General features: G+C 35.1%; 1 protein-coding gene across 1 annotated transcript; it reads right to left on the bottom strand.

The window, feature by feature from the left end:
- Positions 1-41121: 41121 nt before the first annotated feature.
- On the bottom strand, positions 41122-43095 carry LOC131048046 (probable aspartyl protease At4g16563). Its single transcript, XM_057981887.2, has one exon. It carries the CDS (start codon positions 43011-43013, stop codon positions 41529-41531), a length of 1485 nt encoding a protein of 494 aa, XP_057837870.1. The 5' UTR covers positions 43014-43095; the 3' UTR covers positions 41122-41528.
- Positions 43096-72089: the final 28994 nt, after the last annotated feature.

The following is a 72089-nucleotide window of genomic DNA, read 5'->3' as shown; positions in this document are numbered from 1 at the left end:
TTGCAGAAGAAGAGAAGCTAAGACAAGTGAACCGGTAAAGAAAATCAAAAAGAAATATGTGAAGGTCGAGATGAAGAAAATTTGGAGAAAGAAAGAAGTCAAGGTTGCACCTAACTTCGGTGTAGACACTTGTTCCAACAATTAATATCAAGAGGTTTTGGCCCAAGGGGAGAAAATCAAGAAATATTTTTCCCCTACCAAAGAGCATGAGGTTGTAGTCACATCATGTAGATACATGCATGATGATGAAGATTCTAGTGGAAAGCATTGAACAATTGTAGAATGTGGAAGTCTGAAAGGTCATTGTGGACACAGATAGAGCATGAAGATGGTATAAAAAGTACTATATTCTCTCTCTACATTTATTGCAAGCAAGTGGGCCAAAAAAAAGGTTAAAAGGAGAATTTGTTGTCATTTTCTCACTCAAAGTGAGAGATCTAAAGGATCAAAAAAGCAATTCAAGGGTTAGGGTTTCATGGCGAACTGTGAAAGGTACTTTTCTTGTGAATTCATTATTTTTGCATATGCATCAATGGTCACTCCTACTTTTGACATCAACATTAATTCCCGACCAAATTTCAAAGGATATCCCAATAAACCAGTTGAGAACGATTTGATGGGTGCTCTCTCTAGCATCCCCTTTGGAGGTTTGCCAACACAAGATATCAAGTCTTACATACATGTATAGCTTGAAGAATATGACCATGGTAAGTTGGTGAGTTTATGGATGAATAACTTGACAAGATATGATTTCAAGGTAAATTAAGAATTTTGAGCACAAGTTGAAAAGAAGTTGAATGTATGGAACGGTTTTCCCAATTTTTGTTTTAATGACAAATGGGTTAGAATGGTGATGAGCAGGTTTCATGATGAATTTGTCTAACTTGAGAAATCATACCAAATCACCAAGAATGTAATTAAGGTCTTTACTAGATTGAATGACTCCGGGGCACTTTTGACACCTAAGTCTGCAAAGAACAAAGGTGTTGAAAAGCTAACCAAGGCAACCTTTGGTGGGTGTTCTCTATCCATTAGTAAGGTTGAAAACATTGTCGTCAAATATGCATCATTGATGATTGGTAACAACATTTACTTTATCGACAAAGACAACTCCATTTTGGCCACATCAGTTAACATGGCCTATGAGATGGCGGAGAAGAAGGATGACTATGATCTATGTGAACTATTGATATTATAATTCCTTAAGAATTTAATTCAGTTCAAGGAAAGAATCATGTGTTCAATTATGGAACCCTACCATTGTGTATTATATTTTACTTTAAGAAAGAGATACTCGGACAAGGAAAGGCATTTTTGGCACCTGACATACCAGTTGCACATCAGATTGTAGAACATTTAAGGAAATTTCCATATAATACTGCATAGGATATTGTGTTTACCTCCTTTTTCTTAGTTCTTCAGTATTAGATGCACAATATAGAAAGGATCCCTAAATCAATTGTGAAAAAATACAAAAATAACATCATTTTTTAATCACCACAAACAAGTGTATCATGGAGGCTATTGTATCAAGAACCAAGTGGAATCTCGCTTTGGGCTATGAAGTTTTTGAGGATATTTTGAATGGTTTGGCAAAATTTCTATTAGAAAGTTCGATTGATAAAACTCGGAAAAGGTAATTTGGAACTACACAAGAGAAGTTCATCGAAGTCCACCTAGAATAGACTAAGAAGGAAAGAAAGAAAGAAAGAAAGAAGGTACAAAAGGATATTGATGAATATTTGAAGGAAGTTGGTATTGCAATAGAAGATCTTGAGAAGCTCAAGAGATCTGGTAGGAACATTGCCTCATTTGAAACCCCTATCAAAGAGAAGATATCTCTACAAGAAACAAAGGAGAATCTAGAAAAAATGAAAGGAGATCCCCTCATCTACGCCATCAAAAAGGATAAATCAAAGAGATTTTAAGAGGAATATTAGTGATGTGCAGTCAGAGGAAGAAGAAGAGACAAAGGAATCAAAACCAAAAAAGTACCAAATTCATGTCAAAAAGAATAAAAGTGAGAAAGTGATCAAAGAACCTTTGAATGTCGACTCACTGTTAAATTCTATGGCATAGGAAGGAAAATTAAAAGAGGTAGGTAAGCTATATGTTGATGCTAATGATGAAGACAAGGAAACTATAATAAAAGCCTTTATACAGTATTGTGTTAGATTAGATGCAGTTTTAGAAGATTTTAAAAATGATATTCCACAATATCTTTGGATAGCATTAGATGAGCTTACTAGGCAGAATGCCATAAGAGAAGATCAATAAATTAAGAGATGTGATTTGGAGAATATTCGTAACGCACTTTATGAGGCAAACAAACCCTCCCTTGAATAGATTTGTAAAACTGAACTTCGGACTAAGAAGAGATTAGATCTCCTTATGCAAGATAAGAAAGAAGTTGTAGAAAATTTGAAAATAGAAACTGTAGATATTCTCAGGACCATGGCAAGTAACCTTGGAATGTTGTCAATTGATTATACCTATCCATTTACAGATAGACCTGAGATTGTTTCAACAGAAGTCAAAAAACATAATGTTACCACAGATAATATTGTTATGGATGAAGGTCCTTCAGTGGATGCACCTAAAGATGTTAATGTCCCTCTGAACAACTGTATAGTGGAGAAGGATAAAAAGGAAGAGAAGAAAGATGAGGAGGAGATAATGATTGAGAAATGTGTCACAAGGGATGAAACTAAAGAAAAATAAGATGCAGGTACCTACTATGGTACCTTTGATGATTCATTGAAAATTTTACTTGCTACCCCTTAAAGTTTCCAACCAATTACTTCCAGTTCATTGTTGATTTTTCCAAAGTTGATTTGGTTCATAATTTTTAGATTGGAGAAGTCATTCAATCTTCAACTCAGAAGATCTCTTAGAGGATCTTTAGAAAAAGGATAAGCTAATTGAAGAAGCAATAGCTAAACTATAGAGTGCCATTTTGGATAGCTCAATTAATCCATCTGCCTGTAGCCTAGAAAAATGTAAAGCTTTACAAAATTCATTAAAGAATTATTCAACCTCTTTCGAAGAAAAATTTGGAAAGGAGAAGGAAGTAGAGAAATAAAATTTCCTACAAGACTTGAAAGGCAAGTGTGCCAATGCACACAAACATCTCTCTCAACTTGTAGCTTGAGGACAAGATTGTCTTACTATCGATAATGCTTAATATCTATATAGCCTATAATGACCAAAGGCCATCAAGAGTATCAAGAATGAAATTGACTCCATTGAGTCAAAAATCAAACAGGCCTACCAGAATTTTCAGCTCTCTCAAGATCTCATCGGCTCCAGAAGATCAACAATTAAAGAACTCCACAAAAAGTATTTTGAAATTCAGCAACAAAGGAATAATATCATCCTTCCTTTAGGATAGTTAAGAGATATGAGCAGTGACAACATTTCATTAATGAACCATGACCTATCCAAGGCATAATGGTTTACTTTCTTAGAACCAAGTTTAGTAGAAGAAGCAAAAAATATACGTGTATCCCTCCAAATGAAGACAAAGCTTCTAACGGATGCCATTTAGAATTGGGAGAATAATAAAGATGGCTAGACTGTGCATATTCAAAAGATCAAACAACCTCTAGTTAGAACAATTCCTTTTTAGGGGGACTTGGTGTATAGCATTTTTTTAGTAGCACAAGTTTTTCTTGTTCTTTTGTATGTACCCTTTGTCATTCATGTCAAAGGAGGAGTGAGTAGCTATGTATATAAGTAGATAGATATGTATAGAAGGATAGTTTTGTATATATGGACAAATATGTATACGTTATGCGGTTAGTTGTTATATGTCATGTTTCCATCAATGACAAAGGGGAAGATTGTTAGAATGTTGTCATTGACATTTTTGTGATCCAACAACATGAGTTTGATATACTTCAGTATGAGTCTGACAAGCTCAAATATACATTTAGGTCGGAGGCATATATCTTTCTGGTCCACATTTCTCCGTACTACTAGATATTCCCATAAGGTTTTGGAAATAGGCCTTTATTTTGGTCAAATGTCTATATTCAAGATTTCAGAGGACAATATGTTGTTGTGGCACAATTATGGATCCTATAATAGTATTCCCTGTTTATCGACATGGTGCAGTGTGAAGGTTTTAGTCCAGTCTTCTTCAGAAATGATAGCAGTATGTTGGTTTTGATGATTCCACCTATTCCTTGGATTGTGGAGAAGTTCCATTATGTTTTGGCTGACTTCTTTGGTATGGTAAGAACAATTGAGCAGTATCGTGTAAAGGTTTTTGGGCTAACATTTTTCTCTAATTGAGCCGACTTGAAGTAGACTCAGGTTTGTATACACACACACACACACACACACAAGTGCTTAGTGAAGAATAGACATGATCATTTTTTAATCATATAATAGTTATATGCAAACTATAGTGAATGTGAAAGTGATTATACACCTCATTGGAATTGTATCTCATGCATGTGATAGATGAAATCTTAATAGTTGATTTTTTTTTTGTAATACTAGTTGTAAGCCATCCTTTGGTAGTGAGTCGTTATTTTTTTGGCAATCAGCCCTTTGGTAGTGAGCCACCCCTATACTTTGTAACCAGATACATAATATTTGAGAGCTAATCCTCTTTGTGGTTTTTCCCGTCTTGGGTTTTCCATGTATAAATTATGGTATTATGTGGTGCACTGTGTCTTTTCTTATTATTCCTTTCAATTCCTCAATTAAGTTATGTTATGTGGATGGTTGATTAAAAAAATTAATAGATTCAAGGGAATAATGATTCACCCCTCCCCTCTTAGTATTCCATATGTTCAACACAAACCAGCTGACAACACTGAACTCAGAGCATTATAACTTCATATGTCAATCAAACCATCACCATAAAAATGAACTGGAACACTACACAAACCAAATAAACATGTCCTCCAAACCATAACACTTGAATCCACATATTCAGAAGCCACCAAGAATCCTCCAGACTATTTCTGATAGACAGCCTCACTGTTAGAAATAGAAACAACCAACTCTACCATCTCAACAACAAAGGAACTTAAAATTTGATAGTGCAATATACACATAACATAATCATTTATCTAGATCCACAACACATAATCTTGACATACCAAAGGAATGCAAATAATTCTTCCACCTTGATATTAAAAACTCTTTCTTGCATAAATATTGTTTCCTACACATTAAATATTTTGCTAGACCAGCCTTCTAGAAACACCTCAACACGGTCACTAGACCACACAAAAAAACCATAACTCGCTTGCGAGCCATATGCAACATATAGTGACATCAATAACAACACAAGATAGATTCGCATCAATGACAACACATCACAACAACTCAAGATTCTAAGAGGAATATCTTAGAGAAGTAAAAACAATAAGGAAGTGTGGTGCCTTTTCACAACACAATTTCTTAGCAATATGAGAATCCCTTTTTAGCTTAGGTTTTAGCCTAGCTTGCAATATTGAAAAGTTATTCCAAGTCCACTAGGCCTCCAAATTGGTTAGCCCAATTGTAAAAATTTCACCATAGCATCAGAAAATAACATGTTTCCTTTCACAACATACAACTAATTATAACAACACCTAAGATAGAGGTATTGTTACTTTCAGATCTACAACTTCCTCTTAAAAATAAAAATTTGTGTGACTATGGGAGATGATAGTCAAGGATGGGAGGGTCCATTTAGTCTCCCAAGACTCACAATCTGACCTGAGAGATTGTTATACCTCTATTCTCATGAACGGTACCTCCCCAAACTATGTCAATGTGAAGAAAAAGGCAAATTCTATCCTATCTGGTAAAGGGATTGATGATGGTTCAGAAGAGAATGTGGACTTGTCTAAAGAAAATTTATTTCTTGGAAGGGTGACCCCCACCTCATGGGTAGAATGAACTCATTGGAAGAACTACTACCATGTAGGTTAGCTTTGTCTCTTCATTGATAAATATTTTATGGGAAGCTATTGAGATATCATGCTTCCTAACGTCTTTATGGATGAAGCTACATTGGATCTTTCCTTGGCTCTTATTGGTAACATTTTTGCTTTCAGACTTAATTTTAAATTGGTTAGACAATGGGATTTTGGTATGTGGAAGATAAAAGGAAATGTTTTAATTAATGCTATGTCAAAAGGGTTATTTCTCTTCAAGTTTACAAATAAGGATGATATTGTTGAAGTTCTATCAGAAGGCCCCTGGTTCTTTGACAAGGGGCACAAGAATGGTATCTCTCTATGAAAATGAAAGTTAGGTTTGACCCAAAAATAGATTTGGAATATTTTACTAGACTTGGATTAGATTACCAAGCCTCCCTCTTGAGTACTAGAGATTGAATACTCTAAAGAGAATTCTTGATTCTTTTGGATCTTTAGTTATGATCAACAAAGTTACCTTACAAAAGACCCATCTTGTGTTTGCTAGATTATATCTTAGTGTAGAAATGAACAAAACCTTGCCCTAGTATGTTACTTTGCATTCCAAGTTTGGGAAAAGACTCCACCCAATTGTTTATGAGAATAAGGGGGTGTTTTGTTAGAACTAATTTAGATTTGGCCACCTAGTTAACAAATTCAAGATCCCTAAACCATAGATATATCCTAATCAAGGAAAGGAGGTTTTCTCAAACCTTGATAACCATATATCTTTTAAAAGGTTATATCTTTCTATAGCTAACCCTCCTCCCCTTAAACATGAGGTTAGCCCAGAAGTTATCTTACTACTCCCAATACTCCTAAATGGGTTGTTGTTGAGGAAGGTGAGATCATAGGGACAAATCTTGTAAACTTGAAGAAGGATGGAGATAGATCTATCAACACAAACAAAATTGTTTATCCCTTTATCTCGAGTAACCCCTACCAAGACGCTCAGAAAAAATTATCTTTTGTAGATCTAAACCTAAACCAGATCCCAACAACAATGATTTTGCAGAGCATGAGGCTCCCCCTTCCTAATAGGTCTACTGATCAAAACCATAAAAGAGTTGCAAAGAACCCTACACCTGTAGACTTCCCACTTACTATGGGAACTAATACTCCTATTAATAATTTTCAAAACTGCTAGAGGGAGGTTCATACCCCCAATAAAGGAATAATCTTGGTGGAAGTGCTAGTAGAAATAAGCAATTTATAATCCTCGTCCTCTCCCACTTGAGATGTCAAATGGATAATCGTTAACAACAAGAGTAGAAGAGAAATGGGGAGCAAGAAAATTGATATCAGAAACAAAATAAGGCAAAGCTTAACATATAAAGACTAGACAAAGAGAGAATGTTAAGGAAATTGCTATGGGAAAACAAGGCACCCTTGATAATATTTTGGAGATGAACAAAACTAGAAAATAAATTTTTTCTCTCTGAATATGAGAGGATTGAAATATATAGTTAAGAATTTGATTTTTCACAATAAAATTGATATTGTGATACTTCAAGAAACTAAGATGTCAAATTCAATCTTTACTCAATTTGTTGATAGGATCTAGCCCAATGCTAAGTTTAGTTGTAGATTGATTGAAGGATCTTTTAGTAGAATTGTCACTATGTGAAATCCTTTAATTGTTAGTGAAAATATGGTTGATCAATGCAAGAATAGTCTTATAATTACTTTTGAGCCGATGTCTTCTCAAGTTCCATGTAATCTCTCCAATTTTATGCATCTAATTCTTGGTCTGCTAAGAAGACTCATTGGGATAAGTTAATGTCACTAGTTAAATTCTATAAGGATAGTCATTGGGTGATGGGAAGTGATTTTAATGCCCCACTTTTTCCTTCAAAAAAAACTAGGAGGGTTGGAGGACTATTATAACAATATGTTGGACTTGGCAAACTTTTTAAACAACACAAGTATGATGGATATTGACCTCGAAGACACTCTCTTAACATGGTCAAATAGAAGGCTTGGAGATGATCTTATTTAGGTGAAGCTGCATAGATTTATTATATCTAATGGATGGAACATTTTCCCACATATCGCCCCATGGGTGCTTCCCAAAACTGGTTCAAACCACAATCCACTCATGTTACAATAGGATCTTTCCCCTAAGAGAGGCCCCTTCCCATTTTTGTTTGAAATTATGTGGATGCTTTATCCAAACTTTAAGGACCTAGTTGAGGCCCAATGGAATAGCCTTGTCTCTAGCACACCCATGTTCAAAGTTGCCTCCAAGCTTCATATCATTGGATCTAAAGTTAAAGGTTGGAACATATACACTTTTGGTAATATATTTCAGAAAAAGAATTATTTGTAGATGGAGCTTAAAAAGATACAAGAACTAAAGGATTCAGGGCATATTAAGATGGAAATTACTTTAAAGGAAATAAAGTTGAGAGAGGAGTGGCATGGAATTCTAAAAATGAGAAAATCTATTAGAAGAAAAAATTAATAATTCAATGGCTCCAAGAGGGTGATGAGAACACTTGATTCTTTCAGCAGTCCAACCTAAAACATAGAAGAAGAAATACAATAAGGAAAATTATAGATGTCAATGGAAACACCTGAGAGGATGAAAAACAAATTGGTCTTAGTGTTGTCTCTTATTTTTTAAGAGATGTACAAGGTTTTGATGGGAGCCATTGATCAAGAGGATGAGTTATTCAATATTATCCCTAATGTTCATCCTGAAGAGGATAACAACAACATGGAGAGGGTTGTCTCAAAATATGCTCAATCAAAAGAATTTTTTCTCCTTTAATCTTTATAAGGCCCTTGGGCCTAATGGGTTGCCTCCAGCCTTCTTCCAAGAGTATTGGTATATTTTCAAAGATGATGTGGTGATGGTTGTAATGTATTTTTTCAAGAAAGGTAAGCTCCTAAAGAAGATCGATACTATCTATATTTCCCTTATTCCTAAAAAGGAACAAGTGGAGAACTTTAAACAGATTTCAGACCTATTAGTTATTTGTAATTCTTTCTATAAGATTATTTCCAAAGTGATTGTTAACTATCTTAAACCCATCCATCCAAGACTCATTTTAATCAATCAAAAAGGATTTGTTCAAGGGAGATAAATACTTGATGTTGTTCTTACTACCCATGAAATTTTGCATTCAAATGAGAATAATAGAAAAGCGGGGATGGTTCTCAAACTTAATATTTCTAAAGAATATGACCACATGTCTTGGAGATTTTTTTTTTTTACCCTTAATAAGTTTAATTTTAAAGAAAATATCATACATCTTATCAAAGAATATGTTATAACTCTAATATTCTTATTTTTAAGTAATGGAGTTGCAAAAGGTTTCTTCAATAATGAAAGGGGTTTACGATAGGGAGACCCTTTATCCCCATACTTACTCATAATATCTATTGAGGTGTTGGGGAAGAATATTAACAGACTCATGTTGTCCAAAATAAGCTCTAAGGGGTACATCTTGCCTCCTCCCTCCCCACTATGTCTCACCAACAATTTGTGGATGATATTATCCTATTTGGTATCTCCTTAGTTATTGAAGCCAAACAATGGAATATGATCCTTAATAGGTATGCTAGTATCTTGGGCCAGCACACTTATCTTACATGTCATGACAACCCAGTATCATTTGGGAATTTATGAAAGTCATTGCATGGGTTTTTAAGCTATCAAGTTGTTGAGGAACAACTTAATATTATTGTTAGAATAGTGTTGTGTTAAGAAAATATAATAGTATTATTTTGTGTGTAGCTTGAACAACTATTATAGTATCAAACCCAATAGTAGTAATGATTTGTTAATTTGTGAAGGGAAAATATCGTAATTCCTTGCTTGCCCCAAGCTATGAGATAATGTGAAATTCATATTAAAATAGTGATTAGTATTGTGTTTGAGGTTGTGGGTTTAAATATTGATCGCTATAGTGACATTAGAATTTCTTTTCCATTCTCTATTTAGTTGAATGAGAAGTGTAGATCACAATTGTTTGTTAATATTTTTTGAAAAGCTCAATATATGGAAGAGAAAGAAAAAAAAATAGCATATATTATGTATCATGGAAATGTTAATGCCCTTGATGACCACATCGGTTTCATCACCAAGAATACACGATTTTTCTAAATGCTCTTTGAAGCTTGAAATAGAGATATATTTTACCTTTTTTTATGATAATTTAAAAGTATGGGAACCACATTCTTGCACTCAGACTAGTAGAATGAAGAGAAAATACTATATGTAGATTTATGTTCGAGATCATACAGTATTATGAAAGATCATGTATAATCTCTACAAGAGCATGATAATATTGTTGTCTCATGGCTCGAAACTATTTTATACATTTTCATGGTCAAGTCATCCAATGTCTCATGGCTCAAAACTATTTTCCTCAACAATGTGATGTCTAATAGAAACTTCAAATTTGATAGGGTGGACTTGGTCAAGTTCTAGCAGCACAAAATTATGGTGGGAAATACACCCAATGTTTTAATTGATGATGTGGTGGATCTAGTCATGGCTCTCATGCTTGATGTCCTTCACCAAATTCTACTTCTAATTACTATGTTTATCAGGTTATGTGGAAGAGTAAGGGAGAATACAAGTTGACTTGCAAGCTAAGTAGAAAATGTGTTAGAATAGTTTTACTTGGATGTATTGGTTCAATGATGACTAAGAGGGTAAAATCTTTTAACTGTAGCATTGTCTACTACTCAAAGTCTAAAAATTTTGATGTATCTTTCATGCACCATTAAAATTTTATAGGCATTGTATAAGTAGAAATGATATTCTCTTGTGAATCAAGCAGTGGGAGTCAAAACAAATGGTAATGTAACAATTACATTATGGTAGTGTAGTTGTTTGGTTTTGTTTTAGATTAAAAAAAAATCTCTTATGGGATTTGTCCCTTTTACAAGTGTCTATCATTTTGTTAGTCTTCTTCTATTAGGGTGTCAATTTTTATTTATTTATAGAATCAATTTTAATATAAAAGTATATTTTGGAGTGTATGTTTGGTGGTATCTAACACTCCTCAATTATTGTATGAAGTTTATATTAAGGGGGGCATTACAAAATTGAGTCTCAAAAAAAAAATTCCAGTCAAAACAAATGGTAATGTAAGAATTACATTATGGTAGTGTAGTTGTTTGGTTTTGTCTTAGATTAATAAAAAATCTCTTTGATGGGATTTGTCCCTTTTACAAGTGTCTATCATTTTGTTAGTCTTCTTCTATTAGGGTGTCAATTTTTATTTATTTATAGAATCAATTTTAATATAAAAGTATATTTTGTAGTGTATGTTTGGTGGTATCTAACACTCCTCAATTATTGTATGAAGTTTATATTAAGAGGGGCATTACAAAATTGAGTCTCAAAAATAATTTTTCTAAGTAGAAAACTTATTAGAGGATGGAGGCATAGGAGGTTGGACAACAATCAGCAACCTCTTTTCAGTCACTAGCAACAAGATTGTAGAATATTAAAAAAAAAAAAAACTACTTACACAAAATTGGCTAAATTCAAGGGTAACTATAGTGACAATGGCAATTCCTTATGTTGTTAGTGATTGAGTGGCAACAATAAATATTAGTGGTTATAATTAAGTACATTGTAAGCATTCCCTTGTTAAATTTGAAAGAAGGAAAATATGGACATTATTGATGTTGTAAACAATTATATAGGAGAGCATATGGATATAAAGAGCCTCTAAATGGTCAAACTTTTGGATGTATGGTCACTTGGTGATAAGTTTACTAGAATACAAGAGAGATTAGTTTTTATATGTAGGTGAACATGTGCAACAAGATCTAGAGAGTAGTATACTGATCTAGAAAAGTATGGATAGGTATATGATTCTATTTCTAGTTTATGTGATGTACATTCTCCCCACTGCTAAGAGAGAGCATTAGGAATTTATGTTAGTTCTCACATGAGTGTTTAGGTTAACTATCAAGTTATTGAGAAACAACATAGTATTATTGTTAGAATAATATAGTGTGAAGAAAATATCATCTTAAATTATTTTGTGTGTAATTAAAAACATTTAGTATCTATATATGCATATGTTTTCAATGAATTATTTTTCTTTATACATGGTAAGATGAATCATGTGTCTCTAGAAAAATATCTTGTTCACCATGCCATGCCCTATACTAAGCTTACACATGACATTAAAAAGAAACCACCCAATATAGCATAATGGGATGAATAGATCAAGGAAATTATTTTTACAATAACAGACCTTTTGAGTGCATTTTTGGGGTATAATTTTTTTGGTAAGATGTCCTCACATATCCTTCCCACTATACTTGTACTATAAATTGTTGTTTTGGTTTACTTTCTCAACTTTATGTTTATGTGTCTATGTTCCTAGTGAGTATGTGGATGATGCAAATATATTATCAATGGTGCATATTGACACAACTAACTTTGAAAATGTGGTATGTATCATTTCTTATTTGTGATGTGTATCATTTACACTCTATTTTTTAGCTTATGCTATGTAAGTTGTGCTTCACCTTGCTTCTTTATCTTTTTATCTTGTGTATCCTTTCTTTGACCCTTTCTTTATGGCATTTTTGTGTTTTACCTATTTTCACTTCACCTTCTAAATTCATATCTATGATTTTGTTTACCCACATGGAGAGTATCTTTGTTATCTTATTTTCCTTTTGAGCACTTTACTTCCTCAAATGTAATTTTTTTATATTTTCAATTATGTTTCATTTCTCAATTATACCTATGCTTAGTTAAAAATTTACCATTTCTCATGTCTCATTTTCTACATTTGATGTTGACTTATAAACTTATTTCAATATACTTTCTTTACCTATTATTTGTCATGCACATGTGACTTCTCCTACATGTCATTCTTGCTATGTTTGTTATGCTTATCTTCATCATGATCTATAGCTACTTATCATATGTTTATCATGCCTACCTGCATTTAAATCCATGATCATCACATGATGTTTATTATCTTGTCATGCATATGCTACTATGCACCTTATCTTCACTTTCTAGGCCAATTGGGGGCACTTTTCTTTACATTTATTTTTCCATAATTGCATCAAATCCTTGTCTATGCTTACATGGCTTTATTATATATCTAAGACCATCACTTGTTTTTTATCTACTTTGAGACCACCCTTACCTTATCACTTTCCTATACCAAGAGTGGTTATACATTTCTTATGATCTTTCTTATGCCAATAACATTTTATTTTCATCCTTTTTAAAATTTTGATTGTCCTAGACCTCATAAGTGTCATAATGCACTCTAAAACAAGTAAAGAAACCTACAAAATATAAATAAAATACTCTTGGGTGATGAAAGATTTCCCTTACACCAATGGATACTCCTACATCATATTTGAATGCACCTCAAAGTGGGAGAAAAATGTAATGGTGAAATTTGTAACCCTTGTTGATTCTCATTTAGTTTTGGGCCCATTTTGACAAAATGACTTAATTCAATTATGTAGCAACAAGTACCACAATCTTGTGCTAATATTGACTCATTCCCAAATCCCAATCCATCCCCCTTTATTCTTCCCTTCACATATTTTTACATATTTGTATTATCATCAACCCATATTTCCATGTACTTGTTCTAGACCTAGAGATTTTGCATTCCTTATTCTAGCTCAATCTCTTCGTGCTCAAGTTTGATCTCAAGCCACACAAGATTGACCCCCAAGTTCTTTCTTTTTCAAATTCAAAATTGTTGATTTTCCTCCTATTCTTGGTAGTCCTCAAATCAACTTGGTACGTGTTTGTGTGACATGTCTCTTGATTATGTTGAGTGGAGGGATGTAAGACCTAAATGGAAGACATTCCCATTTCAGGTAGAAATTGTAATTTGAAGCTGGTGTGAGCATAATCAAACATGGTCAAAGAATAGAAGGCCAAAACGCTAAAGTGAGGCCTAAGTTAGGATGGAATTATATAGAGATACAATTTACGACATTGCGCATAATATCCTTTCTATACCAAGGTTATGTCAATTTTCATATTAAGCAATCCACATCATAATCTAGAGAAAATCAAATATAGCTAGAATGGGCTCTATTTTAGCTCAATCTATGAGGTATATAGTTGGTTTATTCACATGTTGTTTTTCTTCACTCATTTTTCACATCTTAATTATAGTTTTTTTCATTCACCGCGTAATCTCTTCTCTATACATCTTTAGTTTGATCTTTGTTAGATCACATACTCCAATATGGATTCTTAGTGTCCCTTGTCATGCCTGTGAAGTGTGGTACTTGCAGCGGCAACACAAACACTCAATAGATCATTACAAGGATGGTTAGAAAATAATAAGTAAAAGAAAGTTGAACCATGAGAAAGAGAACTATCGCCTCCTACGAGATGCAAGTGTGGATTTGCTCTTAGATATGGATAAGCAATCCTAGTGACTTGACTACACCTAGACAGAGGATTTGAAATGATAATGATATGCAAGCTAGATGAGATTGATTATGCTAGATTGATCCAAGAGTCTAATTAATCTAATGATATGCATGATTAAGCTATGATGATAATACAATTAAGCTAGAAAAGAGATTGATTAAGCTACATGGTTCAACAATTATGCTAGAAAAGATCAAATTAAACTAGTTCTAAGATGCAATCGCCTATAATAACATTGCTCAAATGATATGCCTATAGTAACAATGCCTAAATTGATAATGAGATCGGATCCTTTGTGCTCCAAAATGGGGGATATTTATAGGATTTCCAAGGCCAAGGGTGAGGTGATAGGAATCAACGGTCAAGATTGAGTCTAAAGATATCAAGGATGAAATTGGAGGAAGTTGGAGAAGAGGTTGGAGGAAGGGACACTTTTCATCTATGTGGTCACAAGTGTCAAGGAGCCTTGCTCATAAGAGAGAAAGTGTCCAAGAGAGAAGACATGTGGCCAAAGTGCCATGTGTCTCAAGGGAAGAATATCCACACCATAGGAAGTTAGGATAAGGAGGTTAGGATGTGAAAGATAGGATAGGGTTAGTTAAACCCAAGGTTAAGTGGAATGGATTAGGTTAGAGGGATGGTTAGGTTAGGTGGTTAGGAGTTAGGAGGCATGTGGGTAATTTGAATTTTAAAATTCAAATAATAGGAAAAGACTAATTAATTTTCAACAACTCATAAATTGATTTGTTTTAATTAATTAGGGGATTAGAAGAATTGATTAAAAATGGGGGGAGGATTAATTAATTTGAATTAATTAATCAAAGGAGACTATTGAAATGAACCTATTAAATAAATCCTTAGCTTTTTTAATAAGTAGATGAAAGGGAGAATTTAATCAAATTGCTAATGAATTCAATTAAATTAGGAAGGGGGATTAATTAAATAATTGCTTATTTAATTAATTATCTTCAGACCATTTTTAGGTGTATACATTTTGCCCCTCTTTGAAGTGAGGTGTGATGACGAGTTGATTCAAAGAATAATCTTATTTTTATGATGACATTGGTTTGATAGGATGCCCCAGACATTGATTGATAAATTGTAGTATGATGATGCCCCTCGAGAGATCAATTGAGATAATTGACCTTTGGAGTGTGCAAATTTTTGCGAAATTGATATCCTGATTAGAAATGATTTGATTTATGCAACATTGATTGATGAAAGTACAAGTTGCGTGATCACGGTGATGTGGCTCTTGATGTGATGATTGATAAAGCTTGATTGATTAGATTTATAAGATTGAGATGTAGTCTGGTTTTAGGAATGACACTTCCTATATTAGACAAAGATGATCAAAGCGTTTGGTTTCAAGAATGATATATCCTGTATAAGACTTGATCAGAATGTTTGGTTCCAGGAAAGATACATCCTATATAAGACATGATAGAATAGATCACATGTGATCGATTGATAGAATTGATAAGGTTGATTGGGTAAAGAACTGAAAGTTTGCTAATATCAGGTTACAGGAAGATTCTGATATGCTGATGTTGGTTTTGTTGAGGGGGTAACATAAAATTTGCACTGGGTCAACAATATCTGGAGAGAGATAAGTCATCAGTCTGATTGTGTATACACTTATGATGGTTCCTTGATGATTCCTGCGATAGATTTAACCTTGGATAAGATGAGCTTGTGGGACCCCATGCAAGAATGAAATGCAAGCTAAATGCAAATGCCAATGCAAATGAAATGCAAAGTTATGACCAGACCAGTCACCGAGTTATTGCATTTTATCATCATTGAGCTTTTTTAAATGTGGGAAGTGAGTGCAAACATCGATGGTATAATTAAACCATGATGACCTGAGTACTATGTTCTTGGATTTTGATATTTCAAGTTAGCACAAGCATAGAGGTATAATTGAACCAAGATGACTTGAGTGTTGCTTGCGTAAAACATACAGTATTAACCATTTCAATATGCAAACTGGAAATGTCTTCGATGACACTCCGATGATCATGTCCTAAGATAAATATGCACATATTAATGATTAATTTACAAATAGCAGACAAGAAAAATATCTTGTTCCTTTATTTTTCCTCTAATCATAAAAATCCTATAGTCACTCAGAAATCATGATAGCGAAAATCAAGATAGAAAAGTTGAACAAGCATGTTAAAATCATTATCCAAATGATGGCATCCATTGAAAAGTGTGTGATGTGCTTAGACTAACATGTGATAGTTTAATGGTGGACAATTTGATCTCGTGTTTGACGTTGGATGTGTCTCAGTTTTTGCTTCATAAGAGTTGCCTAACTATTGTTCAACCTATTTGATTAAGCTCAAAATGATCAAAAATTTTGGCCCCAACTAGGTTCGGATTTTGCCCCAAGACTAGAAACAAAGTCATAATGATATACCCAATTATCCAAACCATGACGAGAAATCACCCGGGATACCACCATATGTACAAAGGCTTTATTATGGATATGAACAATGTTGATGAAAAATGAATGCAAGCTAAAGGATGAATGAACTAATAGATGGAAGAGCTGATGTATACTGATGAACAACAAATAGCCTAACTAGTATTGAGAGTGGGGGGGCTGAATCAGTGCAGACAAAAACTTCTCAACAACTTATCAAGTTAAAACAATGCTAACCGGTTGTCTTCATCACTGAAATTAACCATGGCAATACCAGTTAAACACAGTAAGACTTCAGAAAGCTAAACCAATAAAATTGAATACTTCAAATAACATTCAACACTTGATAACTACTTCACCAATATACTTATGCATGTGTTGTATTAGTAATACCATAACCATTAGCTTTGCATGCATATTCACCTAAACAAAGACTGCTCAATCATCACATGAAAAATGCACAACCCATGACATAGATTTTTCACGTGGAAACCCAAATGGGAAAAACCATGGTGGGGATGAATACCCACAAGCTTGTTTTTGAACTCTTTTGAAGCTTGTTTTGTTAAGAGCCTAGTCTGGTTAAAGACTTTACAATAAGGTTCTGTTAGGAACCGATCTTGTTAAAGATCACCCAGTTAAGGGATGGCTATATACCCTGTTAAAGGTTACCTCACTAGAGGATTTGTAGAACTCAATGATCTTGAGTCACCTAGTTAGAAAACTTGCAATAATCCTGTTAAAGCTACCCGGCAAAGGGATTTTCCTACTATTGAAATGGTTAGAAGATAACAGGTAAAGCTATGATTTGATAACAACACTATATGCTAAGGCAGATTATTTTCAGCTCCTCTACTCTGCAATCACACTCTACAATTTTTTACTCACTGGTCTGGCAAGTATCTCATCACTCGGATACAAAACACAAAATTTGCCAACACAAACAATAACAAACATCATCAACCTTATAGACAACAATTAGGTCGGTAGCATAAACCCTAAACCCTAAACATTTTAGGATTATAATTACAAGCGGTCCAATCCTGATTGTTCAAACATTTTGCATAGAATAAAACAATCTCAAACAGATCACAAGTCATTCTGCATCGTCCATTCTTCACCGCATATGGAAATCAATAACCATCACGCTCTCTTCACATACTGCTAAGAAGAATGTTCATTCTTGGGGTAGACATTTAATACAATCAATCTTCACATGCAAGATCCTCAAGAAAAAATTTCACGTACACAAAAATGACATGGCATCTCGATCTCATCCTTATCTCTTAGCTAACTCATCATACAATATCACCAGTTACATCGCACAAGCTAGATTACCAAACTGGAAACCCTAGAGCTAAGACTACCAACCCGTAGTCACACTTAGTGAAACCCTGACACCAATCCACTTCATCCCTTCATATCGGTTCTCCTACTTGAACATCAATAACAACTTCTTCCAATATTCATACCAGTTCACTTGCACACTTATTGACATCAATGACAACATACTTTGTCACCGCTTCATCATATGCCAACAATCTCCCCCTTTGGTGTTGATGGTAATACTTAGTGTATCATTGCTTAGTATCTGCATCATCAGATATCTTCTCCCCCATACATCAAATATCTTATCCCCCATACATCATTAGATATCTTCTCCCCCTTTAACAGCAATGCCAAAGTGGAGGCACAAGCTTCCATTCTCCACTATGTTGCTCCCCCTATGGAGTAACATCCTTCAACACATAAATCCTAAAAGATTTGACACTATAGTACCTGACTGATGTGGAGCACGCATTTTTAATTTACTTCATGAAGGGGCAGAACCCCTAACTCACCTCTCAAATAGGTCAATGTAGTTTTTGGTAAGGGCTTAGTGAATATGTCTGCTAGCTGCTCCTTACTGGAAACATGTTCTAATACAATCTCTTTGTTTTGAACCTTCTCTCTCAAGAAGTGATACTTGAGATCAATGTGCTTAGTTCTAGCATGCAATACTGAATTCTTGGAAATATTTATTGCACTTGTGTTGTCACAAAATATACTCACCGGTTCAGATATAGGTACTTTGAAACCATCCAATACATGTTTCATCTAGATTGCTTGAGTGTAGTTCATAAATGTTGCCACATACTCCACTTCAGCTGTAGACTGGGAAATACAGCTTTGCTTCTTACTCATCCATGAAACTAGTTTTCCACCAAGAAAGAATGCTCCACCGGTTGTTCTCTTTTGGTCATCCACATTACCTGCCCAATCTGCATTGGTAAATACTTTGAGATTAAAATCACCATTGTATGGATACCACAATACATAATCAATTGTTCCTTTCAAGTATCTAAGAATCCTCTTGACTATGACCAAGTGGGATTCTCTTGGACTTTTTCTGAAAACGGGTCACAATGCCCACTGCATGAGCAATATCTGATCTATTGTGTACCACATATTGTAGCTTACCGATCATTGACTGGTACTCCTTCTCATTCACCAATGTTGAATCATCTTCCTTAGTCAATTTGTAGTCAGTCACCATCAGTGTACCAATCGGTTTTCTCTCCTCCATGCCAAAGGTCTTCAATACCTCTTTGACATACTTGGACTAGGTAGTAAAGATACCCTCTTTCATCTGCTGAATCTATAGACCAATGAAGAACTTTATCTCTCCAATCAGAGACATCTCAAACTCTTTCTTCATGTCATCTGCAAATGCATGGCTCATTTCATCATCTCCTCCAAAGATTATGTCATCTACAAATACTTCACAGATCAGAATCTGATCACCTTCATATTTCAGGTAGATGTTGTTGTCCTCACTTGTTCTCTGAAATCCTATCTTCACAAGATGAGAGTGTAACCATTCATACCATGCCCTTGGTTCTTGTTTCAATCCATACAGGGCCTTGTGTAATCTACACACCATGTTACTATCTTTTGATAAGGCAAACCCATCTAATTTCTCAATATACACTTCCTCTTCTAGGATTCCATTCAAGAATGCAAACTTCACATCCATCTGGTATACCTTGAATCCCTTAAATGCTACAAATAAAGGTAGCATTCGAACACCTTCCAGTCTAGCCACAGGGGAAAAGGTTTCTCCATAGTCTTCTCCCTCTTCCTGAGCATATCCCTTGCATACAAGTCTTGCCTTGTTCCTTACAATTGTGCCTTCTTCATTTAGCTTATTCCTGAAGACCCATTTGGTACCTATGACATTCTTATGTTCCAGTCTGGGTACCAAAGACCATGTTGCATTATTTTCTACCTGGTCCAGCTCCTCTTCCATTGCCTTAATCTAGTCTTCATCTATAAGTGCCTCTCTAGTGGTCTTAGGCTCAAATTCAGAGAAATCATGCAAGAGTTTTCTTTCACCTTTCTTCTTGTGAGTATCCCTGCATCTTTATCTCCTATGATCTTCTTAGGATCATGATGTAGTTTCACATATCTAGGAATGACTCTAGTTGGTTCTTCTTTCTTTTCCTCTTCTTCTTCTTCTCCATCTTCTTCTTCACCTACTGCAGCTTCTACCGGTATAGGAACACTGAGGTCTTTGCAAGTTTCTTTCTTAACCGGTTCCCAAAAAGCTACACTCGGTTCATGTTCCACTTGCTTGCTGCAAGTTTCCTCAAGCTCCTCAGGGTATTCATCAACCCTTGCATTGATACTCTCAACAATTTTCTGAGTCCTATTGTTGTAGCACTTGAGAGCTTTGCTTTTAGTGGAATATCCCAAAAATATTCCTTCATCACATTTAGCATCAAACTTGCTCAGATGCTCGCCTCTCTTGATATAACACTTACTGCCAAATACTTTAAAATAACTCACACTGGGAGTCTTCCTAGTCTAGTACTCATAAGGGGTTTTATCTTTACCTTTCTTGATGAGTACCCGGTTCATAGTATAGACTACAGTGCTCACTGCTTCTCTCCAAAAAGTGTGAGCAACCTTTCCTTGGATCAGCATTGTTTAGGCAGCTTCAAATGCAGTCCTGTTATTCCTTTTTGCTATGCCATTTTTTCGTGATGTCCTTGGGGCAGATAGTTGCCTCTTGATACTGTTCTCTTCACAGTACTTGTTGAATTCATTAGATGTAAATTCACCTCCTTGATCAATTCTTAGGCATTTTATCCTTTGACCACTTTCCTTCTCTATAAATTCTCTAAAGGCTTTGAACTTTCCAAATGCCTCAAACTTGTCTTTCAAGAATGTGACCCAATCTCAAGACATTCTCCATCGTCCATTTTCACCGATTTCATGGCAGCTGATAACCCATCACATGTTATCACCATTTTACAGACTTTGCATATTCCTGAGGTAGATAGGAACAATCTCCTTCATGCAAGATCCTTCACGCACACAAGGTTGACGTGGAAACATGATCTATTATTTGTTACAATGCTAACTCATCACACAATGTCACCAGTTGAGCCACACAGGCTTGAAGCACTTCAACCAGAAACCCTAAAGTTGAGACTACCAACCAGTAGTCATACAATGCTTCCATGTGTCGGTTCCCATAACCATATGCTGGTTCACCTTGAACAAGCACACCGCTTCACTTTGGCACAAATGTCGGTTCACAGTGTTATATTGATTCTCTCATATGCCGGTTCTCACCTCTTCAGCATATTGACATCAATGACAACATACAATGTCATTATGTCCTCATATCAGTTCACATAATGCCAACAATCTCCCCCTTTGGCATTGATGGCAATATACAAAGATATCTCTCCACTTCACATATTCTCCCCCAATTTATGCAGATATCTTCTCCGCTTCACATCTTCTCCCCCTTTGACAACAATGTCAAAGTGGAGGCACAAGATTCCTTGTTCCATTATGTTGCTCCCCCTAAGGAGTAGCATCCTTTGCCACATCAATCCAAAATAAATTTGACTATGTAATACCTGACTGATGTGGAGCATATGCTTTTAGTTTACCTCCTGAAGGGGCAACACCCCTAATTCACCTCTTAAATACATAAATGTATTCTTTGGGAGAGGCTTGGTGAATATGTCTACTAACTGCTCTTTACTGGAAACATGTTCTAGTGCAATCTCTTTGTTCTAAACCTTTTCCCTTAAGAAATGATACTTAAGCTCAAAGTGCTTGGTTCTAGAATGTAAAACCGGATTCTTGGAGATATTAATTGCACTAGTATTGTCACAAAATATACTTACCAGTTCAAATATAGGAACTTTGAAGCCATTTAATACATGCTTCATCCAAATTGTTTGAGTGTAGTTCATGAAAGCTGCAACATACTGTGCTTCTATTGTAGATTGAGAGATACAACTTTGTTTTTTACTCATCCATGAGGCCAGTCTACCACCAAGAAAGAATGCACCACTGTTTGTGCTTTTCCGGTCATCTATATTGCTTGCCCAATCAGCATCTGTGTATACTTTCAGGTTGAAATCCTTGCTATAAGGATACCACAATCCATAGTCAATAGTTCCCTTCAGATACCTAAGAATCCACTTGACTGCAACCAAGTGAGATTCTCTTGTTCTTTTCTGGAATCTTGCAATAATGCCAACTACATGTGCAATATCCGATCTGCTATGCACTACATAATGCAATTTACCAATCATTGATCAGTATTCCTTCTCATCAACCAATTCTGAGTCATCTTCTTTAGATAGTTTACAACCGGTCACCATCAAAGTACCAACCGGTTTGCTATCTTCCATGCCAAAGGTCTTCAACACCTCTTTGACATACTTGGACTGAGTGATAAAGATTCCATCCTTCATCTGCTGGATCTGCAATCCAATGAAGAATTTAATCTCCCCTATGAGTGACATTTCAAACTCTTTCTTCATCTCATCTGCAAACTCATGACTCATCTCCACCAAAGATAATGTCATCAACAAATACCTCATAGATCAAGATCTGATCTCCTTTAGACTTCAAGTAGATATTACTATCTTCACTTGTTCTCTCAAATCCAATCTTCACAAGATGGGAATGCAGACATTCATACCATGATCTAGGTGCCTGATTTAGTCCATATAAGGCTTTATGTAGCCTACATATCATGTCACTATCTTCAGATAGGGAAAACCCATCTGGTTGCTCAATATACACCTCCTCTTCAAGTACACCATTTAGGAATGTAGATTTTACATCCATTTGGTATACTTTGAAACCTTTAAAAGCTGCATATGCAAGAAGCATACAAACTCTTTCGAATCTGGCTACAGGAGCAAAGGTTTCTCCATAGTCTTCTCCTTCTTCTTGAGCATATCCTTTGCACACTAATCTGGCTTTGTTCCTAATCACTATGCCATCCTCATTCAACTTATTTCTAAAAACCCATTTAGTACCAATGACATTTTTGTGCTCTAGTCTAGGTACCAAAGACCATGTACCATTTTTCTCTGTCTAGTCAAGTTCCTCTTCCATTGCCTTGATCTAGTCTTCATCCTTATGTGCCTCTTTGAATGATTTAGGCTCAAATTCAGAGATCATACAAGAGTTTTCTCTGACCTTTCTTCTTGTAAGGATTCCTGCATCCTTATCTCCTATGATCTTCTTAGGATCATGATTCAGCTTGACATACCGAAGAATGGTCTTGATAGATTCCTCTTGCTTTTCTTCTTCATCCTCATCTCCATCAGTATCAACATGTACATTTGCCGATGTAGGAACATTGTTACTGGTACTCGGTTGGCTGTCAACGGGTTCCCATAAGGTTGCAACCAGTTCATTTACCGCTTGCACACTATCGATTTCCTTAGTTTTCTTAGAGGTTTCATCAACTCTTACATTTATGCTTTCCATAATTCTCTGAGTCCTATTGTTGAAACACTTGAGAGCTTTGCTCTTGGTGGAATATCCTAGGAATATTCCCTCATCACATTTCGCATCAAATTTGCTCTGGTGTTCACTCCTCTTGATGTAACATTTGCTACCAAACACTCTAAATTAGCTGACTACAAGTGTCTTACTAGTCCAATACTCATAATGAGTTTTATCCTTACCTTTCTTGATGAGTACCCAGTTCATTGTGTAGACTGCAGTGCTCACCGCTTTTCTCCAAAAGGTGTGAGCTACCTTTCCTTGAATCAACATGGTTCTAGTTACTTCAACCACAGTCCAGTTATTCCTCTCTACTAGGCCATTCTGTTGTGGAGTCCAGGGGGCAGACAATTGCCTCTTGATGCCATGTTCTTCATAGTACTTGTTGAATTCACCAGAAGTGAATTCCCCTCCTTGATCAATTATCAGGCACTTGATCCTTTTACCGCTTTCCTTCTCCACTAATGCTCTAAAAGCTTTGAACTTTACAAAGGCTTCAGACTTGTCTTTCAAGAATGTGACCCACATCATTCTTGAGCAGTCATCAGTGAGAATCATGAAGTACCTATCACCCTACACACTTCTAGTTTTCATAGGACCACACAAATCAGTATGCACAAGATCAAGCAAATTGTCAGCAGTGAGAGATTTACCTTTAAAGGTTGAGGAAGACATTTTCCCCAATTGACACTCTTTGCACAAGGTATTATCAAGTTTTCTTAGCACTGGCAACCCTCTAACTGCCTTGATCTTACTAGCCTTCACAATGTTATCAAAGTTTACATGGAAGAGTCTCCTATGCCATATCCAGCTATCATCAAATTTAGCCATAAGACATGTACTTATATTTGCATTTAGCTGAAATAGGTTACCTTTGGTCTACATGTCGGTGGCCACCAATTCACCATTCTTTCCTTTGATTCTGCAAACTCCATTCTTGAATTCCAGAGTGAGGCCACTATCATTCAGCTGGGCAACACTCAGAAGGTTGTGTCTAAGACCATCAACCCAATACACATTGTCAACACTACTCTTTCCATTTAGAGAGATGGACCCTCTGCCTTTGACCATGCATGGTGCATCATTGCCAAAGCGAACCACACCACCATCATACTCCTCCAATGATAGAAACTTTCTCCGGTCACTAGTCAGATGGTGAGAACAGCCACTGTCAATGATCCATTCATTGGAATTATCAAGCCGGGAGACAAGAGCCTTCTTATCTGACACATCTTCCTTGACAACAACAAACACAATATCTTCATTTTCTTCATCCTCTGATTCTTCATCTGTGACACCTTCATCAACTACCATAAAACAATTTCTCTGGTTTCCTCCTTTGAATTTCTTGAACCTTTCCGGTTTGTCCTTGTTGTCGTCATTACGACAGTTTACAGCAATATGTCCTATCCAGTTACAAGAGAAGCATTTCAAAGATAGCTTACCTCTGTATTTGTCTGTTCCTTTAGGAAGTTTCCTAGAACGGAGAGCTTCAAATGCCATCAGAATCTCCTCATCATCCATTTCTCTGCCCTATCTTGGTTCACCACTAGTGCTAGCTTCTTTTCCTTTTCTGGATGGTACTACAGAAGCTTTAAAAGTTGATTCAGTCTTTTGAACACTGCCATTGAAACTATTTAGCTCATAGGCTGTCAACTTTGCAATGATGGAGTCTAGGGATACCTTAGTCTTGTCTATTGATCTTAGCTCCTGAATAGTAGCAACCCTTATTGCATAGACCGGCAATAGGGATCTTAGGACTTTGCTTACCACAGTGGCATCTTCTATTTTACCACCTGCACTCTTGATATCTCCAACAATGGTTTTGATTCTTATTCCATATTGTTGAATGGTCTCACCTTCAACCATCTGCATATCTTCAAACTTCCCTCTAAGGCTTTCTTCCTTAGCCTATTTTACATGCTCATCACCGCCATAGATATTTTCAAGAGTATCCCATACCTCTTTGGGATTTACCTTATCCTAAACATCATTAAACTCAATGTCAGATAAACTACTAATTAGGGCTTCCATGACTTGCCCATTCTCCTACATCTCTCTCTTTTGGTCATCGGTAAGGGTACCGGTAGGAGCAACATAGGCAGTCTCAACATAGCTCCAGTGTTGAGCACCCATTCTTTTGATGTATATCTTCATTTTGTCTTTCCATATACTAAAATTTTCTCTGTTAAACTTTGGACCTTCCCTCTTCATCATTAGGTTGGGATCTTTACCTCAAGCAGTTAAGCTTATAGCACAGAGGACCTAGGGGATTCTCTGATACCAATTGATAACTCAATGATGAACGGATAGTACTAACCCAGTACTGAGAGGGGGGGTGAATCAGTACAGACAAAAATACAGTCCTAAACCGGTTTGACAGCAGACACTTCAAATGACTGGCAAATAGTGACACCGGTTTGAAACAGAGTGCAACCGATAAAGCTAAGAATGACTAAGACAAGCATTAACTGGTTACTCACTTAGCTTTTCACTCAACTCAAGACTACACTAACACTTCACCCTTATGCATAAACAAGTAATCTATCATCAGATCATAATAACAGCTAGTTCAACATGTTTTATTGACAGGCATAAAACACAGAACCATCATATGCTTGATAGACAATGGAAAGCATCACAAGATAAAAGCATCACACATGACACACATATTTTTCACATGGAAACCCAACTGGGAAAAACCACGGTGGGGATGAGTACCCACAAGCTATTTTTGAACTCTTTAGAAGTCCGCTCTGTTAGGAGCCTTGTCCGGTTAGAGACATTACAATAGGTTCTGCTAGGAACCAATCCTGTTAGGGATCACCCGGTTAAGGGATGGCTACAATACCTAATTAAGGGTTAAACCCTGTTAAAGGTTACCTTGTTAGAGGATTTCAAGAACTCAATAGCTAAAGGATTTCGAACTCAATAGCTTTGAATTACCCTGTTAAAGGATTTATAGCAAGTCGGTTAAGGCTACCTTGTTAAGAGATTTTCCAACTGTTGAGGTGGTTAGAGATCAACAAGTATTACAATGATCTAGTAACAGCACTCAATACCAATATAGATCCACTTAAGCTCCTTTTCACCTTCTGCACTTACACTCTGCAGGTATCACTTCTCTCCTTTTGGTCTAGCAAGAATCACGTATCCCTTCTCTTGGATACACACACACAACTTTTGCCAACAACCTCAGAAAGAGACACAACATCGACCTTATAGGAAAACAGATAGGTCGATAGCATGAACCCTAAACCCTAAACCTGTTAGGTTAAGGAATTCAAACGGTTCAATCCTGACCATTGATAACACTCCATTAATTGCAACAGTCTTGATCCAATCTCAAGACATTCTCCATCGTCCATTTTCACCGATTTTATGGCGATTGATAACCCATCACACGTTATCACCATTTTACAAACTTCACATATTCTCGAGGTAGATAGGAACAATCTCCTTCATGCAAGATCTTTCACTCACATAAGGCTGACGTGGCAACATGATCTGTTCTTTGTTACAATGCTAACTCGTCACACATGTCACCGGTTGAGCCACATAGGCTTGGAGCACTTCTACTGGAAACCCTGAAGTTGAGACTACCAACCGGTAGTCATACAACGCTTCCATGTGTCGGTTCCCATAACAATATGTCGGTTCACCTTGAACAAGCACACCGCTTCACTTTGGCACAAATGTCGGTTCACAGTGTTATACCGGTTCTCTCATATGCCGGTTCTCACCTCTTCAGCATATTGACATCAATGACAACATACAATGTCATTATGTCCTCATATTGGTTCACATAATGCCAACATCGGTCTTCTGAACAATGCCATCATAGCTATTCAACTCATATGCAGTCAACTTTGCAATGATAGAGTCTAAGGATACCTTTGTTTTGTCGATAGACCTTAGCTCCCGAATAGCAGCAACTCTGATTGCATAGACCGGTAACAAGGATCTCAAAAATTTACTAACAATGGTGGCATCATCAATTGTTCCACCAATGCTCTTAATATCTCCAACCACAGTCTTGATCCTTATTTCATATTGTTGAATGGTCTCTCCTTCAACCATCCTCATGTCTTCAAATTTTCCTCTAAGGATCTCTTTCTTATCTTGCTTGACATGCTCATCACCACCATATATGGTTTCCAGGGTGTCCCATACATCCTTAGGATTCTCCTTATCTTGTACATCAATGAACTCAATATCGGATAGGTTGCTAATAAGGGCTTCCATGACTTGCCCATTTTCTTGAATTTCTCTTTTTTGATCATCAATTAGAGTGCCAGTGGGGATAACATAGACATTCTCAACATAGCTCCAGTGTTGAGCACCCAAACTCTTGATATAAATCTTCATTATTTCCTTCCATATTTTGAAGTTATCTCTATTGAACTTAGGACCTTCCCTCTTCATCATTAAAGCAAGATCTTTTACCTCAAGCAGTTAAGCTTATATCACTGAGGACCTAGAGTTGCTCTGATACCAATTGATGAATAATGATGAACAACAAATACCCTAACTGGTACTGAGGGGAGGGATGAATTAGTGCAGACAAAAACTTCTCAACAACTTATCAAGTTAAAACAATGCTAACCGATTGTCTTCATCACCGAACTTAACCATGGCAATACCGGTTAAACACAGTAAGACTTCAAACAACTAAACCAGTAAAATTGAATACTTCAAATAACATTCAACACTTGATAATTACTTCACTAATATACTTATGCATGTGTTGTATCAGTAATACCATAACCATTAGCTTTGCATGCATATTCACCAAAACAAAGGCTGCTCAATCATCACATGAAAAATGCACAACTCATGACACACAGATTTTTCACATGGAAACCAAAATGGGAAAAACCACGATGGGGATGAATACCCACAAGCTTGTTTTTGAACTCTTTTGAAGCTCACTCTATTAGGAACCTAGGTCGGTTAAAGACTTTACAATAAGGTTTTGACAGGAACCGATCCTATTAAAGATCACTCAGTTAAGGGATGGCTATATACCCTGTTAAAGGTTACCTTGGTACAGGATTTGAAGAACTCAATGATCTTGAGTCACCTGGCTAGAGTATTTGCAATAAGCTTGTTAAAGATACCTGGCAAAGGGATTTTCCTACTCTTGAAATGGTTAGAAGACAATAGGTAAAGCTCTGATATAATAACAACACTATATGCTAAGGCAGATCCTTTTCAGCTCCTCTACTCTGAAATCACACTTTGTAGTTTTCCACTCACTGGTCTAGCAAGTATCTCATCACTCAGATACAAAACACAACATTTGCCAACACAAACAATAACAAACATCATCAACCTTATATACAACAATTAGGTCGGTAGCATAAACCCTAAACCCTAAACATTTTAGGATTATAATTACAAGCGGTCCAATCCTGACCGTTCAAACATTTTGCATAGAATAAAACAATCTCAAACAGATCACAAGTCATTCTGCATCTTCCATTCTTCACCGCATATGGAAATCAATAACCCATCATGCTCTCTTCACATACCGCTAAGAAGAATGTTCATTCCCAAGGTAGACATTTAAAACAATCATTCTTCACATGCAAGATCCTCAAGGAAATCCTTCACGTGCACAAAATTGACATGGCATCTCAATCTCATCCTTATCTCTTAGCTAACTCATCACAGAATGTCACCAGATGCATCGCACAAGATAGATTGCCAAACCGGAAACCCTAGAGCTGAGACTACCAATCGGTAGTCACACTTAGTGAAACCCTGACATCGGTCCACTTCATCCCTTCATACCGGTTCTCCTACTTGAACATCAATAACAACTTCTTCCAATCTTCATACCGATTCACCTACACACTTATTGACATCAATGACAACATACTTTGTCACCACTTCATCACAAGCCAACAAGAGCTAGCATATAGATAGCGCATGTTTGCCATGTTTTCACCATCTATTTTTATTGCACTTTTTCTCATATTTGATTTTGTTTTTTCATTGTTTTTCACTGTTTTTGTATTTTTTGCTTTTTCACTGTTTTTGGATTTTTCTATTTTTTCACTGTTTTTGGAGTTTTTTGCTTTTTCAAACATAAAAATTCTTCAACTACATGCTATTGATGGGTACCTCGAGCTGATTCTCATCCAGTGTTGATAATTGATATGCTCCTAACCCAAATATTGTTGTGACCACAAATAGACCTAACCAGTTTGGTTCAAACTTCCCTTTCTTTTCTTGATCTACCTGGTTGCGTGGATTTTCTTTGAGTACTAGTTCCCCAACTTGAAATGTTCTCAGTTTGACCTTGTGATTATAACTACTACACATTCTTTGTTGATATACATTTAAATGATCAAATGCAACTCCTACAATTTAGATACTCGTTGCTCTTCATCTGGGATAAGACCTTTTAATGATACTCATAGAGAAGGTATCTCTACTTCTACTGGTAGTATTGCTTCTGATTGATAAACAAGAGAGAAAGGTGTGGCACCTATTGGTGTGTAGATACTAGTATGGTAGGCCCATAGAGCAGGGTTCAATTGAATATGCCAATCTCTTCTAGCATCATTCACGATGTTTTTGAGGATTTTTAGAATGGTTTTGTTTAATTCCTTTGCTTGCCCATTCCCTTGTGGATAGTAGGGTGTTGAAAATATTTGTTGGATCTTGAATTCTCACATAGCTCTTGGACATATTGGTTCTTGAATGGTCGTCCATTATCAATGATAATGGTCATGGGTATTCCATAGCGACAGATGATGTAGTTCAAGATAAATGCACCAATTTGTTTTCCTGTGATGTTTATGAGAGGTACTGCCTCAATCCATTTTGTGAAATATTATGTAGCTACCAGGATGAATTTGTGACCATTGGATGAAGAAGGATTTATCTTTCCTACTAGATCAAGACCCCATTAGCAGAAAGGCCAAGATGTTGCCAAAGCATGAAGTTCTTGTGCTAGTGCATGAATCAAATTTCCATGGATCTAACATTGTTTGCATGTTTTAGCTGTCTGAAAAGAATCTCGTTCCATAGTTGGCCAATAATAGCCCAAGTGTATGAGTTTTTTCGAAAGGGTAAGACCACTTGAATGAGTGCCACAAATGCCATTATGGACTTCATGTAAGGCCTTCTCAGATTCTTCTTCTTCGAGACATCTTAAAAGAGTACCGTCCAGACCTTGTTTAAAAAGGGTATCCACGACAAGAGTATAATGGGAGGGTTGGCGAATAAAGTTTCTCTTTTGGTTCTTTGATAAGTCAGGAGGGAGGATATTATCTTTCAGGTATGTGTAAGTTTGGCCATAGTGGGAGGAATCATGCCCAACAAGGTGATAGATAGTTTGGGAATTAGGACAATTATGTGCAGGGTAAAACAACTCTTCCACCAGGAATTCGTAATGCTCTTGATTTTCCTGTGTCTAAAAAAGAGAAGCAAGTGTTGCCATGGAATCTATTTCTTTGTTGTCATTCCTTGGAATTTGCTGAAAAGTTATTTCTACAAAATATTTCTTAACATCATCAACCATCTTCTTATAAGGCATTAAATTTTCATGTTTTGTTTGATAATCATCATTGATTTAATTGATGACAAGCTGAGAGTCTCCAAAGACTTGAAGTTGTATAATGTTCCATTTTATAGCCATTTTGATACCTGTAACCAAAGCTTCATATTCTGTTGTATTGTTGGTGCATGGAAAACTTAATTTGTATGTTTTTGGAATTGTATGACCTTTTGGTGTGATGAATAGAATACTTGCTCCTGATCCATGTTGTGTTTTATTATTCATGCCTGCTCCTAGACTAATATTCGGGTGATGTATTATAAGATATGGATCAAACCCTGGAATGTCTACATATGATCATCTTTTGATTTGCCTCCTTTTGAAGGGTTCCAAATATTTTTGCCTTTCTAGTTCTGATAGAGAAGTTGTTGGATATAGATCCATTGTGCCAATGTTAACTGCCTCTGTCGGTTCTATCAAAATGGATGACCTTTCTTGATAGTGCGCAAGTAAAGTGTCAAATCTCCCATCTTCCAGCGCCTTGAGGAGGTTTTCACCATTAGATGTGTCCTTTCTTCTACTTTTTCTAGGTCTAGTGTTGCCAATAAATGGTTTTCAGCAGTAAACCTGATATTGTTTTCTTTATTTTCATTTTTGTGAATAGGATATTTGGCACCCACATGACTCGAAGATATGTTAGCGAAATCCCTGGTGGAATTTGTTGTGGGTTCGATTGCGTTAAGATATAAGGATATGGCATGGTGACTAGGAAAGGTATCAATGGTAGTATGTCTTTCATTTTCCCAATCCATAAGTTTAGGATGGATTAAGGGTAGAGGATCCTCAAGGTGAATTGTTTCAAAGATATTAGGGGTCATGATAGAGATGTTAGAGCTTTCAATATGTATTTCAATGTCTAGAACGATACTCTCATCAGAATGACCTCGCGCAAGTAGCTCCTGATTGTCCTCAATTAAGTCCAAGTCAACTGAATGTGATTCTAATTCAAGCGAGCTAGTTCCTAACGTTTGTCCTGCATACGCATGAACTACATCAACACCTACATCTACTTCTTCCCTTTCAATTTCAAGTTGCTCTTATTTTTGTTCCATGATAATGAATATTCTTTGTTCCCTCGATCTCTTAGCTACATTTGTTTTTCCATGCTTTATAGAATTGAGGCAAATGATTGTTCCTTGGATGGTGTGCTTGAAGATGATGTCTCTTTGTTATGTGGAACAATAACCTCTTGAGTTGGTTTTAAATTACTAGAGCACTGCAATGGATTTGAGTCTGCTGAGATCGTTATTTCTTGCCCATTGTAGGGAAATTTTAGGCACTAATGACATGTTGATAGAATAGCCTATATGTCATGTATCCATGGTCTTCCCAAGAGTATGTTGTATGGTAAGTCCATGTCTAGAACCTAGTATGTTGTGTCGTTTTGAAAAGGTCCCACTCTGATGGGTACTACCACAATCCCTTTAGAGGAACACTCTTCTTCGCCATATGCTTTGATGGTGATCTTTTTCCAGGATTCAACTGGATCTTCTGAATAACCTAGAGCACGGACAAGACTCAATGAGAAAATGTTTAAGCCAGCTCCCCCATCTATTAGGACATGTTTAACAAGTGTTCTATGAATGAGGACTTCAATTTGCAAGGGAGTGTTATGGGGATGTTGTAGGGAATCAATTCTTAGATATGAAGGAGATGGACTTTGAATATGATCCTCTAAAATAGGTTTGATGGTCATTATGGATATCCCTTGGGGAACTTCATCTTTGGGTGTAATGTTTGGTGAGGATGCTATGGAAGATTCTTGCAAGTTTTTAAGAGGTGTAGGAATAGATGGCTTTGGAGAGTCAATTTTCTTATGGGGGAATGAGCCATTGCTAGACATAGGTGCGCGATTTTGATCTTCTTTAGCAAAATCCTTTAGGGATCTCTTTAAGAGTTGCATAAAAGAGCCACCTTTCTTTGGAGATGCATTTGAATCCTTATGAGGTTTTGACATAGTTGGCTTTTGATTTTGGACTTGTTTGATTTCTTTGATATGTTGACTTGTTATGTCTTCTTCTTGTATTTTGCTTTGGTATGCCATGTTTCTATTATCTTCAGTATCTCAAAAGTTTTTGTTTCCATTTCCGTGATCTTTCATTTCTATGCTCTAGTTAAAACGGGCATACACGTGTGTTAGATATTGTGCTAGGATTCAACTGTCTAAAATTTGTTTCGATAAGTGATCAACTGTCAATGTAAATCTGATATAGTGATATGACACAAAAAGATGATTCAAGTGTTTAAAAGTTTGCAAGTTTTTCGATCTTCAGTTTTGGAGTGCAATGATGATGATTTTGATAAAACCAATTCTAATAGGAACGATATATCCTACGATGTGGGACAAGGTTGTCTTGACCAAACGTTGTAGTTTCGTGATAGAGGATGATACATCCTGATGAGAAACTATGTTTTGAGTGATCAGTTTATCAAAGAGGGCGATAATGCACTTTGAGATGTTTAGATCTTGAACTTGTTGAAGGCGAATACTTGAAAATCTTGAGGTGTCTATTTCTAGAATCCGATTTGACAAATGATAACTTGACCAAGCGAACCAAGGAGACAATCTAAGAATAGAATGACAAATATTAGGTGTTTATGCTCACTGTAAATTGACCAAGCAACATGACAAATCTGAAAAAGACATGCAAGAAGACAACTCTGGACTGACAGAGATAGAAATTCGTATGACACCTTAGACAACCCCAGACAACAATTTAGACAAGCTCATGCGACAAACTAAAAATCTCGTACGACAAAAGATATAAACTCGTACGAGCTTTCTCACAAAACCAGACGACAAAAGATGACACAAAACTCTCTGCTAAACTGACTCGTATGACAATTCCCACTGGACCAAATGATAAAAGATAACACAAAGTTCTCTGCTAAGATGACTCGTACGATGATTCCCACTGGACCAGACGATAAACTAGATGCTCCGTATGACAAAATAACAAACTCGTACAACAAAGGACATAATAGAGACAAGTTTTGTTTTGGATGTTTGATTTTCTGTTTTAGGGATGAAAACATAGCAAACACGTGATATGATAAGTGACCTCAAGAACAACATGCTAAATCCTAAGGAAGTTAGCTAAGAGAGAAAACCTATGCTTACAAACTTAGGTACACACCCAATAGCTAATCAGAATACGGTCGCTGAGTCTCACGCAATGGATTCTCAGCACTGTATTATCCGACTCCAAACGCTAATGGGGGCACGATATGGCAAGTGCCTTGGGAGAGTTACTATTTCTCTTGCAAAAATATTATCCCCCTTTCGGAGGTGAATCGAGTAGCTTCTATCTTAGGGTTCATAGTAAGGGTTTCCATTTGAAATTGCCCCTTGTAGTCACGCAAGCGCGATTGAGGCCTATAGCCCTACAAAGTACCGAAACAAGAAGTAGTCACGCAAACGTGAATGAGACCATGAGGCCCTACTAAATGTACGATATGAGAGATCTCAAAAGAGAAAACTCAAATAATCCCATCCTCTGAGACTTTAATCTTGAGAGGCCTATTTTTTAGAGTGATTCAAAAAGATTAGGTCTAGTTGTACTCACTTGGGTCATTCTCACAGGGTGATTACTCTTTCCCACTGTGACAGGCCCACTAAAGGTAATCAAATCTCAAACATAGAAGTGCTTCAAGGGTCAGGATTTCTAATTGTCCACAAGAGCATACTCTCCTACCTTTTAGACAACTTCTCAAGCATAGAAAACAAGATGTTCATTTACCATTAGCAAAATAAGCATGCCTAGAAAATTTAAAGAAGACACAAAGTTTGGTTGAGTCCTCCTAGGCAACTTGCAAAACAGATACGTTAGTAGTCATGTTGTTTTGATGAAATGAATCTTTGACAAGTGTAATCTTCAACAATCGTCCTACAAAAACCAGTTAGGTTGTTGAAAAACTCACAAACAGAGCAGGGTTAGCATTAGTAATAATCAAATTGAAGCATGAAAACCTTAAAATGCAATCTGTTTTGAAAACATGGAAGCAGAAATTCGTACGACAATTCTCACCTGCTTGTATGACAATTCTCACCTACTCATACGACAATTCTCACCTACGCGTATGAGGGCACAAAGGAGCTTGTACGAGACGGAAAGGGAACTCATACAAAATTCTGAATCAGACCCAGCCATAAACCTGCTAGATTGAAAATTTAATGATGATAAGAGGCCAAAAATGAGATTTTCGGCCCCACGGTGGGTGTCAAAATGTTGTGCCTGTGAAGTGTGGTACTTGCAGCTGCAACACAAACACTCAATAGATCATTACAAGCATGGTTAGCAAATAATAAGTAAATGAAAGATGAATCGTGACAAAGTGACCTATCGCCTCCTAAGAGATGCAAGTGTGGATTTTCTCTCAGATTTGGATAAGCAATCCTAGTGACTTGATTACACCTAGACAGAGGATTTGAAATGATAATAATATGCAAGCTAGATGAGATTGATTATGCTAGATTGATCCAAGAGTCTAATCAAGCTAATGATATGCATGATTAAGCTATGATGATAATATAATTAAGCTAGAAAAAGAGATTGATTAAGCTACATGGTTCAACAATTATGCTAGAAAATATCAAATTAAACTAGTTCTAAGATGCAATTGTCTATAATAACAATGCTCAAATGATATGCCTATAGTAACAATGCCTAAATTGATAATGAGATCGGATCCTTTGTGCTCCAAAATGGAGGATATTTATAGGATTTCCAAGGCCAAGGGTGAGGTGGCAGGAATCAACGGTCAAGATTGAGTCTGAAGATATCAAGGGTGAAATTGGAGGAAGTTGGAGAAGAGGTTGGAGGAAGGGACACTTGTCATCTCTGTGGTGACAAGTGTCAAGGAGCCTTGCTCATAAGAGGGCAAGTGTCCAAGAGAGGAGACATGTGGCCAAAGTATCATGAGTCTCAAGGGAAGAATATCCACACCATAGGAGGTTAGGATAAGGAGGTTAAGATGTGCAAGATAGTATAGGGTTAGTTAAACCCAAGGTTAGGTGGAATGGGTTAGGTTAGACGGATGGTTAGGTTAGGTGGTTAGAAGTTAGGAGGCATGTGGGTAATTTGAATTTTAAAATTCAAATAATAGGAAAAGACTAATTAATTTTCAACAACCCATAAATTGATTTATTTTAATTAATTAGGGGATTAGAAGAATTGATTAAAAATGGGGGGAGGATTAATTAATTTGAATTAATTAATCAAAGGGGACTATTGAGATGAACCTATTAAATAAATCCTTAGATTTATTAATAAGTAGATGGAAGGGAGAATTTAATCAAATTGCTAATGAATTCAATTAAATTAGGAAGGGGGATTAATTGAATAATTGCTTATTTAATTAATTATCTTCAGACCATTTTTAGGTGTATACATCCCTTACCCTTGACTGTTATTCATGCTTATCTTATAGAATTTGATGTCCTTCACACCTTGTTTATTTTGATTCCATCATTTCTTATATTCTATTGAATTTTCATCATATAGATGGAAATGTGTCTTCTATGAAAGTGGTGTTTCATTATGTTTGTAAATACTGCTTCTTTGTAGAGTATATTATTTCTTACCCTTCTATTTTCAACCTACTTAATTCAGTTGTCTATGAGTCTCATATTGATTATATCTATCCTATGGACTGTGATAGTGATTCAAACATGTACCTAGTGAGGATTATCCATGTAATATTGTGATGGACATTGAAGAGGTACACCTTCTCCAGCTATTCATGACATTATTGAATCTATTTATGATACCAATCTTACATATCATGACAACCTAGTGTCTTTTTGGGAATTTGTGGAAGTCATCACATGGTTTTTTTAGCTATCAAGTTGTCGAGGAAAAACTTAATATTATTGCTAGAATAATATTATGTTAAGAAAATATAATTGCAATATTTTTTTTGTAGCTCTTAAACTATTATAATATCATAATCAATAGTATTCATGGTTGTTAATTTGTGACGATAAAACTTTATAATTCCTTCTTGCCCCAAGCTATGAGATTATATGAGATTCATATTGAAATAGTGATTAGTATTGTGTTTGAGGTTGTAGGTTTAAATATTGGTTGCTACAATAGCGTTGCAATCTAAGAAGGGTCTTTAATTTTGTAGATATTTTGATTAAAAAAAAATTGTCCATTCTATATCTAGTTGCATGAAAAGTGTAGAGCACAATTTGGTTGTTAATATTTTTTTTTTGAAAAGCTCTAAGGAAGAGAAAGGAAGGGAAAAAAGCTTATATATTATGTATGATGGAAATGTTAATGCCCTTGATGGGCACATCAGTGTCATCACCAACCATACTTTGATTTTCCTAATTTCTCTTCCGAGCATGAAATGTTAATGCCTTTGTTTATGATGATAGCAAAGTATGGGCACCACATTCTTGCACTCATGCTAGCAAAATACTATGTAGAATCATGGTCGAGATCATAGGGTATTGTGAAAGATCAAGTGTATAATCTCTATTAAGAGCATGATAATATTGTTGTCTCATATCTCAAGACTGTTTTCTACGTTTGCATGGTTCATTTTATGCGATGTCTCACGGCTCAGAACTATTTTCCACAACAATGTGATGTCTAATAGAAACTTCAGATTTGATAGGGTGGACTTAGCCAAGTTCTTGCAGCACAAAATAATGGTGGGAAATACTCCCAATCTGTTAATTGATGATGTGGTGGATCTGGCCATGGCTATCATGCTCGATGCCCTTCACCAAATTTCTACTTCTGATTACTATGTTCATCAGAGCATGTGGAAGAGTAAGGGAGAATACAATTTTACTTGCACACTAAGTAGAAAATGTGTTGGAATAGTTGTACTTGGATGTATTGGTTCAATGATAACTAAGAGGATAGAAGCTTTTGACAGTAGGATTGCCTACTACTCAAAAGTATAAAAAACTTGGTCTATCTTCCATGCACTATTAATACTTGATAGACCTTGTAGGTAGCAATGATATTCTCTTGTGAATCAAGTAGTGGTAGTAAAATATGCAGCAATACATTATGGTAGTGTGGTTGTTTGGTTTTGTATTAGATGCATGGGATTTGTCCATAGTTTTGTTACTCTTTTTCTATTAGGGTGGCATTATTTATTTATTTATAGAATCAATTGTTATATAGTAGTATATGTTGGAGTGTATGTTTGGTGGTATCTGATATTCATCAATTATTGTATGAAGTTTAGATTAAGAGGAGCATTACAAAATTGGGCCTCAAAGTTAATTTTTCTAAGTAGCAAACTTATAAGAGGATGGAGGCACAGGAAGTTGGAGAACAATCAACAAGCTCTTGTCAATCACTAGCAATGAGGTCGTAGAATATTTTAAAAAACAAAACTGCTTGCACAAAATTGGCTAAAGTCAAGAGTAACTACTGTTGGTAGTGGCGATTCCTTATGCTATTAGTGAGTAGCTACAATTGGATACATTGTAAGCATTCTCTTGTTAATTTTGAAAGGAGGAGAATATGGACCCATCATTGATGTTCTAAACAATTATATAGGAAAGCAGATGGCTATAAAGATCCTCTAATTGGTAGAATTCTTGGATGTATGGTCAGCTGATGATAAGTTCACTGGAACAGAAACGAGATTAGTTCTTTTATGTAGGTGAACATGTGCAACAAGATCTAGAGAGTAGTACATAGACCTAGAAAAGTATGGATAAGTATACAATTCTATTCTAGTTTATGTGATGTACATTTTCCCCATGCTCACACAAATAGGGGGTGTTGGGAATTTATGTTAGTCCTCACACGAGTGTTTAGGTTAACTATCAAGTTATTGATAAACATCATAGTATTTTTGTTAGAATAATATACTGTGAAGGAAATATAATCTTATTATTTTATGTATAACTTTAAAAACTATTAGTATCTATAGATGCATATGTTTTCAATGAATTGCTTTTGTTTATGCATGACAATGAAGGTGATAGTCTATATTGCTGAAAATCAACATAAAAATATTAATTTTACATCATGATTAGCATCAAGTATTTCATCATTAGACTATACAAAATACTCTTGCAACATCAAGTTGTTTATTATCTTTCCAAACATTTTTTTTTTCTACAATCCAAATAAATTAACATTTTTGTCTTTATTTAAATAGAGCCCACAACTCCCTCATTTAATAAGGTGAATCATATGAAACAAAATCATGTGTCTCTAGAAAAATATCTTGTTCACCATGTCATGTCCTATACTAAGCTTACACATGGCATTAAAAAGAAACCACCCAAATATAACATAATGGGATAGATAGACCTATTAAGGCAATTATTTTTACAATGACATCTTTTGAGTGCATTTTTGGGATATAACTTTGTTGGTTAGATTTCCCCACATATCCTTCCCACTATGGTTACTATAAATTATTCTTTTTGTTTACTTTCTCAGCTTTATATTTATTTGTCCATGTTCCTAGTTAGTATGTGGATGATGCAAAACACCATCAGTGGTGCATGTTGACACAACTGACTTTGAAAATGTGGTATGTTCATATCATTTCTTATTTGTGAAATGTATCATTTCCACTATAACCTTTAGCTTATACCATGTAAGTTGTGATGTGATTCATCTTGCGTCTTCCTCTTTTTATCTTGTCAATCCTCATGCTTTGACCCTTTCTTAATGACATTTTTGTGTTTTACCTATTTTCAATTCACCTTCTATATTCATATATATGCTTTTGTTTACCCACTTAAAGGACATCTTTGTTATCTTATTTTCCTTTTGAGCACTTATACTTCCTCAAATATCATGTTTTTTATATTTTCAAGTATATTTCCTTTCTTAATTATACTTATGCTTAGTTCAAACTTTATAATTTTGCATGTCCCATTTCCCACATTTGATGTTGACTTATTCCTTATTCAATATATTTTCATTACCTATTATTCTCATACACATGTGACTTCTCCTACATGTCATTCTTGCTATGTTTGTTATGCTCATCTTTATCATGATGTAACAGCTTCTCTAAAGTTATTTCTGAATATCATCATCCTTACACATCTTTACATAGTAGATTTCACAATAAAATAGGTTGCAATGGTCTGGTTGTCTACCAAATCAGATCTACACATCAAAGAACAAATGTATGCTAGGGATCGAGCCCCCCCAACCTCCCCCATGTCAAATTAGATCGACCCCCCCCTACATGTGACTTCTCCTACATGTCATTCTTGCTATGTTTGTTATGCTTATCTTTATCATGATGTAATAGCTTCTCACAATCTAATAGCTTCTCTAAAGTTATTTCTGAATATCATCATCCTTACACATCTTTACATAGTAGACTTCACAGTAAAACAGGTTGCAAAGGTCTGGTTGTCTAACAAATCAGATCTACACATCAAAGAACAAATGTATGTTAGGGATCGAGCCGCCCAACCCTCCCCCCATGTCAAATCAGATCGAGCCCTGCCCCCCAACCCATGTCAGATCTACACATCAAAGAACAAATGTATGCTCCCCCAACGCTCTCATGTCAGATCTACACATAAAGAACAAATGTATGCTACTTAGGATCGAACGCCCTCCTCCCCTCGCACTCTCCCATGTTAGATCTACACATAAAGAACAAATGTATGCTACATAGGATCGAACACCCCCCTGCCTCGCCCCGCCCCACAGCTCTCCCATGTCAGATCTACACAAAGAAAAAATGTATGCTACTTGGAATTGATCCGCCCAACCCCTCATGTCACTCAAGATTGGCCTCCAAAGATTTCTCGTTTGTTTTGATTATGAGACAAAGAACACATCAGAGATATCATTTTCTAAACATTGTCATTAGACTCTAAAGAACATCAACACCATTCTTCATTGTAATTCTCACATCGTAACACCCTACTTTCTTACATTTACTTTTTTGAATGCCATTTCAATTTATCATTTTACAACTGAACTTCTACTTCCAAACAAAATCATGAAAAAATCAACAATAACATGCAGAAAACCATAAAATCACTAAAACATTTGCTTAATAACCATTATGTACAGAAGGGTAATTAAACCTCCTCCCCTTACAATGGCAGAAGACTCAAGTCCTCTGCAAACTTTCAACCAAATTTAACTGCAAACAAGAGAAATGGTTCGTACCAACTGTTAAAAGAAATTACAATTCCTGAGAAAACTTGTTTTCTGAAGAATCTTTTCCAAGTTAAACATTATCTCTGTTTCTGTTTAGTGAAATGGACATACAATGAAAAGAATAAACCCTAGGCGAAAATGAAATAATCTGCAAGAATAATTACATGAGAATGTGAGAATTTTTTATTGAATGTGGACTCAAATACGCAGTAAAAAAACTAAAGAGAATGTCCTGTTGCCAGGGGACTGACATGACAGGACAGAAGAAGAATCATGTCGGCGACGCACAGTGTTTGGGAGCGAAGCCAAGACGATTGTTTTTCCTGTCATAGAACAGATAAAAATTCTGCTGGTTAAAATTTCCCAAAACGACAGAAGGCCCGGAATCTTGATCCAAGATGCCACTGTTACTGATCATGGCCAAGCAAATGGAATCCCCACCGACCCCAATAACATAATTCTCAAGAGGCAGCTCCATGCGTGCTCCACCCTTGAAATGAAACCCGAATTTGGGCAAAAAAATCTTCTGCAAACCAGACACATTATAACAGAGTCCCAGACCAGTAAGGGCTTCAATTTTGCTGGCTCTGCTGTACTGGGTCTGAGAAACAAAGGCCCCTGCAATTTGCTCATGGATTCTTTCATCCACAACAGTAAAAGTAGTCCCTGAATCTATAATCGTTCCTCTGCTGCCACTTTCATCAATTCTCATGAGCTTGGAGGGCAGCTTCAGGTGCTGTTCACCCACAGTTAGGGCTCTGAGCCCAAGGTAGTAGAACACATCATATGGGCTTTCTGTGGGATTGGTCATAAAAGGGGTATAATGCAAATGCAGGGGAGGAGAAATCTTACCAAGTTCAAGCCTGCTACTGATCTTTTCTTCATCGAAGCTATGGCTCTGCAGACAATAGGCAAAACTGTTGCCTGCACTGCCCATCTGCGATGGCAATGACAGACTTCCTCTGCCAAATCCTGCAATTCCTGTTCCCCTGTTTGGCTGCTCCGAAGAAGCCAGCGAACAACCCACTGCAAAGTTCCTGATTTCTCTTCCGCTGCCTCCGAATGTCAGGGTTTCAGAAAGAAGAAACCCAATGGTGCTTCCTCTGCCATACTGAAGCCCATAAATGGGGCATGTGACATGGGAGCAGTTGCTCAGGGTACCTGAGCACTTGTCTCTGCTAAAACAGAGTCGCTCTGTAATGTTCCCATGGAGGTTCTTACAGTTCGGATCTGAACAGGTTACGAGGATTTTTGATGAGGAATTTCTCGGTAGAAATGGTGGGTCACTGCTGTTCTTGCAGCGGTCACAGTCATAGCTGCGTGTGCAGGGCACCCACACAAGATCACTACCAGTGTCCATAATCACAGTCATTTCTTGTGGGGGGGTTCCTAAACTGATCTTCATTGAATACCCACCAAAGCTGCGAGCATACAGATTCTCCACGACTCCTCTCCCTGGTGATTTCCCCTTCTTCTGCTTCTTAATTTCTTGCATTGGCTTTCTTAAAAGCCCCTTTTTCAGAGCTGTAACACGCGCTTTACTGGCCTGCACTGCCCTCGCCACTTTCTGGACTGCTTCATCTTCATCCTCGGGGCTCGAACCTTGGACCTCCAAATGCGCAAATGCATTGCCCCTGTAAAGAGGAATGGCTATGGAATTGTAATTGTAGGCATTCTGTGCTTCTCTGCAGAATGCTACACAGAGTTGCAGAACAATGGCGAGGAGGAAAATGGTGAACTTGGGTGCCAAGTCCATTGTAATTCTCAGCCCGAAAAATTGCAGGTACACATGGAATAATGATTTGGGATGGGTGTTTTGAAGATGGGAATTGGTAGATGTTTGGTGTATAAGTATTGTGCTAATTTATCTGTTAGTGGTAAAAAACAGTGATTAAACGTTACGGTCACCATTGTTGTCTGAACTACGGACAGATTTGTAGACCCCACGTAAATTGTCGTGTTGATTGTTCAAGGAATTTATACTGCCGTTCAAAACAATTTGATTGCCCGTTGGTTTTGTTTTATTCATATTTATACCCAGTTGAATAAATGACAATACAGGAATATTTTTGTCCATACTGTTTTTTAACAATACGGAGTAAGATAATTTGGGCAATCGAACGGTTGATATTATTTTACTAGGATGGAAGATGGTTGAAATGATTTTAGTTGTCAGAATTTTGTTGTTTGTTCTATATTTATTTGGTAACGGTTATTCTTCATACAAAACAACATTTCATAAAAAACACAATTTGCATAATATAATTTTTTTCAGCGGATATTTTGCATTTTTACAGCATTGATAAGGTAGATTAAGAGGATCGAACTAGTAAAAATCGTGTAAAAATCTATTGTGATTTGCAGATTTTGTGTTTTTAATCAGCGTTATTTTGAGTGGAGAATAGACGGCTCCTACTTATTCATGGAAGGTGTAAATGTGATTTATTTGTCTATTTTATTAAGTGGGTTTATGCTAACTTTTACCATTAGCGTGGTACAAAAGCTTAAGATGAATAGTAATGATAATCAGTTTATGTATTGTAGTTGTTATATTTTATGTCATTCATTGTATTTCATTCACTAGTAGTGGGAATAATTTGTTCAACCAAGTTGGGTAATCAATAGGCATGACTGACTTATTTGTTCATAAACATAATAAGCACCAACATGTAAATGATAAGCATGCAAGAATGGTATTACAAGTATATGTAAGAATTAGATCATATAATCTATGAATTAGATATACTATGTAAAAACTATAAAAGATCTGCATGATGTTCTCCGTCTTCATGTGTTTGTTCAATATAATGTGTAGAAGAATGTAATCTACAAATCACTCAAATATACATCATAAAAAAGAAAAAAATAATTCAAAGGAGACTGTCCATGGACATCAAAAAGTGGTGTATCATCCTTGGATGCATAGAAAAATACATGGGATCCACTAAGGATCATTAGAAAGGGAAGAATGAGAATCGTGACTAACAATTAACTTAAGGGGAAGAATGAGAATCATTACTAACAATTAATTAAGTACAAAACTAAATTATTCCATAAAAACACATGAAAAACATGGATTGGTGTATGGTAAGTGTGACATGAATCAAACCATTGCTTAGCTCTATCACCTAAATGCAACATCAAATGCATGTATCAAAGTACTATTATCATGCATATAAGCATATTATGAAGATAAGATTAATCTGACACGTAACTTTGTATCTCAATTCCACTAAATGAAATTATCATTTGTGTTGGAATAAGATATATATCATAAACTATTTCATAATGAAACAAAGTCATTCACCTCATCTTCAGAAGTTAAAAAAGTATTACTACATTTGCTTCACTAAACATATCATCAAGTTAGAATGTGACCCACAAGATGAAAATGAGGGGTAGCAACATCATATGAAGGTGAAACATGTGTATCTACATTAGTAGTATTAAAAAGGAAGGATGAAGCAAGAGAGGAATAAGTGGGAGAATCGGTAAGTAAGCAAGGAAAGCTAGCATAAGATGTAGAAAGGATATGCTCATTAATTATATGATCATCACACGAAGGAAAATCACAAGATTAGTATGAGAGGTTAGGCTAAAGTATTGTCATCATGAACTAAAGCATGGGAAGGAAAGGTGTGCAAAGGTAAAACATAACTATGTTCATGCACATCACTATCACTAGCCAAAGGAAAAATACAAGCAACATAAATGATTTGAACCCTAACCAATTTTAGGATAATCTTGTGTATTAGTTGGAACTGGACAAGGCTATTAAATATACAAATAGAACAAGAGATCAATAAACCAAATACACATTTCATGCATAAAGTAATTATGCCAAATGACTATTTCTATTTAGAAAAAAACAAGGAAAATTGTTAGCAATTTAAATTTGAATCTTTGGATTCCTCTCTAAGTATACATGACATACAATGTTGGTATTCATACATAATAGTGAAATTAGGTTGTCAACTAAGAACCATGTAGATTATAACAATGTCCAAGGAATATGGACGCAAGACACATGTGGATAGATTATACTATATCAAAATCGTATGGTTTTATGTCATAGCATAAAGATGTCACCATATGTGAGATGCATATAGTGCCAAATATGATACGTGTATGGCATCATGCCCTATTATGCAAAGGTCACCTAATGTTGGATGTGTATGGTGGCATATCATATAGATGTTTATGTTTCACATGTTATACACATATGTTCTTACTTAGCACAAGCCTGTGTAGCAATGTGCAAGGTTACACTACATGGATGAGAAATGCTATGTAGTTGTATGCAAGTATTACGTATGGAATCATGTTCAAACAATCTTGTTTGTAGTTGCATGAGCACCATGTTATGTGCACCCTAATGAACTAGAATGTGAGGTTGTGCTTAGACCATACATCCCCCTTAAAGATTGATGACCCCTATTGCATTGTCAATGAATTGAGGAAACTATGCATATAATTGATAAAGGTTGTATGAGTTAGCTTGACCTACATATTACCCTATTTTGACTATCTAAAATAATTTCTCAATTTTATGGCAAGTATTAGTGGTATGGTGTCAATTATGTCACCTCTCATGATTTTATATAATATTGGACTACAACTCACTCCAAATGGGGGGGAAAATGGTTGAAAGGCTCTATATTGGATATTAGATGCAAGCTCAGGTAATTGGAAGATCAAGAGCATATGTATTATCACCAATTATGCACAAAATGATGTAATTTGCATAGAGTAGAGGCTTCACATTTCCCTTGAACCATTCCTTCAAAAGATGCAACTATACATTATTATTGATGTAATTTGCATAGGTTATTTCAATTTGTGGCATAGGCTATTTATTTTTTACTATGATCTTATTGAGTGCATGATACTCAATATGGAGGCACTATGTTTCATCTATCTTAGGTGCAAGTACGATCAAATTACCACATATTGAAGAGCGAGGTTGGATATTACCTTTGATGGATTAGCTCTTAGATGTGATGTTGAAATTTATAATTCCACAAAAGGACTAATTAATCTAGTTTTGTAATTCATATTGTAATGGAAGAAACTTGTTCTTTGAAAAGAATTGTACTACATTAGTAATTTGTCAAGATTTTGTTATTATGATAGGGTTAGCACATTCATTTACATTTCTACAACTTGTGTTCTCTCCTAAATAGGTACCTAGATAGATGGATAATGAGAGTTATGAGATTCTATACACAAGAAATTATCGTGTTCTATTATTTTAGAGACCAAATCTTTCTACCATTATTCCTATATGGTGTGTACATTGAAGATTCTCTAAGGATTTGTGTGACTAGTTTGGAGTGCTATGTTTGCTTCTGCATATGGAATGCAAAATATACATAAAAGTATTGTAGCTAGTCTCTTTTACATGCTTTCTCTTATCTGGACATAATCTTTGCTTAATCTTAGTCTTTTCTTTAATCTTAGATACATATATGTCTAATGTTCAAAATTCCATCTTAGCATGAATAGAAGGTAATTATGTCTTGATGTATTTGAGAACTTTATGTTGTTGAATAAGTTTTTCATGTAGATGCATGGATTACTTGTAGTAAGTAATGTAATACTCTAACAACTGATCCTTATGCCAACACAAATACTAGAAATATGCATCTTCATCCTCATAATGTCTAAGGGGATAAAATTATTCTTGCAAAGCATTGATGAAGGCAACCTATTCCATAATTGTTGGTGATCCTTCATGAATTGTGTGTTGTTTTGGCCACTAGCGAGACATTGAAATGAATATTTTTAACATTATGAAGGAAATCTTCTCATTGTTAATAAATTTGTTGAAAAGTACTTGTACACTCCAAACTATCAAATCCAAATAGCTAGTGCTAAGGTGTCAATTTTACTTTTAGGTATAGAAATATCTAAATTCGCTTGAACTCTAAAAGGATTGAGGTGTTATGCAAGAATGAGTTGTGTGAGATGTTACAATGGTCGTTTGAATTTATTTGTAAAGTCACAAAACTATCTAAAGATTGAATTTGATGTTTTGTTTCTAAGATAATGTTGATAATTTTTTATATCTCTATTAAGTAATTTGGTATGAATTGCTCAACCATTTTTTATTTGTTTTTATGTTTATTTGACCCTTCAAAAATTAAGCCAAGTGTATTGCATTCCCTCAATTATTTTGTGTGTGTTTGCATGGGCATAAAGGAAGATCTTGCATTGATACTAATGATCTAATTTCAAATATATCAAGGGGAAAATATTACATATAAGTTGGTAATGGAAGAGATCATAGAATATGCAAATGGAACAAGAGATTAGTAAACTAAAAATTAGATTTTATGCATGAAATACTTAAGTCATATAAGAAACTTATGCTAAAAAATGATAGGGGGGAAATCTAAAAAGGGTTTAAAGTGAATCTATGGATTCCTTTTTTATTAGCACGTGATGTATAATATAGGTATTTATACATACCAGTACAATTAGGCTTCCAACTAGACTCCATGTAAGTATTGACAAATGTGCAATATATATGAATGCAACTTGCATGTGGATGGGATGACATCAAGTATCAAACACAAATGGTGATATATCATCCATGTGTTAGATATGACAAATGTTAGGTATTTTGAATGTATGTTGTCATGCAATGTAGTACAAATCTCACCACATGTTGCATGTGTATAGTGGCATATCATGTGGATGCCTATGTTCCACATATCATATGTATGCATATATTTTAACTTTGCAAAAGAATGTGTAGCCATATGTGGGTACATACCATGCACATAAGTAGTGTTGTGAGGATTGTGTGCAAAGTTGCATAAAATAATGTTGTGAGTAGTCTCATGAGAATTGTTCTATGCACATTATATAATGTTACATTTACAAATGAAACTAGTGTATGAGGTGTTCTTTGAATAATGAATATCATGACCAAGTGAAGCAATTGTATGTAAGAGGAAAGGAAAAGTACTAACTGATTCTATTAAGGAAGAAACATCAAGCACATGGTGGAATAATACCTCCATAGAAAAGACATCCCATCCATAGTATAAAGCTAAACATGGGACCATCTAGGATGGAAGAATTAGATGGGGCCCGCTAGCCCTTTAGAATAGTAGGGGCAATGTTAAAAAGAGTAGAAGCATATTCAAATCTATATTGTAGGCATCGACAAAGGCTAAAAATAATGGACAATGAAAATCCACGATAAAACATAGATCAATGATGCACATGTATGGATCAATGAGAAATAAAATAAAGAACCACACCATAATATAGGTTAATCAAGACACACAAAACAAAGGTTAGTTAGATATAAAATGAAGTATTAACAAAAAGTAGATTTGAAAACCCTAATGTAAAATGAATAAACCCTAAGGAAAAAAGAGTATGTCATGTAAGATGGTCAAGTTTACTAGAATGTAACGAAAATAAAAGCTAAATCATTATATAATTTGCAAGATAAACCAAATAACTAGACAATAAAATTATAATATTTTAGAGTTGGGACTAATCATCGATGTTGAAATAAATATTGAAATCGTTACAATAATTAAATGAATTAAGAAAAACGTTCTTAGCTCAAATCTTATGAAGAAATGATAGTGATGATGTCAAAAATTAATTTGTCATGGTACTAGAAAATGCTTCCTTGTTAGACAAATACATTAGACAAAAAAATGACTCAAATATACTCAAGTTTAGATTTGCACTTGTAAATTTGAACTCCATGCTTGTGAAAATGATCTTGGCACATAGAATGGAACCTCACTCATGAATCTAATCTAACTTTAAATTTTAATAACCAAATTCACTTGTCTCGCCTTACTACATGCTTTTGTCATAAGAATGGTGATGTCTAAAGATATTGTTGAGGAGATTAATATTAGGCAAGAAATAATTCTTCTTAAATTAAACTCTTAGGCAGACTAATTTAGCGATGATAGACAAGGACCAAAGACAACAAAAAAGCATGTAGTATAACTAAAATTAAGATGCACACAATTAAAACAATTAGGATGTTATGATTATGTTCTCTTGTCCATGCTGCTCAATAATTATTTAGTACAAATAGATCGAATGAAATGCATCAAGGTGAAAAATTTCATTCAACACCCTAGCTTGAAATTTGAAATAACGTGTATTTTGGTCAAGCTCATAATGGCTAGTTGAAAAGGTAAACACTCGACCTAAATTTAAGCTTTAAAGTTTTGGGTCCAAATCCACATGCACATGTTAACCAAGGTCACATCCCTATCAACATGTCTAAATTAAAATGACTAATGATGAAGATTGCAATAGATATAAATTCTCAAGATGTCAAAGATAAAAATCAACAAGAATAAAATCATTTGTCAATTTTCCTACAAGAATACATACTAATCATTATATAAAAACAATCTACTCCAAAAAAAAAAAAGACAATAATATACTTTTTTATCATTACAATTATAAATCAAACATATAAAAGTATTAATGTAAATATTTCCTACAATTTTTTTAAAACTTTTTATTTAAACATATATAAACCTATATAAAATTGAGTATTTTAAAAGTAAAAAGTAAACGGACCCAAGGTAATTAAAAATTTATATCTTTTAAGAGCTATAAACGGGACACGTGTCAATGATCTTAATTTCAAACGGTGGTCAAGAATATATAGTGGAAGAAAAAGCATGAAATAAAAAGTTAGTAAAGAATGTCCAAAGACATTGTTTTTTTTATTATTTATTAAGCATCGATACTTATCTTCAATTTCAAAGAAGTTAATAGAAATTGAAGGTCTAGAGATACTCACCTATGTCTTAGGTGGGAGCCACAAGGTTGTTTTCTATGGGTGGTTGTTTAGATGAGCAAGACATGTAAAGGAATATATGGTTATAGGCTAATTAAATATTATTTTAGAAAATTAAACCTAAAAAATTAGTTCAAGAATAAATTAAATGTTATATAGAATTTAAGTTATTAATATATGTAAATCAGGATGGAAATTTGATACACATAGTCATTAGTGATCTGGACTTGTTATTATCTTTTAGTTTTACAAATTACTTCATTTATTGGACTTCAACAATCAAGAGGTATGTATAACAACATACAAGGATATTAACACATATTGTAAACAATAAACATGTAAATAAGCACAAAAAACTAGAAACACACACATATATACTAAAGAAAAGAACACTATAGGTTTTAAAAACTCCAATCTTGGAAGCTAACACCTTCCATTCTAAGTGCAAATGAGAATTACAGAGGTTGCAATGACCAATCAAGCCTTCATCAAGCTTCAGTATGCCAAAAAGACATATATGAACTACATCCCAAGAACAATTTTGTTGACACACTACTCTTTTTCACACTCCATTTCTTGTTTGCCCTAGACTTCTTCCTTTCCCCACCTTTAATAAAGGTCAATAATTGCCTTCCACGATCAAGATTCTACCACCAATTGTGAATACCTTCACATCTCACATGAGCATTAAAATGCCTTATGAACATTGCCCAAATGACCCACCAAAATAGAAATTGTCACCAAAAAGTGCCCTCACATAGATTGTGCCAACAACTAAACATATTGCCAACATGGCAAATGATCGAGCACCAAATTAAGGCAAGCAATTAGTGTCAAAGAGTCATGAACCATTGTGATCCTAGAGTAGAGTAAATAATTGTGAATTAAAAATGGTTAACTTGTCAATAAGACATATTAGTCTAACACAAAGGGAAAAAACTACACTCTTCATGGTTAAATGAAGATGTCATTCACCAAAGTGTCAAATGTGGCCAATACTTGGTCATATTCTTGCCTACAAAAAGATAGATTTTCGATTCACATGCCTAAAGCATTCACTAGTGCAACAAGTAAGCTCTTGTACAATAAGTGGATACTTTACATAACAATTCATATGTTTGCATAACAACTAAGATCTTCTTGCACACTCATTGTGGGATCTCAAATGCCATTGTGAGTTAGAAAGAGATGACCCCACTGAATCTAACTTCACTCCATCTAAACTTTTAGATCATGCATCACTCTTCAGGAGGCTATTGGTCCCCCAAAGCTTAGTAAACATAAAATAAATTGAAGAACTCCCAAACACCCACATGTAATCTCAATAATTCCTCTTATTTTGGCATAAAATCCTAAGTCAATCTCATACTTCACATAAATGTGAACCAATCACAGACACCAATCTATCCCTTGAATATTCCACTTACTACTACATCAATAAAACTAAAAGGAGAAGTACTATTCACCTTAGAATTACCTTCTTGAATTCACATTATCCTTCTTTCTCCACTTGTAAATTAATTTTGTTGTGTGATAATGTTATACCCTTTCATTTTTTATTATTTTTAACGTTTAAAAATATTATTATGTGTTACTTGTTTGTGCTCATAGAGTCCCCAATCTACTAAAGAACTTAACCTTCTAAAAGTATTAATTAACTTATATAATTTTGGAGTAGTTGACTGTACAATTTTGGACTTCTCAACATATAGATGCAACATACACATGTTTCCATTCAAACAACCTATACTATTTTTCCTTTGAATAACAAAATATATCTCTCTCATAGAGATAATTGATCCCAAAGATGATTCACAAACATCTAATAGAATGACATTTACTAATACTACATTCTTAAATTCAAAAGTAAGCCCAAATAACAAGTTATATTATTATATTATAATTATTTTAACTCCTTGCTACCACTGTAATACATATGGAATTGGATCATATATCATCTTTAAATTAATTTTACTAACTAATTTTTGAGATAGAGGGTTTACTTGCTAACATTTATCAAACATGGCATCAACCTTCTTGCCTCTAACTTGAGCTTTTATGTAGAAAAGTTGTGTAACATCCTCCCATCATGTGAGCAATATCAACCTTAAAAATACCCCTTTGACACATAGTTAAGACAATATATTATCCATTATAGAGTTAAACTCAATCTCTTTAACTTTGCCTCCATATACAATTGTTTTATCTTCCCCCCTCTTATTTGAACAAAAAATTTGATTCTATGTGTAATTTATAGGTAAAGTTGTCCTCTAAATTCCAATCCTTATCATAATGGTTAAAATGAAGATTCTCTCACTTTTCCTTTTGTAGAAGAAACATTCACCTTACTCTTCCCTTCATTATGAGTGTTGTCCTTCTTCACACCTTATTGTTGTTGGCAACAATGCAGCAAATTGAGAGGCGGGAGGTGATTCAGTTTGCACAAAAACTCTACACAATTCAAACTTAAATTCTGATCTAATAATTAACAATTAAAGCACAAATTAACACCACATCAATAACACACATAACACCAAGATTTTTGAAGTGGAAAACCCAGTTAAGGGAAGAACCACGGTGGAAACATAGCCACAATGAGATAATACCCTATTAGGAGTAAGGGAAATATTACAATGGGGAATGGACATGCATTTAGGCTCACTACCTAGAGCTCACTGCTTAGATTACAAAGGGCTACAACCATGGGGAAGACTCACTGTCTTACAAAAGATTCAGACTACAATCCAGATTACATGAACTGAGAAAATAACATCTCCTAGTGCCTGATTACAGTTTCAGTTAAGCACATATACTCAAACTCTTCTCTTACACTTCTACACACTTTATTGCACTTCTCAGCTCTTCTTCTCTCCCAATAAGTGATCAATATAATATTCACACATGCAGATACACCTCTCAAATGAATATTACAGGAATTTATACAAATCGTCAACCTATATTTCAAGGTCGGCTAAACCCTCAATACAAATTATAAAATAATAACCTCACATAGTACAACAACACATGCAGACCAAAAAAATGTCAGCTAAGACATAGTTTGGACCCAAATCAACACCGTAATTATGAAACACCTTTAAGAATTATGACTCGATCATTCGTAACACACTACAACTCTATAAATATAGCATAACACGAAGAACACCACCAAATCAAGAAAATGATCAATAGCATGCACAATGATCAATGTGGACCAACAACACGGATAGAACACGATCTAGAAACATCCACAAGCAATGTGAATCACCACAACAACAACCAACAACACATCTTACTAGAATCATCATTATCATTATAACAAAGCTCAAGAACACCAACATAACTAATTGTCAACCTAAAAGATTCACTTGCGAACCTCCAAATCATGAACCATCAAAATTGAGGACACACTAGAATACTGAATAACACAAACAACTAAATAATAATCATAGTACAGGACCTCACAACTCGATCAAATCATCATGCAGACTACGGAAACTTCAGTTGAATCAACTAGAGATAAACACCTCAAAACCCATTAAACCACAACAACTCATCTGCAACACATTGACCAAACCAACTCATTTAATCTAATTGCAACATTGGAACACGTAGAAGAATATGTTGACTTGACATCAATGACAAAACATCATTCCAACAAACTTCTCAACAATATCCAATAATCTCCCCCTTTTGTCATTGATGGAAATATATGAATGTGAAAAACAATCAATGTAAAGAATGAAATCAACAACCCATAACTCTCAAAAATATCTCCTTGAGATCAGCGCAAGATATAGTAGTTTTTCACATGCCTCTCTCCCCCTTGGACAACAATTCCAAAGACAAAACAACACAAATAACTTCCTCACCAAAAATAGAACATTTGAACCACAACACTGACTACTCCCCCTAAGTAGAAACCATACTCATCAATCCGGAGCTCAAGGTATCTCTGTAAAGCTCACTGAAATGATGCAACTCAATTCACCTTAGTTCTCAACAGGAGGGGCAATTAACCCTAGCTTCCCTCTGATATACTCAAAGGTATCTTTAGGTAAAGGCTTCATGAAGATATCTGTAATTTGTTCCTTAGTAGGCACATACTCTAATTTGACTTCCTTCTCATTCACCTTCTCTCTCAAGAAATGAAACTTGATTGATATATGCTTAGTCTTAGAATGCAGTACTGGATTCTTGGAAATATTAATGGCACTTGAATTATCACAATATATGGAGTGGGTTCATCAAAAATAACTCTGATATCTTTTAACATTTTCTTCATCCAATTTAATTGAGCACAACTGCTAGCAGCAACAATGTATTAAGCTTCTGCAGTAGATAAGGAGATAACATTCTTCTTTCTACTTGACCATGCAACCAGTCTCTTTCCAAGGAAAAATGCATCACCACTAGTACTCTTCCGATCATCCACATCACATGCCCAAACAACATCTATAAAAGCACTCAAAGTAAAGTCATCATCTTTAGGATACTACAAACCACAATCAACTGTCCCTTTCAAATATCTGAAAATTCTTTTCACAACTACAACATGAGATTTCTTAGGATCAGCTTGAAATCTAGCAACAAGACCAACAACATTCATAATATCTGGTCTAGTCTAAGTCAAATACAATAAACCACCAATCATAGATCTATATCTATTGTGATTTTCTTTCAAAGAATCATAATATTTTGTTAACTTGCATCCAGTTACCATAGGAGTACCAACAAGCATAGCATCATCCAAACCAAACTTCTTCAACAATTCTCTCATATATTTAGATTGTGACATAAAAATACCTTTACCTAACTATGAAATTTGCAATCCCAAAAAGAATTTCATCTCACCGATCATAGACATTTCAAATTCATTATGCATATCATCAGCAAACTTCTTGCACAAACCATCATTTTCACCAAAAATAATGTCATCAACAAATATCTCAATGATTAAGATTTTATCATTATCTATTTTGAAATAGAGATTACTGTCAACAATACCTTTATTGAATTCAAGCTTCATGAAATACCTATCCAATCTTGCATACCAGGCTCTAGGGGCTTGCTTCAACCCATACAGTGCTTTCTTCAACTTACAAACCATATCCTTTTCCTCTATCAACTGAAATCCATCTGATTGCTCAATGTAAACTTCTTCTTCTATCTCACCATTAAAAAAGGCTAACTTGACATCCATCTGATACACTTTGAAATCTTTGTAATCAACATAAGCAATAAATAATCTAACGACTTCAATTCTACCTACCGGAGCAAAAGTCTCCTCAAAATCAACACCTTCCATTTGTGAATAACCCTTAGAAACAATTGTTTCTTTATTCCTAACAACCTCACCTTGTTCATTCAATTTATTCTAAAATACCCACTTAGTTCCAATTACATTCTTATTCTTAGGTCTGGAAACCAAAATCCATGTATTGTTCTTTTCAATCTGATTTAGTTGCTCTAACCCAATTTTCATCTTTACAAGCTTTATCAACATCCTTAGGCTCAATCTTAGAAATCAAGCAATACTCTTCAACAATTATTTTCCTAGTCATCACACCTCTATTCTTATCACCAATTATTTAATTCTCTGAATGATTCAATCTTACATACCTGGGAGTCTTAGGATTTTCATGATTTTCTTGGACTCTTTCTTCTACATTAACATTTAATCCTTCATTCTCAGGCTTTTCCGGAATAGTCTCCACATGCTTATAGGTCTGCACTTTCTTTCCTTTATCTGCACTGATATCCTGATCATATGAATTATATCCACAAGGTCTAGGTTGATACATATTTCCTTCATCAACTTTAACACTAGCACTTTCAACTATTTTTCTCAATCTTTTGTTATAACATCGGTAGGCCTTATTCTTAGTAGAATAACCAAGAAAAATTCCTTCATCACATCTAGCATCAAATTTCCATAGATCTTCATCTCTTTTGATATAACATTTACTACCAAAAATTATGAAATATCTAACAATAGGAGCATGACCACACCATAACTCATAAGGAATATTACTGGTATCACCTTTGATATGAACTCCGTTCAAAGTATATACTACAGTACTCACAACTTCTCTCTAGTAGATTTGCAAAACATTTCCTTCAATCATCATTGTTCTAGAATCTTCCTGAACTGTCATGTTCTTCCTTTCCGCAAACATTTGGATGAGGGGTCTGCAAAGCAGATAACTATCTCTTCACCCCATACTCTTCACAAAAAGAATTGAACTCACCAGAGGTGAATTCTCCACCTCTGTCTAATATCAAACACTTCAACTTCAATCCAATCTTTGTCTCTACCATAGCTTTTAAAATCTTGAACTTCTCCAATGCTTCATATTTCTCCCTCAAGAAGGTAACCCATATCATCCTTGAATATTCATCAATCAACAACATGAAGAACCTATCACCCTAGAAGGACCACACAGATCAGTATGCACAAGATCCAATATCCCATTAGAAGTATATTTCTTTCTTTTGAAGGAAACTCTTGTATGCTTCCCTAACTGACATTCCTTACATACCAGATTAGAAATCTTTACAATCTTAGGCAGATCTCTCACAAATTGAGTGGAACTTATCTCAACCATGTAGTCAAATTCACATGACACATCCTTCTATGCCACAACCAACTTTCATCAACATGAGAAATCAAACAACTTTTACCACCAAAATTCAAGTGAAAGATATTACCTTTAGTATGTGTACATGAAGCAATCTCGATTCTGGAGATACTCAAGATCTTACATTTTCCATTCTTGAATTGCAAGTCATATCCCTTATCAACCATCTATCCAACACTCAAAATATTATGCTTTAGACCTTCAACATACAAAGCATCATTATTGTTATCCTTATCATCAAGAGAAATAGAACCTCTTGTTGGGTTGATGATGATTGTAATGTATTCATCACTTGTTGTCATTGATGAAACACTCTCACACACACATATGATTACATTGACTACCGGTGTGTTTAAGGTCTATCTCTAACTAGTAACTCTGTGTCAACCGGTATGTGCTTAAGAGATAACTTGTGGTTATATTAAGTCGACATCAAAATAAAGATGAAGATGAAGATGGAGATCAAGCAGAAGATTCCAGGATAATGGTTCACATGTTTTGTTCCAACCGGTATTGACTGTTCTAACTGGTATCTAATTTTGTGAGGAGTTACCAACACCGTTTTCGTGGCGGTCATTTTTTGTGATGAGTTATGTTTACTTGTCTAGATACACTGCACCTAGGAAATTGTGTTTTGATTTCCTATGGCCAGCATAAGATTTGAATGCCTATTTAAAGACATATTAGTGAATCATTTGAAACTAATAACTAATATAGAAGAGGAGATTATGCGAATATTGATATGCATAAAGAGTGAAAGCTTTTGTTGAAGAGCGATAAGTGCTAAGATGAAGAGCAGTGTTGAATGTACTTAGAATGATATGATCAAGCAAGCATTGTGCTACTCAGAACATATCAAACCATTCTTGTTGTTTTCTAATCATTACAACAGAATCAAATCCCCTAACCGGGTAATCTCTAATAAGGTTCATTGTACAAATCCTCTAACAAGGTGATCCATTAGTTTGAATTCTCAAATCCTCCAATGAGGTTACTCCTAACAAGGTAGTACTCTTAACAGGGTATATGCTTCTAATCAAGCTTGGGATCTCTAACAAGATTCGCTCCTAGCAGAGCAATTTGTAAGACCTTAACTGGTCAGTTAACTATTACTGCAAGTAGTTAACTTGTGAGCTCCATCTCGCCCTGATTTTTACCTATTTGGGTTTTCCACGTATAAAAACTTGTGTTATGGTGGATGTTCTACTTATTGTGGATGTTGTTATTTCATTTTGGATAGCATGTATTTTGTTTAGATGTTTGGTTAAGTTCATCTACAGGTTAGTGTTTGAAGTTGTGTTAATTTTGGTGTCACTGATTCACCCCCCCCCTCTCAGTACTTCTCAAGTCCATCAATTGGTATAAGAGACTAACTTCTTAGAAGCCTAACCTCTTAGAAGGGAATCTTGAAACTATCATGGGGGACATGAGCTACTTCATGATGGTTAGAGAGCTAGAAGCTAGGAGAAATGAAATTGAATCCCTTAGGGGCAAATTGAAAGTTTATCAAGTCAAAAGGAGAGAGCTAAACTGTTAGAAATATCTGATAATAGTTCTTCAGATGAAGACAATATTGAAGCTTTAGTAGATGAAGTTCAAAAGGTGAATGGGGAAAAATTGAATCTAAGAAGAGAGCTAGAAGGTCTCACTATCTGCATGAGTTAGGAACTGGAAGTTAGAAGAGCTATTGAAGATCTTATCAAGGTAAGAGATCAAGAGATCATAAGGATCAAACGGGAAAAAGACACTATGCATGAGGACTTGATTGCTGAAACAAAAGAAAAGGAGAACCTAAAGCTAGACCTTGAGTTGGCATCATCTCTGAAAGAGAACCTGTGTAAGCATAATGAAGATCTTGTCAAAAAGCCTACTGAAGCCAATGAGAAATTGGAGAAGTTCATCAAAATTTCTACCATGCTTGAAGAACAAATTCAATCATAGAGAATGAAGGGTGATATCTCTGGACTTGGTTTTCATACAACTGAAAAAGGTGAATCCTCCGGTACAAAGAACAAAACTGCTCCTAAAGTCAACAAGACTACTAGTAAGAAGGCTTTTAAACCTATTTGCTTTGTTTGTCACAAGCCTAGTCATACTACAAATGTCTGTAGAGACAAACCTAATAAGAATGCAAATTACAATACTAATGCTAGGTATGTGTCTAGAAAGTTTGAAGGTCATTGCTACACTTGTGGAATATATGGGCATAGACATGTTGAGTGCAGATATGGATCAAACAATCATGTACCACACATGCATCCTAGACCAAATGGTGATCGGATAAGAAATTTTGATAACTAGGTAAACCGGAACTGGCAAAGATCCCATGACAACCGGTTTAGTCCATTCAAAATGGAAAAGGCAACAAATGTTGTTTGCACCTTTTGTAATAACTTTGGTCATGTGGATATGAACTACAAAAGAAGAATAGGAAGAGGAAATGCAGGACCCTAGAGATCATCTGGTATGGTCTGTTACCACTGCAACAAACTGGGGCACTTAGCAAAGTTTTGTAGATCAAGAAATAATAGACTGGTCAACTCCTTTAAGGATCAGAAAGGCATGTAGAAAGTTGATATTGAGGAAACCAGAGAAGATATGAATCAGATTTGGAAAAAGAAAGGTGATGACTCTCTTGGAGAAGAAACTGTTCCTTCACCTAGTGAAGAGAATCCAACACCGATGACTTAAGCCTGTCTAACACGACTAAGGGGAGCTTAATGGTAAAACATCTTCAGACCCCTTGTAAAATGAGCGGGAAAGAATTTTTGAATCATAAATTTTTGGTGACTTTTTGTTGACATGTTATCAACCAGTATTTCACTTAAGCAGTAAAATTAGGGTTTGTAACCTAAAGTGCGAGCATTTATTATAGTTGTTAAAGAGGATAAAAACAAGTTTTACTTTATCATTTTTACCCTAACTCTTTCGAAAAAGAAATTTGAAGCAATTGTAGAGTAGAACAAGATTGTCTTGTTGTCAATTGGAAAATTGTTTCGTGTTTAGAGAAATAAAGTTGAATCGAAAGTTGCAGAGAGGCGAACGGGTGTGCATTTGAACATTTAAACCGGGAAACAAAGTGATGTGCAAGATACAAGGTATTTCTTTGTATACCACTTCGAAACTTGTTTAACTAGAATGTCATCTACTTCTAAGTCTATAGAGAGGCTGATGATCACTGCTGAACCTGATGAAGCTCTAAAGGCAGATGAAATTATGTCTTATAATGCATTATCGCAAGTCTCGAGTGGTGTTGTGGTCAAAGGTGACTTGTCAAGCTATATAGATTGCAAGATAGAAGACTTAGGAACTCTACACATCTATACTCAGCTGAAATCACTCTATGATAAGAGCAAAAATATTGAAACCAAATATGCTAGGGTTTCATAATGCCGCATATTTTCTTAAAGATTTTGAGGAAGAACACATAAGAATCATTTTGAGTCAAGTCCATGGAGAGAATATGTATTTGGAAAGGACCCATACAATAGCCAAGGAAGCTATTAGGGCTGTAACGGGTTATTGCTCAACCGATGAAATTCCCGTGATAAGAAGAATTTCAAACGATACTGTCTTCAAGTTAATTGGTTATATATCTGATAAGCGTGCTTTTTCTATCAACAATATTAGAGACCCTACGGTGAAACTTGCAGCAATGGTGATAGGCTACCGGGTATTCTACTCCAGTAGACTTAACAGTGTTCCATCTACAACAATTCACACAACACATAGAATGGTTGTTGATAATGCAAATTATGATATTTGTGAAGCCATCAGAGACCAATTATTTCAAAATTTGAAATCCATTAAGAAGGACAACACACAAAAGTTCAAATATGGTCAGCTATTAGTTGGGTTATTTTTCTATTTTCAGAACTTCCTACCAGGTATTGGAGATATTGAATGGTCCAAAGAACAACCGGTAAATGCACAGATCAAGAACAACATTAAGGCTATGAATAATACCTTTTCAGCTGTCGTGAACAAGTATTTTAATGAATTTCAGAAAAAGATAAGCATGAGAATGAGGTTACTTGAAGATGTGGTAAAACACTTTGCAAAAGACATAATCTTCACGGTTACCATTGACTTTTGCTTGATGAAAGCAATTGAACCTAGAGGGGAAGAGATGGAAGATATGAGCTATGAGGTTAATCATGATTTACTGGTCGGCTATGCTAATACCTTGTTAGCATCGTCTAAAGATAAAAAGAAGGCAAAATTGGACATTGTGGTAGTCCAAGTTGCACCAACTGAAACCGGTACTGCACCTATAGCTAAAGTGAAAGGAAAGAAAAAGAAGTCTAATGAAAAATCTCCTGTGAAAAAGACCACAAGGGTGACTCGGAGTGTCCTAACCAAGAAGGAACCAGTACCTAAAGTATATGTAAAGAAGGAGAGTGCACCAAAGAAGAGAAATCGGAAATTGATTTTGCAACCAGAGTCTGAGGGTACAAATTCTGAAGAAGAACCAAAGAAGGAAAAAGCAACCGGAAGAACACCCAAGAAGGCAAAGGTAGTGCCAAAGGCAACTACACCTATAGATATTGCTACCTACAAACCTGCCACAGTTTTTGAGAGGACAATGAAGACATTAGGAAGAAACAGGTTTGATAATGTCAAAGAATATTTTGATTCTTTTACTAAAGATGAGCAGAAACAAGTAATCCAATAGGTAATAACTTATTTAGGCCATTACAATAGATTTTCGCATGACTTGGAAAAAGATATTTCAATCTCTTTGTATAATACTCTGTTAGATAAATGGGAGGAAGCAACTCAATTGGAAAATAAGATTATTGATGAAATATTTGTACAGTATTTTCCCAATTTATCATCGGATGGAATTAGTGCTTTAATTGAGCAATACAAAGTATATTTTGATTTTAAAGTGAGAAGATTGAAGATTCTTAATGCAAAAAGGTCAGTTGTCGAGTCTGAGACACATCAGCTAGCCTGTATATTCAAAAAGAGGGAAGAATTAGTCCACTCTAGAAATAAGGATGACACTACAAATGATGTTCCTCGACTAGAAATGGATGAAGAAGAAATTGTTCAAGCTGATGTAGTCTATCCAATCAAGAAGAAGGATGATTCCATTATTCTTGTTGATGAAGATGTTCAGGACACAGTAGATCTATCTGGAGACATTACTGCACCAGATATGGATCCTCCTACAACTAATGAAGTACAGGTTACATTAGTTGAGCAACCTGGTATTCAACTAACAATGGACAATGAACCGGCAATAAAACAACTGGAGAAACCCCAATCTCCACTGGTCATTGAAACTACTCAAAAGGAGTCCCCTGAGAAAGTTGTCACTTAGTTAACTGAAGATACAATAGAGAAGAACACAAAAAGAGCTATCATTAAGAGTGTACCCCCTGAATCGGCAAAGCAGACACTACTTGAAGATGATGATGATGATTCTTTAAGTATCTCAGGACCCATTGACATGAACACTTTGAGTGCATCGGAAATGATGAAGATTGCTAATGTTATGCAATCTCGAGCACACAAGAAGAGACTGAAAGAGCAAAGGATTGAAGCAGAGACAATCTAGAATGCAGTAGAAATTTTGTCTAGTTTACTACCGGAAACAACTGTTGCACATCTTCCTACACCCATCAGAAAACTTGGTCAGTTAGTTGCAGATGCATCTGATCAAATCAAATCGCTTGAAGATGCTGCTCAAATGTCTGCTGAGAAGAGCCACAAGAAGAAATATGGAGATAAACTATCAAAGAACATTGAAAGTGGCTAAATGGCTTTATCTAATAATGGAAGTGTATTGAAGAAAGCTATTGAATCTAGAGGAAAGTATCTTGCCTCTACCTCCAATGTTACTTTCTTTTACTCTGACATTTCTAAGTGTCAAGTTGAAACCGAGCAGGAAATGGAAAGGTTATGCAAGGCATATGTCCCACTCTAGGACTCCATTCATGCCTTTAACTGGTATATAGATGATTTTCATGACAGATTGAATAGGAATGATAATGAGAAGGCTAAGAGATTGTGATCTCTACGAGATCTCAAGAGTTAGCTCACCTCATAGGTCGACATTCTTCAAAGAGCCTACTCTAATGCAGAAGCTATTCTTGGTACTCCTAAAACCTGTACGCTAGACTCAATGGAAGAATTCTATTTCCAGTTGATGTCTACATCTGAGTATACTGCTAACATACTGGAATCATGGGAAAATGCTTTATCCCAGACAAAGCAAAATTTCAATGATATTTTTATGAGACTAGCCAATGCATGAACTTTTTTTTAAAGTTGTAATATATGTTGAACACTTTGATACAAATTTTCTATATATATGTATATATTTTACTTTATCATTTTGGCATTGTTGTCAAAGGGGGAGTAATAATATGTATGTGTGTTTTTGAAATTTTTGTATTTATGCATGCATTAAGGGGGAGTATTGCATTAAAAGAGAGTATGAGTATATGTGTAAATATGTTGTGTATGCACACTTAGCGGTATTGTATTACTCTAAAATTTTCTAAGTGTTGCCATCAATGCCAAAGAGGGAGATTGTTGGCTTGATGATGAATGTAATGCATTCATCACTTGTTGTCATTGATGAAACACTCTCACACACACATATGATTACATTGACTAACAGTGTAACTTCAATTAGTTCACACTATTAACCAGTATGTTTAAGGTCTATCTCTAACCAGTACTCTGTGTCAACCGGTATGTTTAAGGTCTATCTCTAACTAGTACTCTGTGTCAACTGGTATGTGCTTAAGAGATAACCTATGGTTACATTAAGTCAGCATCAAAATGAAGATGAAGATGAAGATGGAGATCAAGCGGAAGATTCCAGGACAACAGTTCACATGTTTTGTTCCAATCGGTATTGACTGTTCTAACTGGTATTTGATTTTGTGATGATTTACCGGCACCGTTTTCTTGGTGGTCATTTTTTGTGATGAGTTATGTTTACTTGTCTAGATACACTGCACCTAGGAAATTGTGTTTTGATTTCCTATGGTCAACATAAGATTTGAATGTCTATTTAAAGACATATTAGTGAATCATTTGAAACTAATAACTGATATAGAAGAGGAGATTATGTGAATACTAATATGCATAAAGAGTGAAAGCTTTTGTTGAAGAGTGATAAGTGTTAAGATGAAGAGCAGTGTTGAATATACTTAGAATGATCTGATCAAGCAAGCATTGTGCTACTCAGAACATATCAAACCATTCTTGTTGTTTTCTAATCATTACAAAAGAATCAAATCCCCTAACCAGGTAATCTCTAACAAGCTTCATTATACAAATCCTCTAACAAGGTGATCAATTAGTTTGGATCCTCAAATCCTCCAACAAGGTTACTCCTAACAGGGTAGTACTCTTAACAGGGTATAAGCTTTTAATAAAGCTTGGGATCTCTAACAAGATTCGCTCTTAGCAGAGCACTTTGTAAGACCTTAACCGATCAGTTATCTATTACTACAAATAGTTAACTTGTGAGTTCCATCTCACTGTGGTTTTTACCTATTTGGGTTTTCCACATATAAACACTTGTGTTATGGTGGATGTTCTACTTATTGTGGATGTTGTTATTTCATTTTGGATAGCATGTATTTTGTTTAAATGTTTGGTTAAGTTCATCTACCGGTTAGTGTTTGAATTTGTGTTAATTTTGGTGTCACTGATTCACCCCCCACTCTTAGTACTTCTCAAGTCCATCACCTCTACCACAGATTGTACCAACTTTGTCATCTCCAAATCTCACTACACACCATCATACTTTTCCATATTCACAAACTTACTCTTATCACCTATCATATGATGAGAGAAACCACTATCAATAACCGATTCATCTTTCTCTTCAACTTTAGTAGTCAAATCTTTCTCTTCAACAATGCAACTAGTAGAATCAACAATCACCGTATCTTCTTCCTTGATAGCAATGAACACCCATTCATCTCTTGAATTTACCTTCTCAAACTCATCATCTATTACACCTTCATTGGTAGAAAAATAACACTTCTTCTGATATTTAGGCTTGTAAGGCTTCAGTGACTTCTTAGGATTCCTATCTCTTTCCAGGCATCTAGAAGAAAAATGTCCAATCTTATTACATGAAAAGGACTTAAGAGGCAACTTACCTTCATACTTACCGACACCCTTAGGCAATATTCGAGCAATCGGGGCTTCAAGCTCTTCAATATCTCTCTCTTCTTCTTCAAGGTCTTTCATCTCCTTTTTATATCTGGATATCCTTGTAGAACTTTCTCCCGGATCATATTTCTACTTCCCAAATAGAGTAGCTTTGAATGCAGATTTAGATTTAGGAGGGACTTCACCAAATTCACTCAACTCAAGCAAGAAAATTTCCAATCAGCATGTCTTTGGTCACATTTGTCACAGTGTGGATCTCTTCAATAGTAGCAGTCTTGTGTGTGTAGGTAGGAGGCAGGGATCTCAACACTTTAGCTACAATCTCAAATTCAATACTCCATCAGCACATCTGATATTCAATACAAGCTCGTTCACCCTCTGCATAAAGGAGGTAATGTTCTCATCTTCACCCATCTTCAACATTTCATACTTTCCCTTCAAGCTCTACAACTTAGCAACTTTAACATGACTATCACCTTCATACAAAGTCTCTATCTTCTTCCAAATCTCATGAGCAGTCTACAAATCCATCACATTAGTCATCTCAAAATTAGTCAAGGCATTGAACAATGCTTCCTTTGCTCTAATATTGAATTCAACTTCCTTAATTTCATCCAGAGTAGTAGGACCATTCTAAGAAATTATACACATTCTTAGTAATCTTCTAATAGCCTTCATTGATGCATCTCAAATGACATTCCATCCGGTTCTTCCATAGAGTATAATTTGTTCCATCAAATCTTAGACTATCCTTCTTAAAAGAAAAAGTTGCCATCACGAATCTCCTCAAGCGACCAAGCTTGTTCCAGAGGATCTAGCTCTGATACCAATTGTTGGCAACAATGCAGCAAACTAAGAAGGGGGGTGAATAAGTTTGCACAAAAACTCTACACAATTCAAACTTAAATTCTAATATGGTAATTAATAATTAAAGAAAAAATTAACACCACATCAATAACATACATAGCACCAAGATTTTTGATGTGGAAATCCCGATTGAGGGAACAACCAGGGTGAGAACCTGCCCACAATGAGCTAATACCCTATTAGGAGTAAGTTGAATATTACAATAGGGAATGCACACGCATTCAGGCTCACTGCCTAGAGCTTGTTGCTTGAATTACAAAGGGCTACAACCCTAGGGAATACTCATTGTCTTACAAAAGATTTGGACTAAAATATGGCTTACATGAACTGAGAAAATAACATCTCCTAATGCTTGATTATAGTTTTGGGTAAGCACATATACTCAAACTCTTCTCTTACACTTCTACACACTCTAACACACTTCTTAACTCTTCTTCTCTGCCACTAAGTGATCAATACAATATTTGCACATGCAGATACACATCTCAAATGAATATTACATGAATTTATACAAATCACAAACCTATTTTTCAAGGTTGGTTAAACCCTCAATATAAATTACAAAATAATAACCTCACACGTTACAACAACACATGGGGACCAAAACAATGTCGTCTAAGACATAGTTTGGACCCAAATCAACACCGCAATTATGAAACACCTCCAAGAATTATGCCTCGATCATCAGCAACATGCTACAACTCCATAAATGTTGCATAACATGAAGAACACCATCAGATCAAGAAAATGATCAATAACACACACAATGATCAATGCGGACCAACAACATGGATATAACACGATCTAGAAACATTCAAAAGCAATGTGAATCACCACAATGACAACTGCAACAACACATCTTACTAGAATCATCATTATCATTATAGCGAAGCTTAAGAACACCAATATAACTGACTATCAACCTGAAAGATTCACTTGTGGACCTCCAAATCATGAATTGTCAAAATTGAGGACACACCAGAATGTCCCAAATACTCTGCCAAATTCGTACACAAAACATTGTAATTTAGAAGCAATGCGGAGCACAAACCAAAATACTGAATAACATGAACAACTGAATAATAACCATAGTATCAGACCTCACCACTCAATCAAATCATCATGTGGACCACTAAAACTTCAGCTAAATCAACTAGAGATAAGTACCTCAAAACCCATTAAACCACAACAACTTATATGCAACACATTGACCAAACCAACTCATTTAATCTGACTACAACACTGGAACACATAGAAGAATATGTTGACATCAATGAAAAAACATCATTCCAACAAACTTCTCAACAATATCCAACAATTGTTTCTCCTTATTATATTTCTTATACTTGTGGGAATGATCACTATGCTTATGCAGCTTGAGATAATGAGATTGAGTGCATGCTTAATTGAAATCCTTAGTTTTGACCATGAAAACATGCCTCTCAAATTGATCAAATAAATCCCTTTTGTACTTCATCAGTATCTCACACTCTATAACATCTTTCCTAATCTACACCACTTTATTTCTAAACTCATTGATATAAGATTCAACATTTTAGCCTCACATTTTCTTGAGATAATGCAATTCTATCACCCTTTCTTCTTCATAATAGATCAGGTATAATTGTTGGTGTAAAAGAGATATTTTACCTATCATGTTCATCACCTAGGTCCTAATCACACATGTTACTTAATCTTACTTAGGTACACACATAGATTCTAGGAATCTTTCTAGAAGTCTTAGTCTTCATGTAATCAAGTATCTTATAACATTTACTTATTAGATTTCTTAAGTTATCAAGTTAGTTGTCTCAAGTCATAAGATTAAGACACATGCCATACTATTATTAAACTTATGTTCAACTTGGACTATTTAACCAAGGTTCCCTTCATAATCTTTTTGTGTTGTAAGTAATGCACATTTTCATCCTTTGATAGAATAACATTATTATTTCATTATTGATCTCTCTAATTCTTTCATGAAGTGCCTAAATCTTGGGTGGCTATAATTTTCACCCAAGATTGCGTGGTACATACCAACTTACATTGTATTAGAGCTTGTGTGATTGCTTCTTGTTAGTCTTATTTGAGAGATCTAGGTTATAAATCTTGGTGGATCTTTAAAAGTTGAGTATGCTATTCTCTTGCATAGAATGGTGATTTGGAGAATAAAAAAAACTTGATTAAAATAATAGATTTGGGGGTGTCCTCTTTGTGGCTTTGTATTGCAAGTCCAAATTTGAGCTTTCCAGTGCATATTTGAGCTCACCATTGGGTTGAAAGGGTTCAAGAAAGTCAATTTGGCTTTTTACGTCTGAATCAAATGCTAGAGGCCATATCTATCAGGATTTGAAGCTAGAAGGTGGTTACCAAATCTAAGAGGTAGTTATGATTCCAAAGCATTTTGGGTCAAATCCAATCCTGTCATTCCACTCAAAAGGCCCAAAATCCTTAAGATTGATTATCAATTTGTCAAAATCAGAGTAGGCCACCCAAAGTTGAGAAAACCTTTTGCCCTTTGTTAGCTATATGAATGTATGTTGTCATACTTGTTGGTCAATATATATATATATATATATATATATATATATATATATATATATATATATATATATATATATATATATATGAATTTAAAAACAATTAATTTTTTTGGCTTACATAGGCCTACACAAATCTACACAAAAGGTTAGGGTATAGTGTTGTCACCTATACCACGTGGCAACCTTTTATTTATTGCAGAAGGATATAGTGCTAGCCTATTTGATAGGAGCATACGTTCCTTCAAATATTTTGAGAGAATGTTCCACCATGTACAACATGTTTCCCTACTTACTCCAGATGATAATATTATGTCAGAATTAGGAAAAATTTTGTCAATGCAAAGGCATATTTTGTCAACCCCTTTTCTAATGTTGTGAATCCATCTATTGACATCAATAGCTTGACCAATTTTGGCTAACCCCCCTCTATTGGTAGTTTTAATTTCACAAGAAAGCTTTGAATAAGCATAAGATAGTCATCCAACCTTGTTTTTGCGATAATATTTTTTGATTTGGAGTAGAATTTCATGTTCTTCATATTGGTGAAGTTAATCTTTTTTTTTTGCCTTTTAAATTCCAAAAACCATAAATTCTCATCAATGTCGCTAAATAGTTCTTGTTTTGGGAGCTTTTGGATCTATGTTCTTGCTCCTACGGTAACATTTTTGGGTGCCTTTTTTTTGAAAGTGCAAGATTTTTCTTGTGCTTTGAAATGGTGTAATTAGATTGATCCTATTCTATGAAAATTATACTTTGATCTTGTGGCAAATTTGGCATTTGCATGTACCAATATCAAGCCTAATTGTTGGTTTTTGGTATCTAGTACATATAAACACATTGAGCATAAAGTGCTAAATAATATTTTATTGGGGAGGATTCTTGATTGAGTAATTTAGGGAGGGGGGATAATCTTGTGGTGGTTGATTGCATTCTTTTTTTCTTTTTGTGTGTTCACAAAAAGGGAAAATCTAAAATTTAACTCCTAACTCCATATAATTATCCATTATGGAGAGAAGCATTATGGAATTATCTCATGGGAAAGGGTTATCTTGGTTATCTAAAAGAAGCAATTTCTCAACCTACTGATCCTAATGAATTAAAAAGGTGGGAGATCAGTCATAAGAAGGCACTTGGATGTATATTTTCATTAGTCTCATTTGATTTTCAAATTCATATTGAATCGTGTAAAACACCTCAAGATGCATGGGACAATTTAAAAAAATTGTATCATAAAAGTGATATATCTAATGATAATGATTTGATGAATCTTGATCCAAAAGGTTTTCACTTAAGACTACATCTCCAAAATCAAGCAACTAAGAACACAACTAAAATATTATAATATTGAAAAAATGAGGATTTACAATTGATTCTTAATGTGTTACCCAATTTTAGTACTAAGTATTTAGTATTTTTTGGCTTCTGTACCAATCAACTTTCTATGGGAGTATCATATGTTGATCCTAAGTTTGATGATTTTAAAAATCTCCTAATCCAAGAGGAAGCAAATTTAATTCATATGGGTCTAATCAAGTCTTATAAACCATGAGCATTGGTGGCAAGTGAGCTTGAGGTATAGAAAGAAACATGGAATCCTAATAAGAAGAAAAATAACAAGCTAAATAAAAGATATAAATTCTCTCTCTCTCTCTCTCTCTCTCTCTCTCTCTCTCTCACACACACACACACACACACACACACACACAAGAGGAATCATCTAATAAGGAGAAGCCTAAATGTGCATATTACAATAAATTGAGCCATAATGAGCAACAATATTTTTCAAATTTTTTTTGATGAGTTGAGACATCTTCTTAAGAAGAATCAAACAATTTGGATTCAACAATGTCAAGGGGCTCATCTTCTTCTTCTTCATCAAATCTAGAGATACATAAGGTGCAAGAACTTTTTGTAGTTGTAGATTATGAGTCATAAAATTGGATACTTGAGTCTAGAGCCTCACATCATATGGATTCATCGTAGAGTTTGTGCTCTTCATTTGATTCTTGTTCATCACCACACATCATGATTGGTAACAACACATATATGTGTGCTTTTGGGAAGGGATCTATCAAAATATTTAACTAATGTGTGTGTGCCTTCATTTTTAACCAATATCCTTTCTATCTATCAAATCATACATGGTGGTGTAGGAAATAGTATTGAGTTCACACTATATTTCATCATCATTCAAAATTCACATAGCGGAGATATTATTGCAGTTGGGGAGGTTGATCATCAATATCGTCTATACCTTCTTGCATTTTTCTCCTATTGTTTATTTGACTAATGTACACACTATGGCATCTAATGTGGACACTTTTAAGGAGATTTAGTATGGCCATTTTAATCTTGGATTTCTTTCATATTATAAGGTTCTAGATAAATGTTTTGATATTCCATCTCTTTCATATATTGTTTCATTTGATGCTACTTGTGTTGCTACCATTTTGGATTATTGTGATCTAGTGTAATAGTACTCACATAATCTTCCAAATATGGTTACATGGGATGATCACTTTGTAAAAATTACAAGTTTGTTTGTGGAGTCCTACATCTCATATTTAGGAGACATCATTTTTTTCATTCATCTTCTCTTTGATGGAGATGATCCTTTCTTTAGTTGTTGTGAGGGAACACTATGACCATCTTTTCTACTATCTACATGATCATTCCTCATAGTTTGGAATGAGTGTGGATACTTTCGAAAAATATTTGGAGGGGGAATTTTTAACCTTGAAGGGGGTATAATTTTCCTTGTGTCATCTATGTTATACATCAATTTTGAGGAGATTTTGGATTTTTATCTTCAACACTATGGCCTAGAACACCTAAATGAATGATGGTATATTTTGGCATTGACATGTAGACACTTGAGCATACCTTAGAGACATCACACTTTATTTATCTTTCTTGAAATTCATTTTAAAAATGGGTAGACATCCTATATACCATCATGGTTTTGTTTCTTCCTAAGGGAAGGAACTTGTACACTGAAATGAAACCATCTTCAACATTTACTGTTGAGAATCTACCATCATTGCAAGAAACTCTATATTGAGGTGGGGTTGCAATATATTTCTTCTTCTCCTCTCATGTGGGGGGAATTTTTCCTTGCATGGGATTTTGTCCATCTCATTCTTCACTGAGAGAATTTTATTTTTCATCTCTCTTTTGGAGAAGAGTTTTGTCCCATTAGGTTTTCTTCTCTTCTTTAGTTGTGAGAGATTGTAGTGCATTTCTTCATAGGTTGCTAACATGCCCTAGTATCTAGGACCCGTCTTTCATCTTTCATTATTTGTATTTGTGTACATTAGATCCCTAATTAGTACTTAAGGGGGTGTTGGTTTGAAATGGGTATTTTACCTAGCATGTTCAACACCTAGGTTCTAATCACACATGTCACTTAGGCTTATTCAGGTTACGCACATAGGTCCTATGAATCTTTCTATAAGTATTAATTTCCATATGATATTATCTTAGCACATTAATTCTTATTTCCTAGGTTATCATGTTAGTTGTCTCAAGTCATAAGATCAAGACATATGTCATAATCTTATGCAATCTTATGTTCAACTTGACCTATATATAACCAAGATATCCCCTTTGTAATATTATTATGTTGTAAGTAAAATATCATTTTCATCCTTTGATATATCTTGGGTGGCTATTATATTGATTCAATATTGCATGGTATAGAGCATTCTATACTAGATCTGACAAAAATTTCTTAGAAAATATCCCCTTGAAATCTTCCCACTTAGAATTTGTTGTCACTTTCTAGATTTATATAAAGAGTTTCTATATGTATCATACCATGTGAGAGTGCACCTAATACA

Source organism: Cryptomeria japonica, chromosome 6 (genome assembly GCF_030272615.1).
Source record: "Cryptomeria japonica chromosome 6, Sugi_1.0, whole genome shotgun sequence".
NCBI classification, from domain to species: Eukaryota; Viridiplantae; Streptophyta; class Pinopsida; order Cupressales; family Cupressaceae; genus Cryptomeria; species Cryptomeria japonica.
This window is presented reverse-complemented; position numbering and strand designations above follow the sequence as displayed.

Bases quoted from the DNA above. Each gene is read 5' to 3' on its own strand.
- LOC131048046 (XM_057981887.2), bottom strand. From the start codon at position 43,013: ATGGACTTGGCACCCAAGTTCACCATTTTCCTCCTCGCCATTGTTCTG.